Genomic DNA, 71,151 nt, shown 5'->3' on the forward strand with positions numbered 1-71,151 from the left:
CGCCTGAAGTTGAGCAAAGGCCCGTCACTTTAAAGCCTTCAGCAATGTGGAATACTGTTCTTTGCAATAATTGCTTTTTTCCTAAAACCACAAACCCTCCTGCCACATCACGATTGTGACAGTAAGATCGCCGGCAGCTCCATTTCTGCACTGTCGCTTCGTGGCCGTGGCTGTGTGCACGGCTGGGGTTTCTGTCCCCGGAGCCCCAGGGTGCAGAGCTGCCCCGACATCACAACCCACCGACAAGACCCGCTCTGCTTGGGCAGGGTTAGGGATCCTGCGGTGCAGCTCGGCTCAGCGTGGCCTGTCTCCACTGACGACAGCGGGCACCTTGTCCTGGGCTGGTGGCCGGGAGACGAGGAGGGCAGGGCTCGGAACAGGTGGGAACAGCCACGCCTGCCAAGCCACGCGCCCTCACGGCAGCGCTGGTTGGATAAGTGTGATTGGATCCATGCGGGAAAACAACCCAAGTTCCACTCCCGAGACCTGGAAGAGGAGGGCTGGGCTCCATCCAGCTGAGGAGGGTGACTCCAGGGGAGACGGGGAGGGCAGAGGACGTGCCCCGGCTTCTGCGGCAATACACCCAGGAGCAGGGTGACCCTTATTTCAAGAAAGAAAGAAACATCTTGTCCATAAGCAGAGTTTGCTGGGACTTCTCAGTAAAATGCATCTAAGCTAAGAAAAGCCCAAGGGGGCTTCACGTGGGGGCTCACTTCCCGTCCCGCCGTTCTCCTAGAATGCGTCGGTCCTCAAGCCACTTCCCCTCCAAGCAGCTAGGGTCCTGCAATGTCACTTAACTTCTCTCAAAAGGCCTGGTCATAGTGAGCACTTCTTAATTCGCCAAATCAGCCAACGAGAGCCCCCGACTTCCACGCTCTGCGGTGCTCTCCGCGGGTGTTCGGATCCTCAACCACCAGCCAGTTGGGTCCCGGCCAGGAGTGAGCAGGAAGTCGGTGTGTCAGCCACGGGCCCCACAAGGGAATCGACACTTGATGGGGTCCTGGGGTTACCGAGGGGTCTCAACCCCCAAGTGCCGGGAAGTCTCGGGATAAATTTCTCCAACGGCTGCCTCCAGCACTTACAGGAAACATATCCCTGATGACTTCAGGGATAACACTCAGCACAGCCGGGCTGGGAACCCCGCCTCCTGTCGGGTTCAGGGCTGGTTCTCCGGGGCACGCTGACACTGAGACAGGGGGCAGGGGTCGGGAGGGTGCTCGGGCACCCTCGGTTCACATGCTTGCCACACCCAGCTCTGGGTTCCGGGATCCGGTGGCAGGATCAGCGATGTCCCACGTCTCCCTCGGGCTAACCCACTGGCCCCAGTCCCCAGACACGTAGACATCTAATAATGAAGAGCAGGAGGGATGTGAGAGAGCTCCCGAGCCGAGGCTGGAGGGACGGCACCAATGGACAAGCAGTGTGCAGAGTCGCAGGAGGCCAGCCGGAGAGAAGGTTAATGGTCCGGGACCAGGAGAAACCAGTGTTGTCTGGGGGAAACCGATCCACAGTCTCCTGGATTCCTTGGAAATAAATGCAAATTGTCGTCTTTCCTCTCTGTTAGAATGCACACTACTAGTAAAAGTAACAGTAAAAAGGCAGGTGCCAATCAGCAAAAGGCACAGGGCAAAATTCACCATAGACAGAGAAAAAATGAAAATCACACTTGGGGCGCCTGGACCTGAAAATGAGGGCGAAAAATTAAAGTCGAGTCAAATAATAAAATGAGAGCAAATCAGAAGAAATCGACACTGTACATTCAATAGTTTCCTTTGACTAAGAATCAGCAGGTACATAAAGTCTCGATGAAATTTAGACTGAAAACGTTGACCTAGGAAGTTTGGACTTGCAGAAACACGGCCCAAAGGAAAGCGCTCCTCGGCTGAAGATTACTTAGCAAAACGGAAACGTCCCAAGGAAGCGATCAATGAACCCATTTTTTTAAAATAGGTTCAAATTGCATAGAAAAGAATTCATCTCGGTGAATATAATTTCGACAAAGTAAATAGTGTAAAAACTGAGTGTTTTAATAGTGTAAAAAAAGCTGGTTTAACGGATTTAACTCTGGATCAGTTTTTCAGTGAAAATAATCAATGTTGTTACATTTCCAGTTGGAATGCTTATATTAAATGTCATTGACCCCAAATATATAGCCTTAGACCCCAAATAATACAAAATAGTAGGGTAGGCAAAAATGGGAGAAGGGGAGAGAACCAGAACATTTCTGTTTTACTGGGAATGGAAATTAAGGTTTATTGAGCGGTTGATATGTGCCGGAAACTGTGCTGGGTTCTCTCTCTGTCTCTCCCTCTGTGTGTGTGTGTGTCTCTCTCTCTGTGTCTCTCTCTGAGCATCTCTCTGTCTCTCCCTCTCTGTGTGTGTGTGTCTCTCTCTGATTATCTCTCTGTCTCTCCCTCTGTGTGTGTGTGTCTCTCTCGTCGGTCCTCACCTCACAACCCCAAGGGCGGAGATCAGGCTGCTGAGGCTCAGGGAGCTGAGATGCAGAGGCAGCGCAGGCTGCTTGCTGTTCAGATCACTGGAGCGGTGCAGAGTGACTCGGCGCAGGCACTGGGAAGACATTTCTGGAGTGAGTGACCTGCAGCTTAGGCTCACTCCATCAGGGGTGTGAGGAGCCTGCGGTGACTCAGGAGGGTTGGGGCAGAGCGACTCCCCAGGCTGGTCCCAGGCCCGCCAACCGCCTCCGGCCTCAGGTTGTTTTCACGAGTTGACGTCCGACTTCCTGCGTCCTTCAGGTGAGCGATACTTTGCAGACCAAAGTGGTGCTCAGCAGTATATTTTCAGGGCTCCAGAGTCTAAAATCAAGTGAAGCAGAGTCCTTCCCTCCCAGATTTCCTTGGAAAGGTCTTCATTTAATTTATGCTGTCAATCTTAAAGAAACAGTGATTTTCCCTGTGGTGGGCCAGAGGCGTGGCATTTTTCATGATGATAAAGTGATAGATGTTTAACAGAGATGTGCACAAATGCAAAATTGCATATGGATACCAAATTACGGCAGTATCAGTTTTTCACAATGTGAATATTTAGGACATATGGTTACAGAATCCAGCTAATTTGAGGTGTTTATTGCTCAGTTGATTTCACGGTTAGCTAAGGGTGTTAACTATTGGCAACGTCCAGGCTTCTAGGACCACGTGATTCTTAACACCTGGAGAATATTTCCTGCCTCCGCCCCACGTGAAGCTACAGACACTGTTTAAGTGTTAAAGTCACCTTCTCCCAAAAACAGTAAGCAGTGGCGCCTTCAAGGGACGTAGGGGTTAACAGTCAACGATTAGTCAAAACCGCAGCCCAGAAGGCGTCATCACACTCCCCACCCCAGTCACCTTTGAGGAGGGGCAGGAGGGCCCAGTGGCCAAGAACACGGCCTTCAGATCAGGCAGACCTTGGGCTTAAGAAACTATTTCACTGCTTATCAGCCTCAGGCAAGTGACAACATCTGAAAATGGATGAAGTACCAGTATTGTGTTAGTTTCTAGGGCTGCAGTAAGCCACGAACTGGGGGGCTGGGTCAATAGAAATCTATGGTCTCCCAGTCCTGGGGCCCAGTCATCTGAGGTCAGGGTGTCGGCGTGGCTGGGTCCTTGCGAGGCTGAGTGAGAATCCGTTCCAGGCCTCTCTCTGGCTTCTGCTGGTTGCCGGCCATCCTCGGCATTCCTTGGCTTGTAGACGCATCGCCCCAATCTCTGCCTTCATGTTCATGTGGAGTCTCCCTGTGTCTGTGTCCAAACATCCCCTTTCATAAGGACACCGGCGTATCAGCTGAGAGCCCACCTACTCCAGCACGACCTCCTCTTAACCAGACACATCTGCAGCAACAACGCTATTTCCAAATACAGTCACATTCCAAGAGACTAGAGGTTAGCACTTCAGCATCTGAATTAGGCGGACACAGTCCAGCTCATGACAAGGGCCCCCCTCATACCATCAAAAGGAAGATTAAACGAGATAGCAACTAAAACTTAGCATCTGACCCATCTCTGCTGGCTCTTCCTGTTAGTTCTTTATTTGAAGGAACAACAGCAGCAGGCAGACGGGAGCCTGCAGGGCTGAGGGTGCGGCCCCAGCAGGCGGAGAAGCGGCACAGAGCGCCCACAGGCGCAGAAGCTTCCCCTCCCATGCTCTCAGAATGAAGAAGGCCGTGACGGGCAAGTGTTGATGAGACGTGGGCACGGCAGCGACCTCACAGTGGTGAGATCCGATCGCTAAGGGTCAGTTTTGAATATTTAACAAAAATTCATTCCTGTAAGATGTGCAAAAACATGGAGGCATTTCTGAATGTGCCAGGAAGCCCCTGGAAAGGACAAGGGTTGCTGAAATGTTGAGCTTATCGCATTACTGGAATATCGCACCAAAAGCAATGGGGAGCAGTGGACACAGCCCGCAATGCTGGTGGCTGTGGTGTGGGCCGTGCCGAGCGTCACAGAGCCAGGGGCTCTGCAGGCCGGCAGAAGCGGGAACGCCCCGGGAGAGGGTCGGGAAGGGGCGCGGCAGCCGGCTCCGGAGAGAAACACTAGGCTCTTCCGGGTAGGCCTGGCGGGCTGAGGAAGGATTAGAGGAGAGGTGAGCATGGCACAGGCATTCTGCAGGTGCTGGTGGTGGGCACGGGCTGCGGCCAGACTAGCGATGCAATGGCTTCTTGTTTTGCTGTTATTTTTATCAGCTATTTTCTATTTAAAATAAACAACTGTGTTAGAAAATTAAGTGACATTCAGAGTCTGAGTCTTAAGAGCTGTGAGTTAAGAATTAGAGAGAGGGGTGGAGATGGAGCTCGTGCAGCCCCCACATCCCTTAGAGGCAGCCCCAGGTTCCCCGCAGAGAATGCTCTCCCAGCCAGAAACGCTCAGATGGGCTTCTGAAGGCCCCGAGGGCAGTGCCATTTTTAATATAAAAGTTCAACTCTCAGGTTCCCAATTTCCACGCAGTCTGCCCTTAAGGGAGGGGATGACTCAGAAATGAGATTTTTGTCCAGGGATGATCTTTTTTCTCTGAGAAACCTTTGTAAGACCCTTGACTCCTAACGAGAGAGACTCAATGCCATCATTTAAGCTTACCAAGAATCACCCTCGCTGCCTCTCCACCCACAGGTGCCCACGCCCCTAAAGTGTGTGATGATCACTCCACGGTCATGATCTAAACGTGACGAGAGGTCCAGAAAGTCCAATGCTTTGTACAAAATGGCTCTGTAGATAGGTGAGTTGGGGTACGGATAACTCACACTGGCTTCAGGAAAATCCCACAGCATCATCACCAGCCTTGTCCACAGGAGAGGAAAAGGCCTTGTGGAGCTGAGGAGCGGGTCTTACCATCTGCAGATGGCCATCCAGGCGAGACCTGCCAGGCAGCCGACGAGCAGGGCACCCAGGGCCAGGGAGACCAAGGACGCCTTCGGGAGCCTTCCAGAGTCTGGAGCAAGAACGGAGCTGGTCAGCAAGCGTGCCGAGCCCAGAGCAGTGGCCAGCGTGCCCTGTCTGACCCCAGCCCACCCTGATCCCAGGTCTGGCTGACCCCCACATGCAACAGACAGCAGGATGCACCAAGCGGCATGCACCTGCATGGACCTGCCTGGACCTGCCTGGACCTGCCTGGAAGCAGCCATGTGTGCAGACATGCCCCCCAGGTGTGAGGGGGGCCTGCAGGGAGCAGGGGAGACCTCGGCCCTTCTCGGGTGACAGGCCTCACTGCTCAGCATCCAGCCTTTGATCAGGAACAGTGAACCTCTCTTCCTCTCGACCCCGGGGAGCACGCTGAGCCCACTGCAGAGACCCTGGGGACCCCAAGAGCACCCAAGGGGGACGGAAAGTGGGTGCAGAGCGAGTGACTGGTGGGCAGATGGCAGGAAGATCACTGTGTGGCATGTGCCTTCACGCCCTCGGCACACTTGCTTTCTGCAGAAGCGAGCAGGAGGGAAGCAGCGGTTGAGGGAAGGAGTAGTCCCCACCGTGTGGAGTCAGAGCCCGTGGGAGCCAGACGGCAGCAGGCTCTCAGCTACCACCCACCGCGCCTTCTCCGACGCGGCTTCAAGTTCCAGCCGCCTGGCTGCCTGCTGCTGCCCACAGTGCTCAAACCGCGCCCGTGAACCCTCCTGGATTTGGATCTGACGCCTGAACCATCCAGCTGCCTGGACTGCGCTCCTCGGAAGCGATCTATGAATACCGAGTTCTTTGAACCCCCCTCCGGCTCTCGTTGCCTTTAGTCAGATACAAGGAACCAGCCCGCACAACGCCCCGGCAGGCACAGCCCTGAGGGAGGGCCGAGGGCAGAGGAGACACACAAGCCTCGTGCCACACGGGGTTCTCCCCGTGCTTCTAGCTGTCTGGGAACATCCTCCTTTGTTTGTCCGAGAAAGGCCCAGTCATCGTTAGTGACGGACGGCAGCGCCTGCGTCCCAGGCACGCCTCCAGCCTCACGTCCTCAGGGTCCTCCCCAGCCCTGGCCTGTGGGGAACCAGCCATGCAGATGTCAAGGGGAAAGCAGGGGCTCCGGGCCGGCCTGCCAGTGAGCGGCTAGGCTGCGACTCCGAAGGAGACCCTGACACCCACCCAGTCCCCTGGGAACTGTTCCTTCCATTGACCCTTACTTCGCCCATTGGCTGTAAATCTCCAGCTGCCTTTGCTATGTTTGGGGTTGAGCTCAGTTCTGTATGGAGGTCTCCCTCCCCTGCTGCAGTAGTGAGGATAAAATGTCTTGCCATTTTAACAAGTATTAGCATCATTTTTCTTCTACAGGATCTAGAAGCCAAGCTACAATTCCCAGATCTACAACTGAGAGGCTGTGTGATCCCGAGCAAGTCATTTAACCTCTCTGTTCTGTATGTGGGGATTAAACGTCATGCTTACCTCCCAGAGGTAATTCCCTGGGGGATGAAGCTGGCTGACAGTTTGGACCAGGGCTGCACTGTTGAGTATTTCACAATAGTCTTGTAGGTTTAGGAATGAACTGGCTGGTCCCCTGCTCCCCCCAGCATCTGAGAGGTAGTGGAGTGGACATGCACGAAACACCAGCCACAGCACAGCTAGAAGGATGACCTTCAGTCGTCCCTGAGGGTGCCGTGTCAGACACGCCGCCTCCCCACCCACCCCCGTCAGGATGCACGAGGAGAGCCATCTCACCAACGCAGGTCCTTCCATCTTCTCCCAGAACATAGGGATCTGTGCACTCGCACTGGAAGCTGCCCTTGGTGTTCTTGCAGCGGGCTGACAGGTGGCAGGGAGGGTCCATCATGTCTTCACACTCGTTGATGTCTGCACACACAGGGCAGAGGTCAGGCCCATCTGAGACAGGGCCTGCATCCCCCACCTCGGCCTCCTGCAGGCCCGAGTGTCGAGGGGTTGGGGCCGTGTGGAGTCCCCAGCCAGCGGGGAAGAGTGACTCGGAGCTGTGGCTGTGTCTGTCTATCGTAGAAGTTACTAGGAGGTGTTCTGTCTATAGCTGACCCTATCAAGGCCTTCCTGGACACAGCGTCCGTCTAAGGTGGCACCGTGCCTTGGGCAGCCACGTGTGCATGCTGTCACAGAGAGCCAGGACATGGGGTCGGGGCAGGAGGAATATGCAACTGTGCTTGACTTTGTTACGACAGCATGAAAATCCAAGTCGCTGCCCCCGAAACACGGCAACCACCCCACAGACGTGAGATGTGAGATGTGGGATGTGGGACAGGAGACGTGGGATGTGGCATGTGGGATGTGGGACGTGGGATGTGGGATATGGGATGTGAGACGTGGGATGTGAGATGTGGGATGTGGGACGTGGGATGTGGGATGTGAAATGTGGGATGGACCTGCAGGGAAGGACCGGCAGGCCCTGCAAAGCAGCTGTGCCTCAGGCTCCCCTGTCCCCCAGCGCAGCCCTTTCCTGGCACAATTCCCTCCGAGCAGCATCTGCTTTCTCTGATCCTCTGCCTCTCCCAGTGCCCTGAGCTCAGACTTAGCCATGTGGAGCTCCCCATGCACACAGACTAGGGGCTTCAAACAACACAGATCTCCCTTCCCAAGGCTTTGGAGGCCACAAGGCCAGGCAGGCCACGCTTGCTCCCCCAAGGACTCTGTGGGAGGACTCTTCCTGGCCTCTCCCAGCCCCCGATGGTGCTGGCGGTCCCTGGTGTCCCCTGGCCTGTGGCTGCATCTCCTCATCCTCTGTCTTCACAGCACCGTCTTCCCTCTGTGTCTCTCCTCTTCTCATAGGGACACCAGTCTGTCTGATTGGGGCCTATCCTGTACCCTCGTTTTAACTTGATTGCACCTGCAAAGGCCCTATTTCCTAAGAAGGTGCATTCTGAGGTGCTGGGGGCTAGGACTCAGCCAGAATCTCTTCACAAAGGAGGGGGAGCTGGCTCAGGCCCACGTGTCCCCAGGTTCCCCCATCAATCTGCAGGAGGGCCGAGGCTCCACCTGCCTGGCCAGGTTTCTCTCAGGTTTCTCTGCTTCCAAGAAGAGCTGCAGATGGGTCCCCAAGCCCTGCCCCAGCTGGCCCTGACATTGGCACAGATGTTCCTGTCCCCTGAGCACATCGTGCTGACTGCCCGTCTCATTCTCTGCAACAGACACGGAAGCATTTACTGTAGTCATTTATTACCTGACCTCCTGGCAATAACCACAGCAGAAAGCCGCAGACAGAGCTTTTTGTCCATTTTGAACTCACGGCTTTAAAGCCCTGGAAAGCAATTCATCACAATTCATTTGCTAGTTTTCCCATTCCATCAGATTTTTGTGTGGATGGATTTTAGTGGATGTGCAGGGTTGAGAAGAGAGGAGTGAATCTCATTTGACTGCAGGTATTAAACATCCAGCTGAGCCAGAGACCTTCCTTCCTGCAACCACAGATACATTGACACGCGATCCGGGTGAAGACCTTCAGCTGGATCATATGGTAGTTCTAGTCGTAATTTTTTTTTTGGTGAGGAAGATTCTTCTCGAGCTAACATCGGTGCCAATATTCCTCCAATTTATATGTGGGTCGCTACCACAACGTGGCTGACGAGTGGTGTACGTCCATGCCTGGGATCTGAACCCTGGAACCTGGACCACAGAAGTGGTTCACACCTGACTTAACCACTACGCCATGGGGCTGGCCTTAGTCTTCATTTTTTGAGGAATCTCCATACGGTTTTCCATAGTGGCTGCACCAATTTTCACTCCCACCAGGAGTGTATGGGGCATCCCTTTTCTCCACATCGTCTCCAACATTTATTATTTCTTGTCTTGTTAATTACAGCCATTCTGACAGGTGTGAGGTGATATCTCACTATAGTTTTGATTTACATTTCCCTAATCATTAGTGACGTTGAACATCTTTTCGTGTGCCTGTTGGCCATCTGTACATCTTCTTTGAAGAAATCTCGGTTCAGATCTTTTACCCATTTTTTAATTGGGTTGTTACTTTTTTGTTGCTGAGATGTATGAGTTCCTTATACATTTTGGATATTAACCCCTTATCTGATGTACGGTTTGCAAATATCTTCTCCCAATTGTTAGGTTGTCTTTTCGTTCTTTTGATGGTTTCCTTTGCTGTGCAGCAGCTTTTTAGTTTGACGTAGTCCCATTTGTTCATTTTTCCTATTGTTTCCCTTGCCTGGTCAGACATGGTACTTGAAAATATGCAGCTAAGACTGATGTCAAAGAGCATGTTGCCTATGTTTTCTTCTAGAAGTTTCATGGTTTCAGGTCTTACATTCAAGTCTTTAATCCATTTTGAGTTTATTTTTGTGATTGGTGTAAGATAAGGGTCTACTTTCATTCTTTTGCATGTGACTGTCCCGTTTTCCCAACACCATTTATTGAGGAGACTCTCCTTCCACCGTATGCTCTTGGCTCCCTTGTCGAAAATTAGCTATCCATAGATGTGTGGGTTTATTTCTGGGATAGTCAGGGTCTTTTGTTGTTCCATATAAATTTTAGGGTTCTTTGTTCTATTTATGTGGAAAATGTTGTTGGAATTTTGATGGGGATTGCATTGAATCTGTAGATTGCTTTAGGAAGTATCAACATTTTAACTATGTTAATTCTTCCAATCCAAGAGCATGGAATCTCTTTCCGTTTCTTTGTGTCTTCTTCGATTCCTTTCAACAATGTTTTATAGTTTTCAGTGCACAGATCTTTCACCTCTTTGGTTAAGTTTATTCCTAGGTATTTTATTCTTTTTGTTGCAATTGTAAACGGGATTGTATCTTAATTTATCTTTCTGCTACTTTGTTGCTGGTATATGGAAATGCAATTGATTTTTGTATGTTGATTTTGCATCCTACAACTTTACCTTATTAATTTATCATTTCTAAAAGTTTTTGGTAAGTTCTCTGGGTTTTCTATATATAAAATCATGTCATCTTCAAACAGTGACAGTTTCACTTCTTCCTTTCCAATTTGGATCACTTTTATTTCTTTTTCTTGCCTGATTGCTCTGGCTAGGACTTCCAATACTATGTTAATTAAGAGCGGTGAAAGTGGGCATCCTTGTCTGGTTCCTGTTCTTAGAGGGATGGCTTTCAGTTTTTCTCCATTGAGAATATTATCTGAGGGTTTATCATATATGGCCTTTATTATGTTGAGATACTTTCCTTCTATACCCATTTTATTGAGAGCTTTTATCATAAATGGATGCTGTGTCTTGTCAAATGCTTTCTCTGCATCTATTGAGATGATAATGTGATTTTTATTCTTGATTTCCTTAATGTGGTCTATCACATTGATTTATTTGTGGATGCTGAACCATCTCTGCATCCCTGGAATAAATCCCACTTGATCATGCTGTATGATCTTTTTAATGTATTATTGTATTCAATTTGCTAGTCTTTTGTTGAGGCTTTTTTGGTTTTTGTCTTTGTGAGGAAGATTGGCCCTGAGCTAACATCTGTTGCCAATCTTCCTCTTTTTGTCTGAGGAAGATTGTCTCTGAGCTAACATCTGTGCCAATCTTCCTCTGTTTTGTATGTAAGATGCTGCCACAGATTGGCTTGAGGAGCAGTGTGTAGGTCTGCACCTGTGATCTGAACCTGTGAATGCTGGGCCACTGGAACAGAATGTGCAAACTTAACCACTACTCCACCAGGCCAGCCCCTTTTGTTGAGGATTTTTGCATTGATGTTCATCAGTGATACTGGCCTATAATTTTCTTTTTTTCTGTTGTCCTTGTCCGGTTTTGGCATCAGGCTAAAGTTGGCTTCATAGAATGAGTTTGGAAGCTTTCCCTCCTCTTCAATTTTTTGGAAAAGCTTGAGAAGGATAGGTATTAAGTCTTTGAATGTTTGGTAGAATTCACCAGGGAAGCCATTTGGCGCTGAACTTTTATTTTTGGGGAGGTTTTTTATTACTGTTTTGATATCCTTACTGGTGATTGGTCTACTCAGATTCTCTACTTCTTGATTCAGTGTTGGAAGGTTGTATGATTCTAATTATTTATCCATTTTTTCTAGATTATCCAATTTGTTGGCATGTAGCTTTTTGTAGTAATCTCTTATACTCTTATCTACTTTTTTATTTCTCTTTGTTTCTTTGTTGACCCAATCATTGTTCAGTAGCATTTTGTTTAATCTCCACAGATTGGTGGCTTTTCCAATTTTCTTCCTGTAGTTGATTTCTAGTTTCATACCGTTGTGGTCAGAAAAGATGGTTGGTGTTATTTTAATCTTCTTAAATTTTGTTCTGTGGCCTAATATGTGATCAATCCTGGAGAATGTTCCATGTGCATTTGAAAAGAATGTGTATTCTGTGGTTTTTGGATAGAATGTTATGTATATATCTACTAAGTCCATCTGATCTAATGTGTCATTTAAGGTCAATGTTCCCTTATTGGTTTTCTGTTTCGATGATCTATCCATTGGTATAAGTGGAGTCTTAAAATCCCCTACTATTATGGTGTTACTGTCTATTTCTCCTTTTATGTCTGTTAATGAATAGCTTTATATGTTTAGGTGCTCCTATGTTGAATGCATAGATATTTACAAGTGTTATATCCTCTTGTTGGATTGTTCTCTTTATCATTATGTAGTGCCCTTCTTTGTCACTCGTTACATTTTTTGTTTTAAAGTCTATTTTGTCTGATATAAGTAATGCTACCCCAGCTTTCTTTTCTTTGCCACTTGCATAGAGTATCTTTTACCATCATTTTACTTTCAGTTTCTGAGCGTCTTTAGGTCTGAAGTGTGTCTCTTGTATGCAGCATATATGTGGGTCCTTTTTTTGATCTAGTCAGCCACCCTGTGCCTTTTGACTGGAGCATTTAGTTCACTGACACTTAAAGTAGCTATTGATAAGTAGGTACTTATTGCCATTTTGTTACTTTTTTCCTGGGTGTTTTATTATTATTATTATTAAGATTATGATAGATTACAACCTTGTGAGATTTCAGTTGTACATTATTGTTAGTCATGTTGTGGGTGCACCACTTCACCCTTTGTGCCCTCCCCCCACCCCCCCCCCCCACTTCCTGGGTGTTTTTGTGGTTCTTCTCTGTTCCTTTCTTCTTCTCTTGCTCTCTTCCCTTGTGATTTGATGGCTTTCTTTAGTATTATGTTTGGGTTTCTTTCTCTTAATTATTTGTGTATTTATTATAGGTTTCTTATTTGTGATTACCATATGTAATCATATGTATACAACAGACTATATTGAGTTGATGGTCTCTTAAGTTTGACCTCTTGCTAAAAGCTCTACTCTTTTACTCCTCTCCTCTCACATTTTATTTATTTATCTGTGAGGAAGACTAGCCCTGAGCTAACATCTGTTGCCAATCCTCCTCTTTTTGCTGAGGAAGATTGTCACTGAGCTAACATCTGTGCTCATCTTCCTCTATTTTATGTGGGATGCTGCCAGAGCATGGCTTGATGAGTGATGCTAGGTCTGTGCCCGGGATCCGAATCTGTGAACCCTGAGCTGCCAAAGTGGAAAGTGCAAACTTACTTAACCACTATGCCACTGGGCCAGCCCCTCACATTTTATGTTTTTGATATCATATCTGACCTTCATGAAAACACATAAATAGCTTACAAGTAAATAGGTTCCACTGCTTTTGAAAAAATCTGCATGGGCCTGGCCCAGTGGCACAGCGGTTAAGTTCACACGTTCTGCTTCAGCAGCCCAGGGTTTGCTGGTTCAGATCCCGGGTGTGGACATGGCACCGCTTGGCAAGCCATGCTGTGGGTAGGCATTCCACATATAAAGTAGAGGAAGGTGGGCACAGATGTTAGCTCAGGGCCAGTCTTCCTCAGCAAAAAGAGGAGGATTGGTGGCAGATGTTAGCTCAGGGCTAATCTTCCTCAAAAAAAAATCTTCATGGATTCTCCTCATGCACATTACTCTGGAACTTGAATTTTTACTTAGTGATATATTTTGGACAGTATTCCAAGTCAACGGACACACTGCTAATTTATGCAGCATAAGAGTTCCTGACGTGGGCCTACCCCAGTCTTGACCATCTGCTTTTGACTTCCTCTGTTAACAGCATTGGACATTAAACATGTGCGTGTCATTCTTACCATGCACTTAACCGATTTAAGTTGACAAGCAGTCAGGTAGACCTCGCCACCACCCTCAGTTCACATTTGAAGTCATGGAGGCGCGTGGAAGCTAAGGGTTGGGGAGATGGAAGAAGGAGCCACTGAGATGGCCCAAGTAAGGAGGCACTGAGGTGGGAACTGGTTGTTGCAAGACAGAATCGAGTGGATGGATGGCTTGTGAAAGGACTTCAGGAACAGCAGGACTTTGGTGTCATTCTTAGCATTGTCGAGAGGAGGCAGGGACTCCCTCTCATGTTAAGGAGACAATTCGGGCTGGAAGTAGGAGCACATTCACTGAGCACCGCCAGGCAAGCACACTCGGGGGCTGGGATATGTGGGTCCCTCTGTCACTCGCCTGTTTCTAAGCTTTTGCTCCTCTTTTATTTGTGCCTCACAGATCCCTATGAATAGAACTTTAGGGTCATAAACACCTAAAACAAATAGCCAAAATTAACATATAAGATGTCCAGGTATTTAGGCAAAAAGGATGTAAGGCACGCATGTGATGTTACACCACGTGAGGTCTTCCTAGACCCCGAGCATGCAGCACGCCAGACCCTGACATAACGTCACATCTTCCTTGACTGTACTGACAACCGGAAAACCAGGAATCTGGGTAAAGTGAGCATTTCAGTTTTGCGCAGACACTAAGCCAAAACCGCACTAAAAACTCCGGGGTTTGTTGTACTTTTTGCTCCTGAAGGATGAGCTGCAGAACCCAATTATCGGGAGTAATCAAAGAGGTAGTTAACGGGAATAACAAACGCGTGCAGCTGTCACCGTGGTTCAGAATGGCGGGTTCCTATGGCGAGAAGTGTTTGGAAGATGAGTCTGGGCGCTCTGGGAGGAACGCCCTCGCCTGTAGCTCTCCTCGGCGTCATCTCGATTCTCTGGGTTGCTCTCCTTGTCCATCACTTGTGACCAAAACCTAAAGAGATGTGGGGGTACGCCTGCCTCAGCTCCCTGGCCCTCAAACTGCGGATGCAAATCTGAGGGTGGGAGATTGCGTTAGCAGCTTAAAAAAGGTTTTCCAGTCCAGGCTAGCGTTTTTTGGCAATAAATTCCCTCACACCCAGCAGGCTTCTGATCTGCTTCCAACCAGCTCCGTGTGCCGTCAGCTGTCCTCAAGTCATCTCCCAGATGTTGCTCTCAAGCCAGCTTTGCTTTTTTGCTTCCTGATCCTTTCTCTCTCCACAAAGGCAGCGAGCTGGCCCTTGCTGAGGCTGTGGCTCTTGATCTGACAGCAGACACAGGGGTCTTGGTGCTGACAGCCTTGCAGTCTTTTCTTCCTCTCTTTAGGGTCTAGGAGCAGCTGGCACAGCAACCTCTCCAGCACAAAACATTCTGGGTTTTCAAAATTGAAATGGAAATTTCTGTTGCTATGGTAAATATGCATAATGTAAATTTATCCTCTTACCCATTTTTAACTGTACATTTCAGTGGCATTAAGTACATTCATTATTGCCACCAATTGGTCTCCAGAAATTTTTCATCTGTTCGTCTCTCTCTTCTCTAATGCTTGCCAAATGTGGCAGGTAGCAAGTAGCCCACACGAGGCTCCGTGCCTGATGCCACCTCCTCTCTGAGGAGCACAGTCTTGGTGGGCAATCCGTCTGTCTCCAAATGTCTGCTGGAGAGTTTGAGCATCGTCATGTAGCACGAGTGCTCATGCTCCCAGCTGCCCACAGAGCTGACGTCACACATTTAGGTTTCATCGTGGGCATTTCTGAGTGAGTCATGTACCACGAACTGCTCTAACGCGTCCCCAAGCTGCAGGGGACTGTGCATAGAGGTTCCTTCTGTTTCACAGCACAGTCCCGGGGAACGTCCCGCTCTGCTGGCGCGATTCTGGGGCTCAGGCCCTTCCCTTGCAGCTCTGCTCCCAGCACCTGTTCCCCGCCTCCAATCAGCAAAAGGGAGAGTCAGTGGCTCAGGCAGCTTCTCACAACGCGGCCGAAGGAGGCCACCCAACTTCTGCTCTCGTGCTCCCTGCTAGAAGGCACAGAGGCCCACCCCTGGATGCCAGGAAGGTGGGAAGGGGCCCGGCCCTGGGGAGGCCGAGGACATGGGCCTGGAAAGGAGCTGCCACGGGGGTGGTTCCTGTTCAATGATTCTTCCAGTAGAAACATTTCTGTGTTGTTTCACTGGGGAAACTGGCTCTACCAGCTCTCTGCGACAACCTCCTCTGTGAGTTGCTAACTTCCTTTCCTTCTCTTCCCTGCCTCTGTCACCCTGCTGGGCACGTTCGATGTGACTGTCTTGGTGCCTCATTATGTAGAAAGATGTCCACTTGGGAACACAGTTGACTAAGGAGAGAATACTTGTTTCCAGGCCAAAACAGTTCCTGGGAAAATAGTTCTGCTGAGAGGTACCTTTTGGTGAATGACATTTATTCTTTTTCTTTTTTTAAAGATTTTATTTTTTTCCTTTTTCTCCCCAAAGCCCCCCAGTACATAGTTGTATATTCTTTGTTGTGGGTCCTTCTAGTCGTGGCATGTGGGACGCTGCCTCAGCGTGGTTTGATGAGCAGTGCCATGTCCACGCCCAGGATTCGAACCAATGAAACACTGGGCCGCCTGCAGTGGAGCTCCCCAACTTAACCACTCGGCCACGGGGCCAGCCCTAGTGACATTTATTCTTAATTGAAAAATGCAGATGGCATGAGGGGAGAGATATACAACAATAATAAATGTAAAAATCTGTAGTAAAAAAGGAAAAACGCGGATTTGGGGGTAAAGTTGTTAAATGACCAACCTTTACACACAGGGGGCTGGAAATCCCATCCTTGCGGGGTGCAAGTGATCTGCTCTTGGCCTTGAAGCTCAAATCCGTGGCGACAGGAAAACACCAGCACACGTTTCCCAGACTCCTCGCAGAGCACGAAGTCCCCGTTCTCCACTCCCTCTGGGGAGCCACACGTGCTGTCTGCACAGGGCGGAAGGCAGACACAGTCAGACGCGTGCGCTCTTCATCCACCCACTGTGAGGATGGCACCCACCCCTCCTGGGCCTCACCAGGATTTCGCCTCAGCACGTGCCGTTCTCTTCAGCGCACGGACAAAGCACGCTGCCCCTCAGCGTGACCCCTCCACCCACGCCGAGGAGCTGCCGGCCTCCAGCAAAGCCACCTGTCTCGGATTCCCTCTTATTCGCTCGTAAATCAACTCTGATCAGGCTCCACTCCAATGTGACTGCTTCTGCTAAGGTCGTGCACGGCTCCTGCGTGGCTGAAGGCAACGCTCAGCTTCCGGCCCCTCTGACTCAGACCACCAGCAGCACTTTACAGAGCTGATCACGCCCCCGTGCAGCCGCTCTGCAGCCGGCTGCCCTAGAAACCCCTCCTGTCTCTCAGCGAGCTCCTCCTCAGCGTCTTCATCTCCGGCCCTCCAGCCTGAGCGAGTCTCTGGACTGTCTGAGGGCTTCTGCTTTCCAGATGCACTCACTGCTGTGCATCCTCCTTCTTTTGGCTTTAGATACAATTTCTGCAGATGGTGTATACAGATAAGTCCCAAATTCTTACCCTCTTCCTTGATTTCCACTCTTCCAAACCCAACTGACTTCCGCTCACCTCTGCTTAAACATCTAGCAGGCGGCTCAAACTTCACGGGTCCACAACGGAGCTGCCAACCTCCTGCCACAGTGGCTGTCTGTCTTCAGAATAGTTCTGCCCTCGGGGCCTTCTGACAACTTGCATTGCTATCCCCCGGGGTCCAGGTCACCTTCTTCCCTTCCCGGGAAGACGCAGCAGCCTCTCCAAGGCTCTTCCTGCGTTTGTTCTGCTCCCCCACCCACCTGCATCCCTAACGGGTAGGTGGCGGGGTCCCCATAAAGGTGGGTCGGACGTGTCTCCTCCACGTAAACTGGAAAAGTGCCCGTCACACGGGACGTAGCTGTTAGTCAACGTGAAGCTGCTGTTTGGAGCAGCTGCTGCGCACACAGCGCTGACGTCACACGTGACCACAGAGGACAGGTGAGTCATCCGTGCCGAGTACAGCTGAGGCTGGAGAGGCACCTTGACCTCTCCCGTGTGAAGGTGTGTGTAGTATGAAAAGCAAAGTCAGGAGATCATGTTAAGTCTCGGCTCTGTCACTGATTCGAAGACTAGTTTGCTGCATGTGACATTAACGTGGAAATCTCTGCTTTGCTAAACTAAATCCCGAATAACCTTCGGGTTCCTGGTGAGTCTTAAGTCTTCCCAGAGCCCCCTTCCCACAGCCACATGTTGGCCAATCTGTTGATGTTGAAAACATGTTACCGAGTCCACTGCTTCTGGACCCGTGGTGATTCTGCCCTCCCGCCAGGGGACAGCAGGCGATTCTGCATTTATTTTTGGTTGTCACAAGTCAGCAGGTGCTACTGGAGTCTAGCGGGGAGTGGCCAGGGCTGCTGCTACATCCTATGGGCACAGGACGGATCTCACAACTGAGCGTGAGCGCCCCAGATGCCACGGTGCGAGGCTGAGGCTGTGATGGAATCGTTTGCTTGGCACCCACACAGCCACACAGGCCAGTGTCTTTCTGCAGAGAGGGCCCGGCTGGGGACTCTGTCAGACTGCCAGCTCCTTCCTCCGTGGAGGAGGGTGCATCCACGGGACGTGAGCAGTCCCCGAGGCAGAGGGCACAGTGCTGTCTTCTCCAACGGTGCTCATTCAAAGCAGCCCCTTGAGAGGTCACCCTTCCCGTGACGAAGTCCCCACGCTTCAGCATTATTTAAAGTTACCTTGAGGAAGGGCCTCCCTCCACACGGCCAGGTCCATGCCCGGGATGTCCTCGCACGACTCGAAGTCCTGGGGGAATGTCCCGACTTGGAAGGCTTCGGCGGGCACGCGGGTGAGGCCAGTGTTGTCACAGATGACCCGAGACAGGGAGTGGCGCGCCAGCTCGCGCCTCTGAGCCTCGGTGAACACGTGGCTGTTCTCCCACCAGAACCTGCACAGAGGAGACAGCGGTGCGTGTGGGCATAGCACGGCCACGCACCCACCAAGCCCTGTCCTGCGGTCGCTTTGCACCAACGCGGTGCAGGGTGAGGCTTCGGGGGTGGGGGGGCGCGGGGTGGTGCCAGCGTGGACGGGCAGCGGCTGGCTGAAGGCCCAGCGCCAGTGGGAGCGGCTCCACAGACCATTCCTTTATTATGCATCAACCGTCCTGCTGCGTTGGTTTTCCCTGGGGAGGACTACTGTTTTTCACAAGCGAATGATGACAGCAAAGTCCAGCTTTCGTGGAAGTGCTGCTGTCTGCACTGAAGGCCCTGTGCCTGGTGAGGCCCTGTGCCTGGTCTTTTCCTCCAGGCCGTGGCCACTGGGGAAACTGAGACACTAAGAAATAGTCGTCCCTGTCTCTCAAAATACTAAACTCATTGCCAAAGCCCGGGTAGCTCCTGGCCTGAATGCCACAGAGCATTCCTGTCTCTCTATCACATAACTCCTCTCTCCCCTGCACAGGAGCACTTTCCTCCCCTGCGAGAAAGAGGCCTCGTCACGGGCCAGTCAGCTTGTCAGTCTCTGTCCTGGGCAGACCCTCAGCTATGAGCAATCAGGCTGACAAACGCCCGCGTCCCTCCAGGGGCCTGTCCGCAGTGTCTGCAGGCGCCCTCCCAGCTGAGCCCATGGTGGTGGTGATGCTCACAGAGGAGACGCCAAGCAAAATGCCACCTTCTCAGTCAGTGGTTTCCTCGTCCCGGAAAACCTCACGCCACTCACGTTTGGTAAAGATACAGTTCCAAGAGAGATGGCTTCGAGTCCTTTCTCCTCAGGTATCTTTAACTACGTGAAAAGCCGCGTCTCAGAAACTGATGGTTAAAGTTGTAAGAGAGGAAGGACAGGAAGCTTAGGGTGTGGTTAATGAAAGGATGTGAATATTCTTGAAAAACACCTGACCCAGGCACATGATTACAAAGAAAGAGAGAACTGGAGGTGTAACGATATTAAAGGAGGAAAAGAAGGCATAGTCCCGTTGCTGTCTCCTTTGTCCCCAGATGCCTGTTTCATCACCGGCTGCAGCTCGTGGAGCCCAGAGCCACACACAGGAGCAGGCGCTTTTCCGACTCGCTCTGCTGTGCAAGGTTCAAAGCTCTAGGTTCACATTGACAAGGGAGCAAAGTGTGTACACGCGAGTGAGCTGGACCCTCCGCTGTCTGCTGCAAAGGAAGCTCCACTGGGGCCGGAGGTCTGGGGCTGGAAAGGGGAGGGCGGCGTGCATGCGTGCAAATCAAAGCGCCTGCGGCACTCCGCACGCTCCAGCGCCTTTGTCTCAGCCGATCAGTCAGGCTCCGCTGCCCAGTCTCGGCAGATGGGGTCAGAGGATTCCAGAGGTGGATGGAGTTTGGGGGCCACACAATTTCCTCTTCACATGATGCCTGCTTGTCTGTGTGAGTAGATGACACGGACAAACCAATGATGGCTCCCACATTAAGTGCCCAGAACGTGCTCTGTGCTTTGAATTTATTTCCTTTTGTGTCAATCCAGTTTTATGGCTGAGAAAACTGTGAGAGAAATAACCTGCCCAGGGCCACAGCGTACCAAGCCATGGAGCCAAGACTGGAAGCCAGGTCTGGCTGGGCCCAGGTGAACCCTGCAGAACGCCGCCTTCTGCGTAGCCCACGGGAGCAACCCATTACAGACACCTACCGGTCACCATCCCGCAGGGCCTTCATTTGCTTTCCAATGATGCATGCAAACAGGGGGCCTGTTCGAGCCTTTGGGAGGAAGTTTTCGGCTAAGCCGCCCAGCCAGACGTCAATGTTGTCGGGGTGCTTGTACAAGTCCATTATCCTGTCGGCAATACTCCTGTTGGCAATGGCAGTGTTCAGGTCGGCCCGGGTCTCCAGCCGGGGCAAGCCGCAGAATTCTCTCCACTCGTTGTAACCTGCAGAGGGAAGAGAGGCCACAGACAGGCTTCCTTGCACAGGGGTCAGATTTTCATGCCGTCTCCCTCATTATGGACCTGTGGTCCATTGAAAGTTGTGGCTGCAGCCATGGAGTCCTGCCCATAACGTCAGCCACAGAGAAAGCCACTCTATTACGCTGTGCCCCGCAGAGTTCAACACTTGAGAACATCTCAGCAGGGGCTTCAGGGTCTTATTGGAGCATCTGTTCATAAGCAAGCTGGGAAGAGCAGCAATGCCGAATGCAAGACCCCGAGCGGATTCACATCCTTACCCCACATCCTCAATTCCTGTCTCGACAGAGCAGCTGAGACAGGTCCTCACCTGTCACTTAGAGTTTATCTTCTTAACGACAGTGAGAGCTCAGAGAGGACACTAGCAGCACACTTGTTCATGCTCTTGCCCACACACAGGAGAGGGTCACACGTCGGCATCTTTATCTGTCCAACCAGCTGTACCCTGTATTGAGGATCTCTCCCTGTCTCCTGCTGCTTCAGGGTGCTCTCAGCATCTGGTCCCTGATGAACTCCGGCTTCTTCTGTCCCTCCTCCTCCCTTCCCCTCTGACCCTGCAGTGCCCACTGCCCCAGAGTGGAGGCTCCTGTCTCCGGCCGGGCTGAGCCACTGCCATCCCCTGAGGTGCTCTCTCCTCGTCTTGTGCCCTTTTAGACCCACCCAGCTCCTTACGCCTACGCCCTCATCCCACTGATCTTCCCTTAGGGTCACCTCCTCAGAGGCTTCCTCCCTCCTCAAGGTGAGGTGACATGAACTTCGTCCCTAGCACCAGTCCTGAGTCTAACCAGAACGCTTGTCAAGGTTCTGTGTTGTTTTCTCTTCACTTATCCACCCGCCATCTGTGCTCCTTTCATGAGACCCTGTCTTGGTTTATTCCCAGTGCCTCTTGCATAGTAGATGCTCAGCAAAAGGCCACATGCACACGGCACACAAAGAAATGCATCTATGACTGGACCGGACCGGTTCTCTCAGGGATGCTGAGGCATCCACGGGACAGAGACCTGGGGGCTCGTGCTGAGGCTTCTGTTCAGACGAAATAGGAGAAATTATCACATATTTTCCAGTTAGAGTCAGAGGGGAATGTAAATGATAAAGAGACTTGCTGAGCCAAGGGAGGGAAACCTTCCAGGTACAGAGAACAACTTGGAACAACAGAAATTAGATGAAAGAAGAGAGGAACTGAAGAAAGAAAACACTGGTGAGGATTAAAACCTGAGCTTTTAAAAAACTGCGGTCAAATGCGTTGGGTCATGTTTTAAAATGGCAGGACCCACGACTTAACTTCATGAGGGGCAAGTGTGTGCGTGCGTTTTGCGCATGCATTGGAGCATGGCCAGCCTGGTTGGTACCCCAGCCGAGCGCTGCTGCGTCTGGTGTAGGTTACCCAGAGCTCCCCCAGAAGATGCCGTGCTGCAGTTCAACACCTGCCACGTGTGCACGGGATCTTATGACTTGTGATTCTGTTTCCACATGGGCCACCCCAGGCCTCTGTCAAAGACACCGGGGAGGCCCACTGCCTCCCTCTTAGAGGTGCTTTTATCTTGACACTCTTGGCACCGCCACTGGTATTTCTTCTTCATCACAGAGCCTATGATGTCGTCTATTTTAGGCCCAACCACCACAAACATATCCTCCAAATTTCCCATGATCCAGTAACTGATAGCTTGGAAGCACCAGGTTTGATTCAACACGTATTCCCAGTGCCTGCCACAGGGCTTGCGGAACATAGCAGTGATTTCACTGAATATCTGCTAAAAGAATGCATTTATCTGCAGGATAGTCAAAACCCAAAATATTAAGTGAACCAAAGTTCTAAAGTTAGGAAGGGATGTTTCTGTGGTAATATAGACTATCTTTATTTAAGTGGTAAAAGGTAAAAAAAAATCTTTCCACACCTGGGGGAGATTGGCACTTTAAGTTTTATATAGGAAAAAAGGAATTAGAAAGATACTTCCCTTTCCTTTTGCTTTAAGAGAAACCTATTTACTTCCTTCTCCAACTCCAGAGGGAAAACCTGCAGTGTCTGGGAGTGTGGTAGATATCAGGGAACAGGGCTGGAGCACACAGGACCCCAGAGTGAGGAAGGTAAGAATATAAATTTCAGATGTCCCTGTCTACACGAGACAGAGGAGGGCAAGGGATGGAAAAAACGTCTTTTGGGGAATGTAAGTTGGATATTTTATGAGTAAAGTAAAACAAAAGAAGACCCCCTATTATGGTGGAGCTCATCATCACATCATGATAATGAGCATTACTCAGTAAGCTTACTGTCTAATTTAGCCTCAGATCTAACTAATCAGGTCTGATTAAGTGTCCATTATGTCTGTGGCCTTCATGTTGTGTCCAAATCCCACCCCCCCCCCTTGCTAAAACTGATAATTGGGGCAATACCTGAACCCTTTATGCTTCAATCTCCTTAATTTTCTTAAGTGATCACAATTCAGCCTCCTAGGGCTTTGGGGGGATATAAATAGCTAATATGTATAAAAGGTTTAGAGCAGGCCCTTAGAGCAGGTTTGGGAGGACCTGAACAGAGAGGGACTTGCTCCTGGCAACAGGTCTCTGAAGAGTCACCAACACACATCTAAGCACCCAAGCCAGCAGGAAGAGACATCTGTGGCGTGGTCCCCATCCTGGAGGAGCTCACAGGGCACGCAGGGAGAGCAGATCTGTGCACAGAAACCGTGTGGCAAGTAGCTTAGGCCTCGGACAGGTAGGTCAACCAGACAGCTGAACCACAGGAGCCCAAAGAGGGAAGGCCATGGCGGGCAGGGGGGTCAGGGGTTGCCTCAGAGAAGAACAAAATGGTGGCAGAGGTCAGGGGTCCAAGTAGGCATGAACAACGTGGGGATGGGGAAAACACAGGAGCAGCTGCCTGGCCCAAGGATAGGGTCACGCCAGTGGCCAGGAGATTGGACCAGCTGGTTAGAGACAGCCTGAAGGCCGCAGAATGATGTCTGCTGGCCTGAGGACAGTATGAGAGGGAGAGACAGGGAGCAGAGCGGGCATTCCGACCTCCCCATGAGTGCTGTGCTGCAAAGGCCTGCCCCAGGGAGCCAGAAGAAACTCGCCCTTATCTGCCCAGGAGACTCAGCCTCCCTCTTCTGGGATGTGCTCTTTCTAAACGCCTCGGCTCCTACCCTGCCGGGAGCCTCCGGGCCCTCTGCATGCTTCTGTTGTCTAAGGACAGCTGAAGGGCCTCTTCAGTCCCACAAACTAGAGCAGGTCTTTAAAAGCCCAGTTCTTAGAAGTTGTAATAGATTTGCAGGCTCGTTTTACTTCAGATCAGCCTCTCAAAGAACAGGGCCCACAGCAGACGCGGGAGGCGATCATTGGAAAGGGGCCCTGGCACGGCAGCAGACCTGGCAGGCCATGGTCCCGGCCCCTCTGCAGGTTGAGGGACGCCAGATCCAGGGTGCCCGAGTTCGCCAGCACGAAGAGCCTCTCGGTCAGCTCCTGGTTCATCAGCTGGTCCTGCACCTGCAGCTTGGCTGGTCTCGCGAGAAGGCCCCTCACGACGGGGTCCAAGCCACCTGCAAAACACCACGGGAGAGGGAACGAGATTTCTCTGAGGAGTTCTGGAGAAACAGAATTGCAGCTCGGACCATAAACTATGCTGGCTCCTGACAAATGCCTGTCTTCAGTTCAGAAGTTCACCTGTGTGATTCCAGAGTTTTCCAAGCGCTCTTAGGCTGAGCCCTGTGGGTGGGTGAGCACCCGCCTGGATGCCCCCGAGGACCAACCCTATGGTGTGTGGAGATCGGGCCTCTGTGTCAAAGGGACCCAGAGACGGACCCCGTCAGTTCCTGAAGTTCTGTGTTTTGTTTTTTAGCAGCAGAAATGTCACGGTCAAAGGAAGAATTTGCTGAATTCTAATCTACAACAGGCACAGGCAGACGTGGCCTGGCCGAGGGAGCAGTCAGCGTGCCCAGGGACTCCACTCCTGCCACCTCCAAAAGCCCAGCCCTGCCCATAAGATCCCATATGGAAAGGAGACCCCCTGCTCCCTGCCACCCCCACTCACAGGGAGTCTGCGTCTTTTCTCGGCTCTGTTCCGTCTCATGGTGCCCCAACGGCACAGCCCAGAGACTGCGATGTGCTGGGCCCTGGGGCGGCCTGGGCACCATCCATGCCGGGTCTCTGGGGACCCTGGCTGACCCCTGGCCTCTCTCCCACAAGCTCTGCGTGAAGCGGTGTGGGAGCAATTGCATGTGCAGTGGCTCCTCCCACTGTCCCCCTGCCCGCACGTCCGCCTGCAGCCAGCCTACCTTCTGAGGCAGCTTAGAAGCTTCAGGACGGACCAGAGACAGCACTGAGGGGAGTGGAAATAACCCTTCCGAACACGTCACCTGGGAATCCATGTGGCTTTTCCAAACGCTTCCCCAGGAAACCCAGCCGTTAACTCTAGCCCTGCATGGCTGCACACGACATGCACGGTTAGAACAAACAGAATGTTCCGTGATGAAAACAGCACCAACACAGCGTGCAGGTGCAAAGGCGGTCTCCGCCGGAGTACTTTGAACTAAGGGCTGGAGGGGGAACTGCACCTGGACAGCTTCTCCCAGGAAATCTGAAGAACCTCAGGAACCTGAGAGAAGGCGTCTTTGAGGAACGGCTTAGCCCTTTAAAGAGCTGTGAATACACCTATTTTCTCTGTAAACACGGACGGCTGGGCAGCGCTCACCCACCCCCAGGGGAAGGGCAGAGCGCTGGGGCCGGGCAGGGCGGGAGGAAAGCCGGCCGGGCGCACCTTCCCGGAGGAGCCGCCAGGGCCTGAAGAAGGCGTCATGCAGCGGCAGCCTGGGCAGCGCCGGGTGCTCCTGGAAGCGCGCGTCCAGCCGCCGCACCAGCGGGTGGACCGTAGCGTGGCCGAAGCGGAAGGCGGCCGTGGAGAACACGTTGGACACCGTGGGGTCCACAGCGGGGTCGTAGCCCTCGTAGGGGCCTACGAGCCGCCCGAAGGCCTCGGGGCCCAGGATTCGGGGCACATAGTCCCGCATGGTGATGATCTGCGGAGAGAGGAGACAGGCAGGCTGCTGAGCAAAGGGGTCCCAGACTCAGCTACAGCCAGGGCGACAGGAAGAAGGCACTTCCCCCTGCATCTCTGGGGGTTCAAGGCCGTCCCAGGAGGGGTGTGGCATCCAGGAAAGGGAACAGGTGAGCTGGTGAGCAGGTACAGCAGCACAACCATTCCTGATAAAGCCCTCGCAGGCCTCCGCATGTATGGGGCTGGACAGGGCATGTCAGAGACGCCCCCAAATGCCCGCCGGGGCAGCCCAGAGCAGGACAGCGCAGACAAACTTGGGGGACCCAGAGCACTAACGCGGGGGCTGCCACCTGCTGTCTCCTTTCAGAAACATGTAAACCTTCTCAACCAAACCATCTCCTCCCTTGATTCCGCTCCATCTGAGACATTCCGGTGACACCTGAACCTGAAGCGAAAGTCAGAAATCTAGTCGCTTTGGGGAATCCTGGCCCCAGAGCTCAGGATTTAGACCTACATGAGCTCTGATCCTCTAACCCTGCTTCTTAGCTGTGTGACTCCGGGAGGGTCGTTCACCCTTTTTTGAGCCTGTGTCCTTGTCTGGAAAAGGCTCTTTCATAGAGTTTTTGTGAGAATAAAAGAGATGCGTTCTCCTGTATGTTGGACAGGTTATGCAGCGTCACATACAGATAGAACATGCAGTCAACGTGCATATTATACAGCAGATCATGCAGGTCCGACGCTCCTGCCCCCCAGGTTTAAGGGAAATAATACACAACCTAAAGGTTACAGAACAATCTGATGGCTCCCATAGGTTACGATTAAAGCAGGGACTCAGACCCCTGTCTCGTTCCTTCTTGTTCCTTTCTGCATTGTCTCCATCAACCACTCGTTGGTCCTTTGGCGGAGCCACAGACACAGGCGGTAAAGGGCATTGGGGGTTTCGGCAGGCACTGAACTTGCGCCATGGGTCTTACAGGTGAGTCTAAATTCCCAGTTTTTGTCCCACCCTGTGAAGACGCATTGCATCGTCTGACCTGAGAGGACAGACACCGTACAGGGAATGCGGATCACGTCATCTGTGATCAGATGGTGAAGCGAGAAAGGCTCGGCACCCCTTGCAGATCTGACCAGCTCTCGCGAACACAGTTTCTGGCCCCAAATTAAAGGCCTTAAACTGAGCTTCTCAGAAAGGGCATTTTTTTATGGATCTTCAGGAGGTGCATTAACAGGCTAATTCAGGGCTGAATTCCAGGATGATGATGGGCTGCTGGTGGCCCAGGTGGCTCCTTGCAGGGAGGACCCAGGGGGCGGGCACGAAGGGGGCCTCGGGCCCTGGCATGGAATGACCCTCTGCAGGGAATCGAGAGCGAGCAGCTCCTCTGTGTCAGCAATAACACGTGATTCCAGAGCTTTCACCAGGATTAGGTCAAAGGAGCACGCAGACGAAGGACCGTGCCGACGGTAAATGATGGTGCCTTGTGATTTCTAGGTCACTCGTGGTCCCAGGAGAATTACGTACAAGGGTCTGCTTTCAGGTTTAACAGTATTTCTTTCAGCTCTGAAAATCAGTCAAGTTGTTTTGGTATTTAAAGAGATTATTTTGGTGAATAAATTGCATTTAATGAGGTATAAACCAATAGGATTCTAGGATTCTATCCTTGAATAGAAGGGCCTTATATTTGGCTTATGGGTTTAAGAAGGTAAGCTGTTAACCTTCTCAGAATGTTTAAAAGAGAACAAACAGCATTCGTGTACTTGTAGCAATATATTGCTTCCAAACGATGATGCGTTTTCTGAATGCAGGATTTGTTACTTCACGGGAGTAACAAACTCGGGGCTGGGCAGCGAGTTCTGGCCTGTGGCTTGCTGTCCCAGCTGAAGGGTGGCTGGGGTCCCACCACACTGCCCTGCATGTGTTTGCCTCCGAGAGCTAGACGGACAGGGAATGGAAGACTCCGCCTGGCATTTCTAAGCTGGCGCATCTGCCCCAAGCTGTTCAGGGGTCAGTGAGAAGCACCCACACCCCCATGATCATTCAGAGAGCGGTCATGACTCTGTCATGCAGCCTCAGACGCTGTTTACACCAGCAGCGTTTGGGGCCACACACGTGTCGGGGGCTGTCAGGAAGGGTGAGTGTGGTCCTTCCCACTCACACCACGGCAGCAGCTCCCTCTGCTGACCTTCTCTGGCTTCTCCCTACAGCAAAGGCGAAGGGCCGCCCCCTTCTCCCCCAGGGACAGGAGACTTCAGATTCAGGTCAACTGTTTCAATGGCACCTCTTCCCTTCTCCTTGACCTGCGTTTGACCTGGGGTCCCAGAGGGCGGCAGCGGGATCCTGAGGGCACCTGCTGATACAGGCTGAGGTGGCTCCTCTCCTCCCAAAGCAGCTGCTCCTACAGAGCACGACCCGGCGGTTCCCGGATCCCAGGTAGCCTTAGTGTGTGACCTTGCCCGACATCCCCTCTTTGCTGCTTTCTCGGGGTTTGGTCTGAGATGCAGCTGTGAGCGATGGTGCTCGAATGCCCGCAGTGCTCCCCAGGGCAGGGCAGCAGTGCCCTTTGTTCTGATTGACGGGGCCTTAAACGTTCGACTCACGAGCAGCTCTTGGGAATTTCCACAGCAATTCTTCTGAAAACCCCTCCGCTGTTTCCGTGCTTGGTCACAGGAGGCTGGAACACCATCATCAAGTCCCTGTGTCTCCTGCCTCGTCTTCCTGGGTGTGTGGGGATGTTTCCTTCCTCTCCTGGCGCCTCTTGGATCTCCATCTCCTGAGGGCGACCTCCGTCTGGCTTGTCCATCCTCGTCCAGACCTTCTGGTTCCCTGCCGGTTCTCGCGGAGACCATGGGCTTGGGCATCTGGACCTCTGCTCGCCTTCGTGGCCAGCACGGAGGAAGGATGGCAAGGAGTGGGGATGGAGGGAGGACCAGGAGCAGAGGCCTGCACCGCAGTCATTGTGAATGGGTATTTGGGAAGCACTGACTCAGCCAAATGTGCCCCTCACTCGGAACCTCTCTTCTCAGCAGGGCTAGCCTGCTCCCTGCAGAAAAGTCAGTCACATTCTCTCCAAAGTGCCTGGGTAGTCTGGTATAACCAGTGCAGGGTTGGCTCCCCAGAGATGGGCATTCTCCAGCATGTACTGAGGGCTGTTCAGCGGGTTGACTGCTCCCGGTGAGCTGGGGGTCCAGGTTTGCTGTGTCCTGCAGGCAACCCTGGAGTGGGAACCACCTGGACATGGTCTGCCTGGAGGCAGGGCCTGGCTGCCCAGAAAGGTGGGCCCGGGGGTTGGAGCCACCCCAGCTCACGTCTGGATAGAGGCATCTTGACCTTGTCCACGGACATCCAGGGCGCCAGGGGCCAGGGAGGCAAAAGCTCCTACCGAAGGATATCCTTTCTCGAATCTTCCCGGCCCCGGGAAAGGAGCCCATTGTCCATCTTTATCTTCTCTCTCTCTCTTTGGGAAGAGTAACTGACCTCAAGACAGGCTCGTCAGGTGCAGCCAAGACCCATAGCTGAGCTCAGCTGACAGTCCTCCCCTCCCTGAGGACCCGCCCTCCTCCTTCAGACAGGCCTCCACAGGGAGGTCTGCCCCTCTGGGTCTGGCCTGGCCTCCTAGTTAAAGCCTCTTCTGGCCCCTGTGGTTCTGGGGAAATGAAGGCTGTTCTCTGGGAGCCGGCTCTGCTCTCTGATACCTGGGGATACACAACATCCAAACCGAAGGCCCTCACCTGCCCCCTTGCAGGCCACCACTCGGCATCGCCGGACGGCACTCAGACTGGGTCAGAACTCCCGTCCCTCCTCTGCCCTCACACCTGTGCTGGCGTCTCTCCTGTCTCACCTTCTTCCGGTCTGTAGGACATGGGTCCTGTCAAAGTGAGCCTCTGATTCTGTGTTCTGTGTATCACACTAGATTAACTTAGGGAGTGTGTAAGTGTGAGAGCTTCCATCTTAGTGGCAGGAGGTAGGGCTTATGGAATTGGGGACCTGTGGGACCTGAGGCCACCAAGGGCATATTTTCCTGAGCACATCCTCTGTAAACCTCCTGAGATGATGCCGGCCTCGAGGAGCTAGCGCAGAGGGAGACCCCAGGCAGGCACCCCAGCAGAGGACCATTGTTCCCGGGGCCCAAGTAGATACCTCAGTCAGTTCTCTACGAACGAATCCAGAGCAAAGATCTTCATGGAGAGCGGGGTGGGGGTTGGGCCTTCACAGATGTGGGGCAGCCGTGAGGCTGGACAGAGGCAGGAGACGGAGAAGGGGCTCCCTTGTCCTGAGGCTGGGCCTCCTGCTTCCGGCTGGTTGGGAGGACCAGGAGCAGAGAGCCGAGCCCTGTGTCACCCTGGCCCCGGCGGGCTCTCAGGAGGAGGGGCTGGGTGGGTTGACGCTCTCTCTCTTTTTAAAGTTTGCCCTGATATCCTTTTTAATTACCTAATGCTTTTCAGGAGGAGAGCTTCAGATCCTAAGGTTACCAAATGGTGGGTCAGTAAAACCAGGGAAAGGAGAGCAACGGTCTCCCAGCCACCATGGCTCTTTCAAACACAGCTCGAAGTCTCGGCTGTGGTTTTAGCGACACGTTGCACACAGCTGCTCGTCATTTTAAGGTTTCAAAGGTATTTGGAAAAAACACTAAGGAGAAGCTATTGGCTGGAAAAAATGCAAAAAGAAAACTGAAGGTGAAATGCAAAACTAAGAAGAAAAGAGTATTAATGCTTTAAAAGAGCAGAAAACAGCGGAACTGGTGGTATGCAGCACCAGGGCACTTTCCTACTGACCATGGTTATTTACCCACTGGGAAGAGCCGGCAGATGGACGGCAGATGGACGGCACCTCTCCCATGGCAGCCAGGACCCCGGGACCTCCAGAGCCACGCCCTCTCCCATTTACAAGTCCAGGGCAATGCAGCAAGTGAAGCTCACCCTCAGCCACCAGAAACATGCTGGGCAGAGACGGGGCACCTGACAGCCGTGGCCCCTCTCTGGGCACAGGCCGGCAGACCTGTGATCCAGCAGCGCGTCCCAGGCCCTCAGCTGCTGACACTCTTCCTCCTCTGACGACGTTGAAACAAAATCCTGGCTCTCGGGGGACAGCTGGGCAGGGCCCGGGATTATTCTTGGGATCGCGGCTTCATTCATAAAGTCAACATATATTCCGGCAGCGCCTGCTTTGTGCCCGGCCCACTTTTTCCAGGTGCTGGGAAAGAATTAGACCAACAAAACCCTGGCTCCATGGAGCCCCCATTCAGGGAAGGGCACAGACGGATCCTAACAAAATACCCAAAACGCACAACACACTGGCGAGTAGCAACCGGGAAAGGGAGAGTGATCCATCACCTGGATTTCCCTCAGACTGACAGTGTGCCCGAGGGAAGACACGAGGAAATGGAAACCTGAACGCTGCTGTCTCCTGACTGAGTCAGACCCTGCTGTGCTGGGGAGGCCGGGTGACGGGTGGCAGCCGCCTGAACTTTACTCAAGACCCGGCTGAGCTTCCTGGTCACGTCGCTCTGCCGCCCTCTTGACGCTCCAGTGCCCTCCTCGCAGATCCCACCCGGCGTGCCCTGCTATGGTGTCCACTGACCCATCTATCACAGCCCTCCAGCCAGGCTGCGGGTCAGTGAGGGGGCTCCCCAGACTCAGCCTCGGGGTCAACACAGCCTCAGGCAGACTCTGGGCTTGTGTGCCACGTTCCCGCTTCACGTTGCCTCTCCTGCACCCACTTGACACTCACACGTGCACACAGGTGCCACACACACAGCACACACACCACAGACACGCAGCACACGTCACACACACACGTACCACACCCCCCAAACCCCCTCCCCACACACATACTCAGCCTCAGCTGATGCTCTCCTCACACACACGGGTGTTAAAACGTGAAATCCTTGTGTGGCTGGAGAAGAATCGCCAGCACCGGCCTGCAGACCAGCCTCGCCTGGAGCGCAGAGGAACTGGGGCTCCTGGCTCCCAGCATCTACAGGGTGACCTGGCACGGCCGGGCTCTGGGACCTGGGGTCGGACCCTGGCTGCCTGGGCCATGGTGGACCAAAGGCAGGAAAGCCGGGCTGTGCCCAGGATGGCCCATGCCATCACCAGGTCACTGTGAACCTGGACAAGACCCTACCTCCTCCTCCTATCACGGGACGAACAGGGTCCTTGTGAGGACAGAGGGACGCCTAGTGCCCAGGCAGGGCCTGGAGCACGGACACAGGCGTGGGGACCATCAGCGTAAGCAACCCCCTCATTCCCCAAACGGCCCTGAGAGAGCAGTGACGGCGGTGACCCAACCCCACAGGCGTTTTCTCCACCACCACACGACTGAGAAATGGCCACCCCCAAACCCCGTCCCGGCTCCTCTGACTCAATGTCAAAATTTATCACCACAGACTCAGTTTACCTCGCTAATCCCCAGATCCCACACAGATTGTTTTCCTCTGCACTTTCTCCATTGTTTCTAAAACATAAAAATATCAAAACCATTGGCGGACACCCATCTCAAAGGGCTGCTTTGAGGATTAAACGGCTAAAATCCATAAAACCCTCGGAACAGTCTGGGCGCCTGGAGAGCCCTGGAGGAAATGAGCCGGGACTCGCTGAGTAGCTGTGGCCACTGTTATCATCCTCACCGCCCCCCTAGAGGGGAGGAGCAGCTGCCACAAAGGAGCGAGCACCGAGTCCTCCCGCAGCGGGCTGCGTAACCCCTGAAGGCTTTGCGGGCGCCCACGCAGTGCGCCCCGGATGCCCTTGCTCGCACCTGGTGCAGGGCGCCCACGATCTTGCGCGCCTCCTGGTAGGCGGTGTCGGCGCTCCAGTGCGCGTTGAGGGCCTTGAGCGCCGCGGCCAGGCGGTTGTGCTCGCGCAGCCACAGCGTGTGCACGGCCGCCAGGGAGGGGATCTCGCTGGCGCGGCCGTCCCCGGCCAGGAAACAGGGCGCACGGGCCGCGGGGTCGGCGCCGGGCTCGGGGGCGCAGGCCGAGGGCGCGGGCGGCGGCACGAAGGGCAGGTACGCGCGGCCCGCGTCCTGGTGGCGCGTGTTGACCCGCAGCAGCCCCTCGGCGCTGGTCCAGTTCCGCAGCAGCTTCTCCGAGGCCGGCGAGCTGCCGTACACGGTGGACGCGTCGAGGAAGGAGGTCAGCCCGTTCATCTGCTGCCGCGGGTGTGCCGAGGACACGTTGCCGAAGAGGGCGCCCTGGGTGCCGGTGCCGCAGGCGGCGGAGGAGCGGTAGAAGGGCAGACAGGCAGGGCCCGCGGTCAGCGAGGCGTCGGCGGCGGGGAGCTGCCGGAAGAGGGGACACAGGTCAGCCCGGGGACCGGGGCACCTTCGTAAAGACACCAGAAGCTCCAGGCTGGCCACGACCCGCCAACACCGGCGTCTCCGCCGGTGTCCAGTCCTGCCACCTGCCGCCAGTTCAAGCCAGCACCCCGCTTCTCCCCGGGTCAGGGGGCTTAGACAGGGTTGGGGTGCAGCTTGCGCTATGACTGATGCACCGTCAGGGTGCTCGTTTCTCCTTTCCCCAAATTCTTCCTTTCGGTATACTTTATTTACGTGCCTCACCTATTGGGGCCTGCTCTGCAGAACAGAGACCTCAAGCTCAGTCTATGGTAACCGCTGGTTGTGCGTCTGGCTCGCCCAGCGCACGCCTCTTCCAGGGGGCCGCCTTCCTAGCCAGGGCACAGCCAGCAGAGCAGCTGCTCGGGGAGGGTTTATGGGACGAAGGCTAGTGAGCGCCTGAGCCCGGAACAGTCTTTGCTGGTAGGTAGAAAGCAGCTCTTGTCAGCTTCAAAGGTGTTTTCCAAAGAGAATTAAAAATCCTGCCTGGACTGTCTCTCTCCCTGCTAGTAAGAGGGGCAATCAGAGCCATATTAATGTGGAACAACTTGGCAGTATCTATCCAAATTTTACTGCACCTGCTCAAGAGCTGCCACTCTGTCCCCAGTGACTTGTCTGTTAGGCATGCACGTGTGCACGGAGGTTTAGGTTGGAATATGTTCTTTGCTTCATTTGTGACAGCGTAACAACAACAAAGTGGAAACAACTTAAATGCTCATTAATAAGTGAACTGGTTAAATGAGTTGTGATGCATACACAATGGGATGTTAAGAAATCATAAAACAATCCAATTTCTGTCCACTTAACGATATGGAGAGAAGCGTAAGAATTATTGCCGAGTGACCCAGGTTCAGAGCAATGCAGGACACAGGTACATAAATAAAGCCTGTGTGCACACGTATGTATGTCACATGCACATATGTGCATAGGAAATTCATGGCAGTTGTTGTCTCCCCCCCGCGCCCCAACAGGACAAACGGGGACTCGGACGTTTTATCTTACGCCTTTCTGCTTGACTTTTTTAATGCATCTATTGGTTTCATGGTAGAAATTAAGAAGCTTAACCTCTGACCTCTATGGGGAAGCAGGGGCTTCGGCTCTCGCATGTCAGCTGGCAGTCGGCGCCGCCCCGGAAGGCGGCTCTGCTGGTGCTCTGGGGCGTGAAGGCGATGTCGTGGTCGATGTACTGGCCCCACGCTGTCAGGAGGTCGGAATACTGGTCGTCCTCTGTAACGGCCTCGTTGGAGACTTGAATGACTTGTCTGGTCACCTCCCGGACCTGGGTGCCAGAGACCACCTGTCTGAGTGGGGAGCACTGAGAGAGACATGGCACTTGGAGTGCAGTCATTTGTGGGGCTCGCTCAGGGGCCAGGGCACCTGCACGTCATGGTGTGGTGCATACAAGTTAAGAACAGAGACCTCAAGAATTTAAAATTATGGACTAAGAACAGTTTAGTGGATACCAGGGGAAAGGTGGGGTGGGGGGTGGGCACAAAGGGTGAAGTGGTGCACCTACAACATGACTGACAAACATTAATGTACAACTGAAATTTCACAAGATTGTAACCTATCAATAACTCAATAAAAAAATATATTAAAAAAAAAAAAAAGAAGAGAGACCTCAACTAAACTGGGTCAGGAGGTCTGCAGGGGAGCACCCAGCCCATCAGACGTCCTCCATTTCAACAAACGGGAAAAGGCAGATGCCTGCATCCCCACAGGAAGCACAACTACTTTAGCACTGAAGGAAGATTGGTCTCCCCACCTGGCAACAGCTCAGCCAATGAGAAACAGTGCTGCTCAACCAATGAGAAACGCCACAGCTCAGCCAATGAGAAACAGTGCTGCTCAGCCAATGAGAAACGCCACAGCTCAGCCAATGAGAAACAGTGCTGCTCAGCCAATGAGAAATGCCACAGCCCAGCCAATGAGAAGGCGTTCCCGCCCTGATGTGTTTCTCTCCCCCAATGGTCTTTCCTTTAGAACAGCCCCTCCCTCTCCCCCTTGTCTATATAAAGGCAGTTCCCCTCTGTTGTCTGGGTTTGCCTACGGTTTGCCAAAGCACGCGTGTCCCAGATTGCAATTCTTTTGGCTATTCCTGAATAAACTTGTCTTGAGATTAAAATAACAGGCAGCTTTGCTTTTTAACAGGTGCTGGTCCAGAGGGCAGCTGGTGCTCGTGGAAGGTGGAGTCCCTGGGGTTGTGGTGGGAAGACAGACACCCAGGCTGTGCTCCGAATGCCGCACTGGTTTGTGGTCATCCAGGCCCTCTCAGTTAACTGCTCTGGGCCTTAGTGTCCTCATCTGTAAATGGATGCAAACATGTTGCTGTGCTTTGGGGATTAAATTCTGAGTCATTGATTAAACAACTAGCCATTAGTGCCATATAGCCCATGACTCAGAGGGTGGAGCTTCAAGTCACAGAGGGTGGTTCCCAGGCCCTGAAACCTAACGGAGTTTGCCTGGCCTGATTTCAAAGTTGTTTGGGATCAGTGATTTCTTCTTTCCTTCCGTGTCCTCCTTTCTGAAACAGGATGTCTGCAGCTGTTGTCCTGTGCCTGTCCTACCAGCATATTTTGGCAGCAAACAACAGTTTTCTAGTTTCACAGGTCCAAAAGGAGAGGAATTTTGCCCCAAGAGGGGTCTTACTAAGAGGCTTCCCCATACCTGATGTAGATTATTTAGGTGATGAGATTTGGGACTCTTAACATGCTGAGATTTAGATCAGATTTTGGACTTTGAATTGATGCTGTAATAGGCTGAGACTTTTGGGGGCCTTGGGATGGGGTAAATACATTTTGCATGTGGAATGGATATGAATCTTTCGGGTCAGAGGGTGGACGGTGGTAGTGTAAGTGAGCATCAGTGAGGCCATCTTGTTATGTAAATGGCTAAAAAGGCGAGCAGTCTGTGTGACTACTCGCTGCTTTCCACGTACTCTAAAACATTCACGTGCCCTCCTGACTTATGGCCTCCACTTGCGTACGTGCTCCCCGAAGACCTGATAAATTAAAACTCTGTTCTATGAGTTTCTCTCCAAGAACAGGCTGACCACAGGTGGGAAACACACCTACAAGGCGTCCATCACAGTTGATGGAAGAACGGAACAATGTGATGCTTGGAGACCAACATCCCTGGACCTCTCCTTATTGCCCATGTCCCCTATATAACTGCCTCAAGATTCTAGAGTCCTTGGAGATGGGTTTCTGAGATATTAGTCACCCATCTTCCAATTAGCTGGCTAATCTAATTAAACTTCCTTTCTTCATCTCCAACTCGTTGTGATTAATTGGCTCAGATCACGGTGAGCAGAGCCAGTCCATTGCTTAGTCTCAGTAGGCAGAATAATGGCCCCCCAAAGATGTCCATACACCAATCACTGGAAACTGAGAACATATTACTTGACACAAAGGGGACTTTGCAGATGTGGTTCCTATAAAGACCTTGAGATGGGGAGATTATCCTGGACTTCCAAGTGGATCCCATCTAATCACATGGGTCCTTAAAATCTGAGACTTTTTTTTTTTTGCTGAGTAAGATTGGCCCTGAGCTAACATCTGTGCCAATCTTCCTCTTTTTACTTGAAGAAGATTGTCGCTGAGCTAACATCTGTGCCAATCTTCCTCTGTTTTATGTGGGATGCCGCCAAAGTGTGGCTTGGCCAGCAGTCCTAGGTCCTCACCCAGGATCTGAATCTGTGAACCCCAGGCCACCAAAGTGGAGCATGTGAGCTTAACCACTATGCCACCTGACTGGCCTCAGAGAACTTTCTTGACTGTAGTCACGGAAGATGAGTTTTTGGAAGGGAGGCACAGAGAGATGCAATGCTGCTGGCTTTGGAGGAGGAGGCTGTGAGCCCAGGAATGTGGGCGCCTCTAGGAGCTGGAAAAGTCAAGGAAAAGGATTCTCCCCAGGAGCCTCCAGGAGGAACCAGCCCTGCTGACACCGTGGCTTCAGCCCAGTGAGACCCACATCGGACTTTCGACCCACTGAACTGGACGATAATAAATTAGTGTAGTTTTAAACCACTAAAATCGTGGTAATTTGTTACAGCAGGAGTAAGAAACTAATACAGTCTACATTTAAAGATACTTGAGCTCTGGATTTTTCTAAAAAGTTATATAATTCTGAGCAAATAGAGGTTTATAGAATCATATTCTTGTAATACTTAGAGTTGAACTGGTCTAGCATCCAGCACAGGATAGGTAAGGCGCTATCACCCCGTTTTAGGGACAGTGGAATTGAGGCTGAGAGGTTAAGTGACTTCCAGCAAGTTAGGGGTGAAGGGAGAACTCAAAATAGCTGGTGCTGGGCATCGGGGAGCACTGAGCCTTCCACACATCCGTCCCACAGCACCCAGTGCTACCCTGGTCCTCCCAGCTTTGAGGAATGCTTGTCCTCTTACCTAACAGCCATCTGAAAAGCTGTCCGGGTGGAGTTGTTTGTTTCCATGGGGGAACTTTGGGATGGGCTATTATCTGATCTCAGATCCTGACTTCTCATCCTGAGATTCTTTTGGCTGATCAGAGCATGGAATTCCTGAAGAATTCTGTTGTCAAATGTAGGACAAGAGGAAAGAGACTGGCCCATTCATTAGAGCAAGTAGTCAAATTGGGGGGAAAATACCCATTTGTTTTTACCAAATTGATCAGTAGATTGGGTATAAGTCTGCTTAGCAAATAATTTACCTCTGGGAGTAAAGTGGCATCATTAGTTTGTGCAAAGGAATTTATGGAATTCGTAAAGGAATTTATTTGAAAACACTGAAGTGATTGTGAAGACCAGAGAGTTAGAGGAAACCAAATGTAAACCCGCACTGTCCCACTCACCAGCTCAGTGACCTCAGTCATTCAGGGCCTCAGTCCCTGAGCTGTGAGGTAAGATGGTGACTCCCCAGTTCACAGGAGAGTGAGGGTCCAAAGGCGTCACGTAAGTGCGCGGTACAGAGCCTGCCGGGTTGACCCAGAGCTCAGTGAAGGGCTGGTCTCCCCGGGGCGATGGGAGATTGTTAGCATCATGGGGACCTAGTTCCGACCCAGCTGAAGCAGCGTTCCGAGGTACCGACCGAGGGCAGTGGAAACCCGTTGTACAGGAAGTGGGGGTTCCAGCCTCTGGGCTCGCTGATGCCGTCTTCATAGGCTGGAGGCAGCCATCTCGCCAGGGCTGTGTTGGAGGCTCCCCACCTGGGATGGTCTCTGTGGAAACAGACGTGGAGGCACATATGAGATGGGGAGGAAGGAAGCAGCAGTCCCAATGTAATAAACCATTCTCAAGGAAAATAGAGACAGCTGGCTTCCCAGAGACCCAGGGCTTCAAGAGTGGTCTCCAGGTGGGGTGCACAACCCGGGGGTACCCAGAGGTTCCCCTAGGGGTATATGGACATGGAGCGTCTCAAGAACATCAACTTCCAAAGCTCCTCGTTCCAGAGCACTCTCTGCTCTGCCGGAAAATGCACCTGAATTTGAGGCGTCCTGCCCATCAATGCCCCTGCACAACTTCCCTTTCCATTGGCCAGTCTCGCCTCCTGTGGGGTGTGCAGTGGGGCCCTTCCCCGGAGGACAGAGCCTTCTGGGGCTTCCATCAAAGAGACAATTTGAAATCGTGCTGTGTTAACATCCTTTAATCAAGGCACCATAAACCATCCAGGGGTTGTGCCTTTTCCTGTCACATATATTTATCTTTAGGACCAGTTCCTGCTAGAAACAGGGCCCTTTGGGACTTTCTGGAATGTTCTAAATTCAGACGTGAGCTGACTCTCAAGGGAGCATGTATTAACACATTTATTTGAATTAAAAATGTCAGGCTTTTTCTAAGATTTCTCTTAGAAAGTCATATTTGGTTGATGGATTTGACAGTGAGAATGGACCCAGGCTGTTAGGGTAAATGGGAATGTTTTCAATAAAGAGACTGGGCTGAAGTTTTATTCTATTGGTCGAAATATATTTTGATAAAAATATAAAGTACATGACAAAGCAAAGCTGCGTTTAATAATATTTTGATTTTACAAACTACTTCTGAGCATGTCATGTTAAGGATGTGCCTCTAAGTAAAAGGCACAGGCACAATAAAGCCTCATTTGATATGTCCCAGAAAATTTTCCAGAAATTGAGAAAATGAAAGACTAATGGTTGGTAACTAATCCTTATGTAAATCAAGTGCTTTCCAATTTTTGTTAAAAAAAACTGAAGGACAGCCTGCCTGAGTTGTTTGCTGATGGATCAACAGAAGTAATTTCAATGATAGCTCGTTATGTGTTCATTCTCTTGTGTATCTCAGAAGGGTCCTGAGAGGCAGGCTTCATTACTGCAGCAAAACTCCTTCTGTTCCCAAGACCTGTCCACACCAGCGGTGTTTCTGAGCCGGCACGTCTGCAGAGTGGATGACAGGCATGGGATTGCCGTTGACCGTGTAATTCATCATCTAGTGTGGAAAAAGGAGCACTCCTAACAACTCACTTGTATAACACTTGTATAAGAATAAATTATCTATGGGGCGTATGTAAAAGGAAAGGAATATGTAAAAGGAGAAAATAAAAGACTTTCCATCTTAAAATACCCTACATTTGAAAAAAAGGATAGACAAATTAGAATGGAAATATCAGTTCACAGAGCAAAGCAATAGGGGGAATTTTTTGTTAGAGAAGAAGTTGTTTTGTTTTTTTTGAATGGATTATTTTGGGCACAAAGTTGCTATGGTATCCGTGTTCCATTGGAATTTGTGAACAAATCCATTTGGGAATAACCGACAACTGGCTGTCTGTGTGGTGGCTGCAGAGTCATCGCAACAGAAAGGAGCGAGGCTGCGCGTGTGGGCCCTGCAGTGCACACCTGGCATGGGGCGTGCGAGGCCACGTGGCAGAATCATTTGAGTTGGAAAAGATGGGGATCCAGACGTTTTAAAATTCCTTCATGCTTCTGATGTGTACACTTAGAACATGCAGGGAGTGAAGTCTGCAGGAATCATGGCAAGCTGAGTAATTTTAAAAACTTTTGGAGTGTTGGAAATAGACGTATTTAAAAGTTAGTTGGTTTGTTTTGACTCTAAATTATTATCACCATCCTAGACACAACGTGTACTGATCACTCTTAAAGAAATGAGACTGGTCGGGATGCTCTGCGTGAGAACAAGAGGAATCGTGTGCTCCTAGCACTGTGTCGGATCCGGGCCACAGAGTCCACGCGTCCAAAGGCACGGCTCAGTCCTGGCCGTGGTGACACACAAGACAGGGAGAGCTCCTTTCCATCTGCAGGTCTGCCAATGGCACCACAGGCTTCCTGGCACACAGAAAATGGACTCTCTGCTGCTGTCGCTCACATCACTGCTATGTCACCCGGGAACCGGTCAAGGATGACCCGTGGCAGCAGGCAGCGACGTTACTTCATGTGTCTGGAGGGACAGCACGGGGGAATAAGTCTACTGATGACACCTCGTTGATCTCCAGCACCCCAAAGCGGCTCAATCTGCAAAACTCCAGGGGACAGCAATGCATTGAATTAGCTGCAGTCAGCCAGCATGGGGGGACCGGACTGTGCTTTCATGGAGCGTCCAGAATCCTTACAGTTGGTGTGTCTTTACTGAGACTCCATAGCTCCTGGGGGAGGTGCTGTTTCCCTCATGAACGATGATAGAACGTCACCCTCACTACTTGGGCGATGGTCTCTCTTTTTGCTGGCAGACTTCCACATTTCGGCAGCTCGCCAGGATGTCATGGCAGCCCGAAGCACTCACGTGTGTCTACAACATCCCGCGAGTCTGTGCTCTTATCCTGCATGATCAGAGACCTAGCCAGTGCAGCAGGACCAGGAGAGAGCGTGATAAACGCCCACAGCTGCGTCCAGTGCTGGCCGGGGACTCGTGGCCACCGTGCATGGCCCTCCTCCAGGCTCTGAGGCATCGCTCTCCGACGTTGCTCACTTGTGTTGGAAGAATCCCGGCCCCAGTGGGATGGACTTTTAGCACCGTGTTATTCCCTTATTAGATCTGGATTAATGGCAGCATTGGAAAAGTGGCCATAAAGCTGACACAAATAAATGAATAGAAACATTTCTGGAGGAGAGTTTTGCAAGGGAGACAGATGTCTGTGCCTCCACAGTGGCTCCAAGTTACTGTGATTTATTTCAAACACTATCTCCTCTCTCCCAGGCACCAGTCACTACAGACTTAAGGAGGCCCTGAATTCTAGAGAGAACGGCAACTCTACACTTCCAGCTTGAAGACAGCTTGGATGTCCAGCTCAGGACTGACACTGGGAGACTCCAGTCAACATGGGTCCTTCCAGCTGCTGACGTGGGAACACTTAGAACCGTGAATTTGTGCCTCCCCTGAAGAGAAGCACAAGGTCATATGTTGTTACATCCTGGGAGAAAATTGTTGAAGTTAATTATGTGCCAGGAGAAAACGACTGAAGTCAGCTTCTGACTTCTGTGAGTGCATCCTTTTCGCGCATCCCCCGAAGTGATGACGATGTGAATGAGGACGGCGCTGCTTAGTAAGGATGTGCGGCCCCACAGGAGTATGACACCCTGCAGCAGCAGCTGATAGCCCCCAGGAATTAATTTGGTTTCCCAAAGATGCCTAATGCCCTGTCAGGTGGCCTTGAAGTGCAAGAAAGCTCAACTCATTGTTTACCAGGTCTCTGGCTGGAGCCACTGGGCTGGAGGCAATTCAAACCAGTCAGTCTGTGAGGCGGGACGTGTCATTGCCCGTCACTGAGGGCGACATCGGAAATCTCTCGGAGGTGGAAGTCTTCTTCTAGAACTGGTACGCGCTCAGCATTTTCCAAAAACTCTGAAAAGCTTATTTATTCTGATGTCATTTGTACTCACTTTATGTTCTGAGATATTTCGTGTTAGAAACAGCATCAGGTCCACCCACTTTCCCTTAAAGACTACCGAGCATCCTTGGGCCTCAGGGACTGCCCACCCCAGTCAAGGGCGTTGTTTTGTTTTTGGGTTTTTTTTCAGTTCAACTGTCAACATTACTAACTGACATCTTAGTGCCGTCTCTAAATTTTAAAGTGCAGCCTCAGCTCTCACCAGCCACATACTTGTTGTTTAAGAGCTATTGTTTCAAGCAGTTTAAGTTTAAACACGCAGATGTTTCCAAAAGCTAGAAGACTATGTTGAGTTTCCTTCCAGGAAAGCTCCACAAGCTTTCACTCCACTGAAAATTTCACAAATTAGATCAAAACACAAATGAGAAAAAAAGTGCAACTATGATTACAACGCAAATATCTAGAAAAAAAGGAAATTGTATGGTCAGTCATCAACTGTGAGGTATACGTACACCCACAAGATATTTGAATGACAGAGCCAACATTTACTTTGGATTCGTGACCATTTTGGGGCAAACTGATAATGGAGAATTATACGCCAAATTATATATACTCCAAATTATGTACTAAACCCGGGTAGATCTGGGGCTCCTGACCGTAATTTAAATGCATACATCAAATTTTACTTTCAGAGTTGATCATTTTCTCTATGAATTTATGGGTTTTGAAGGACAGAAGTTTACCCCAAGTAAGAGGTTTAGTGCAGAATTACTTTGTAAAGAAAATGGGCATTTCAGCCCTCAGTAGGATCTCGCCCTACAGCTTGCAATGCTGATTCCATTTCCCTGTATGTCTGCGCAGGATGTGCATTTGGCAAGCCTGGGTACCAGAGAGACGACTCAAGTCACGGGCTGTGTGTGTCACTGTGTGGCTGGAAACATCCTCTGTAGTCTCCGTCCATCTGATGAGGGCATACGATGGTGAGGAGCCAGCTGCATTAGTGCTCATTGCTGACTTGATGTTATGCCCACCCTATGAAAAATTGTGCTATAACGAGAAGAAATCACAGCCAAAGTTTAATTAAGTAATGGCTGCTTGACTGCAGGAGCCCTTCCCCAGTGCGCTCACAGGAAAGGCACACGGAATTACGTTTCTGACCCTCTGTGGCTAAAGCCTTGGGCCAAGACCCAAGAGGTCTAGAATTTGTCCAGTGATTTCGTCACAACACTTACTGTAGTGGAGTTGTAGACCACGTGCTAGGAGTTTTAGAAACATTATCTCTCAAAAAAGACACAACGCTGCCAGGTAAGTGCTATTCCCATTCATGTGAAACGGGAGCCTAGAATGCCTGTGTGACCCACAGAGGGCGTCACAATTCCATCCACAGCCAGAACTTGACAGCACATGTGTGTGCTTTTCTAACATCTTTATGGTTAGAGATCCACATTTTTTTAAAAGGACAGATGCAGCATGCACGCACACACTCATGCATGAGAACATGGGCTGTGCGGGAACCCGAGGACAAGCCTTGGGACAAAGCGACAGAAGAGCAGAGTCTTGATGTAAAATGGGGATGCGACGCTTGCTGCCACACAAGGCGTTTGCCGCAGCACTGGCCACATCATCCAGACACAGTGGAGGCCCAGAGAAGACATTGGGGGAAGCTGAGTCAGTTGCCCTGGCCGGGGTTGGGGGGAGGCAGGCTCAGGAAAAAATGGCGGCCACTCACTCATTTATATCTTTATGTATATCTCTCTATATTTTCAGCACCTGAGTTGGTCTTCATTCCAAGTTGAGTCACGGCCTCTCCCCTTCGGCCCATCCTCACACTGTGAACCCAGCCGTGCCCTCTGTGGCCTGAAGGAAGCCCTCTGCTACATGGTCATCCTTGCAATCCTGGTCTCGGCTCCTGTCCACAGCTCAGGGGGGCTTCTTACAGCACTGAGTCTCTGTGGTCCCGCCCTATCCTTTTATCACGTTACTCTGCTATATTTTCTTCACGTCACTTGGCATCATCTAAAATTTCTTATTTTTTGACTCTTTCCCCATCCCTCACCATGGACTGTTCTGTCCCGGGTCTGTGTCGCTTGCTCACACTGCTGTGGAACAGGCTGGGCAGTGCCGGGCCAGCGTGGTGTCTGGTGGACACCTGCAGATGCAGTGAGGTAGTCAGAGCACGAGGAATTGGGAGCTCAGAGGCAGGAAAAGATTCACACGTGGTCTACAGAGCCCCACCCCTGACAGCGTCCAGTCACGCTCAAATCCAGCTCTCATGAGGAGATCAAGACCACCAGAGAGAGTACCTGTTGTTGCACACGCCAGTGATCAGCCTGTATCGGTCTGCCAGGCAGGTGCGCGGACACTTGGGGGGCAGCATGTGAGGCAGGCATCCAGACATGTTCGCAATCATGTTCAGGAGATCTTCTGACAGAGCATCTGAGGGAAACGTCAAAGCATGAGCCCTCTTCTGTCCTAACAAATCCGCCTCATGAAGCAGACCTTCTAACCCCATCTCAGAGGGGGCTCCGGGGCTGCGCTGGGATTCCTAGTCACCCACGTCATTCTTCGCAGGCAGCTCTTCCTTCCCCTTTAAGTCAGTTGCGCTCCCATTTAATTCCCTTGAGCCTCCTTATTGCTAAGAATGTGAGTTTTTTAAATTTATTTTTGCTCTGTGATCTCTCAGAAAAGCAACTCTAAGAGTTCTGAGCCCCCCAGAGATAAGCCATTTCTCTGAGCCACGACAGTCCCCCAGGGACATCTCCAAATGTCAGTTTGTCACAACGACACAGCTGAGGCAGTGTGTCTGGCCACAGCCCATGGTTTCAGAAGACAGTGAATACGTAGTATTTACCTCTCCCCACCACAACCCTGCCTCAGTCACGTTTGCTAACAGTATTCATCTGTCCATCTACAAAACCCTTCTTTTTTCCTTCGTATTGATTTTTGGTTCTCTTCTTGTAAATCTTTCTAGATTAGAGCCCAGAAAATAGTCGTGTGTGTGTGTGTGTGTGTGTGTGTGTGCGCCAATTCTGCTGCTATTTATTCAAGAAATCAAAGCAAATTCTGCTTTCTTGTCGGTTAGTAGAAGGAATCATTGGTTCTTTCTCCAGGATGGTTTGTGTGAATCTTCAAAGATAAGGCCATAAAACTGATTAACCAGATACCAATGAAACTGAGACATTTGCTAGAAAAACACTGGAAGGAGTGTGTTCCATTTTCAAATTGGAGAGAAACAAAACTAGCCTCTTAATAATTACTGTCCACTGAACGATCTTGGTTGGATGGCTCCACATGAACAGGTAAATAAACCTTAGCCTACAATTTGCGTTCAGGTAAAGGAGGACTATGCTTTCCTTAAATAGATGAGTACAGATCCTCAAATACTCAAACAGATGAGAAAATATAACGAACAAAGTGCATTAAAAAGAACCGCGCCATCACAGCCATGTTAATAAACAAAACCAGTGCTAGGAAACAGCCTGGAAGGAAAGGCACTGACATTTAACGGTGGATGTTGCTTGGCGATGACGTGCTTGGAATCATTTGGATCCTTTTACTTTTCTTACATTCTGAATTTTCTGGATTGGCCATGTTGGTAAAGGAAATAACAGAAAACGTCCTAAATTATGGGGTTCTTCTGTTCTACATCATGGCCCACACCAAACCCATCAGCCTAATCTCCCTAGATACCCACACCCACAGGCCTGAGCAATGGTCATTGTGATTCTACAGCACGAACCAGATGACCTGCGACACTCTCTAACAGCAGAGGTCATCTCTACCAGAGCCCTAGCTTACACCAAGCAGGACGGTGGGCCAAGAACCCTTAGAAACATTTTCAGCTGTATGATTTGGAAGAAAAACCATTTCAAGTGAATGTTTGGTTTTTATAAAAATCAATTAAACTTAACTGTTAAGTTTAGTATCTGAGAATTCTAGTTAATTCTGGTTAAGCTGAATCTCTTATTCTAAAGGCTTAGTAAATCAGCACTAAGTTAATCTATAGCTGGTTAGAAAGAAAGAACTCAGAGACCAAGTAGCTCACGGCACCACACTGAAAAAGTCTGACTAAGCTCATTAAAACAGAAATCTTGTTTTCTGGTCCTATCATAGGACTTACAAATACACCTTTTGATTGCAATCATTATCATCTCAATATCTTATATCGACAGTGTGCTTTAGATCTAACGCAACTTGATCCTTGACTTTATTTTGGTCAGTCGACAGCCACATGAGTGAGTGGCCAGTGTTAGCACCCCCACTTTAGAGACGAGCAAATCGGTTCTCAAAGGCCTCGAGTAAGTCTGCTGATGCAATGGCCACTTGTGAGAAGCTGGGGTTGCCATCCTTCGCTCCCTGTAACCTGCCGCCTCCCACGTGAATGTGTTTCCTCAAAGGGCTTCTACGAATGGGCTCCCCAAGTTTTAACCAGGTCGGTAGGGAGGCCATGGAAGAACTCCTAAATTATATCAAATCTTGGAACAGGATGCTTAGATGATTGAGTTGGTTTTCCACATTCGATTTGAATAGCAGAGGAACGTTTCCCAGACTACGGAAAACGAAATATTGTAACTGTTTGATCTGCATTTTAAAGAACTGCATTTGTCCTGTGATGAGCAGAGAATTGCACCCCATGTGGTGACAAGGAAGAAACACTCCTGCCCACCCCCCGCCTGGCCCTCGACAGTCAACTGGTCCACCTGGTCCACCCGTGGAGCTGCTGCTCCCAGGCAGGGAGGGACACCACCTCCTTACCTGTTGGAGGCTGTGCTTGCTTAAGGTTCAAGTAGCCTCTCCTTCTCATCACCTGCACTGATGTTTCCATTATCTCGGCCGCCCGGGAAACAGCTCGGCTTGTTGGCTCAGGGAGTTTGGAAAAAGACAGCAGCTGCGATGGAGAAATGATCTCCCTTTTGTTGAGGTTTCTACGGCACAAAGAGGAGAGAGAAAATCAATTATTCTCTTACGGTTTCTTTGTAATTAATTGCTAGTCAATTAAGCAGACATTTATTGAGTACCTACCAGGTCCCAGGCTCCATGGGGAACTCAAGGCTGGAGCTTGTAGACATCCCGCTCACAGGAGGGCAGGACTCAGTGAGGGGGCAAGATGTGAATATAGATAATCTACCAATGTTGAATGATGAAGAGAATGGCCAATATCTGCACTTTGTAAACTTCTGTATCTGAACTCATTTGATTCTCATAACAACCGGGTAACATAAGCCTTCTCATCAAAATCCAGTGAGACATCAACCGATGAGGTGGGGTTCTGAGAGCGTGCAGCCCTGTCGAGGGCTCAGAGCCAACCAGTGCAGAGGCTGTGACCCAGCTCAGATCCCTGCTCTTTCCACTCCAATCAGAGAACCAACTCACCATACAGCAGAACACAGCAACAAAGCCGCTTGAGGTGAGAACGGAAAACACCCCGATGGAAAGTGCAACCTGGGGAGCCTGCCGCCCGAGTCACCCTCCCCAGCCGGCATCCTGTCCTCTCACGCGGGGGGGGCCTGGGCCTGTCAGGTTCCAGCAGCTCCAACCATGGGGACTAATCAGGGGTTTTTAAGGCCCGCCTGCCCACTGGAATTTCAGGTCCCAGGGACCCCTGGAGGGGCAGGACTGAGGTGGCCTCTGCAACAAAGCTGCCATTACCTGGGTGGCACCTGCAGAGTGGCATTGTGGAGGCTCCAGGAGCCCCGTCTGAGAACTCAACCCTAACGTGAACCCCAGAACCATCAGGGGCCAGGTGGAGCCCAGGCGCTGGCAGGAAATCCCATCCCGGTGACGATTAGATTTGTGGTTCACAACGCTGGGACCTGGGGGGAAACAATCTCATGTGTCTCAGTTGTTCTGCTGGCTGTGATTAAGTGGGTTATTTATATTTTTTGTTTGTTAATGCTAACCGAGAATATACAGTCCTTACTGAGTGACAATAATGTGCCAGGGGCTGAGCTGAGCACTCGCCCATATTACTTCATTTCCTAAGTCATGACTTGTAAAACCTCAGAGATGGGTGCTGCAATTATGCCCATTTTACAGGTAGGACTTTAATTCATTGAAAAGTAAGGATCTTGCACCAGGTTGACAATCAATGAGTGACGGAGGCAATATTAATATACAAAAACTACACATGCACACAACGTATACATTAGAAACAAGCTGGTGTACACACAAATGCACACGGCATATAACGTAAAACATAAAATAGTTGTATACGAGAACTGCCAACTTTTTAAAAATCTTATTGAGGTCATATTTGTTTATAACATTGTGTAAATGTCAGGTGCACATAATGATATTTCAGCTTCTGCACAGGCTGCATCCTATTCACCACCACTAGTCTCGTTTTTATCCAGCCCCATACATGTGGGCCAACAGGTTTCTAAGGATACTGTGAAGTCATGAACTTTGAGGGGACTGAGACTTTGCAGAGCTAACCAGCTAGCTGGCGAGCCCACCATGGTTCCATGGGTGTTGACCAAGGACTGAGACTTTGCACAACTTGCAAGCTAACATGGGAGTCTGCCACAGTTCCATTGGTGTTGGCCAAGGATACAGACTCTCAGCTCAGAGACAAGCGAAGTGACAACTCGCAGCAGCAGCAGGCCAGTGTCGGCATTTGTGTCAGTTCCCCGAGACTCTGTGGTAGACGGGAAAATGGCCCCCAAAGGTGTCTGCATCCTAGTCCCCAGAGCCTGGGAATATCTTCGGCTATACAGCAAAAGGAATTAAGTTGCTGATGGAATTAAGGTTGCTAATCAGTTGATTGTAAAATGGAGATATTATCTTGGATTATCCAAATGGGCCCAATGCAATCATAAGATGCCCTTAAAAGCAGAAGAGGGGGACGGGAGAGGGAGACGTAACTGTGGAAGAAGTGTCAGAGAAATGCAAGGTTACAACTTGAAAACGGAGGGAGGGGACACGAGCCAAGGAACGCAGGTGGGCTCTAGAACGTGGAGATGGCAAGAAAACAGACTTTTTCCTAAAACCTCAGAGCACAGTCCTGCCGACTGCCTTGGATTTGAGACTTCTCCACTTGGAACTGCAGAGAGGATAATAATAAGACTTACACCCTCACCTACCTGAGTCCCTAGCCGATTCTGCCAGCCACTCTGTTACCCTGGCCTCCAGGGAGGTAGATGGGTAGATATTCTTCAAAACTGTTGTACAGGATTTCTCCAAACAGAACGTAACTTGGAAGATAATACATGAACGTGGAACAGCTCTGACAGAAGCAGGCATGGGAAGCCCAGAGAAACACACACACACATCTGTCTGGCACCCGGCTACAGGAGGCTGCACCTCAAAACACCATGCTTCCCACCTCTCTGCCTGGTCTCCAGGTGGACAGCCTCTTGTCCTGGGGCCCCACATGCCAGCTGGCTGTTCTTGTCCCGGGACAGGCTGATGACAACTAAGGGTTTATGCCTTGGGCACGTGTCCTTCTCTGCACCTGGGCATCTTGGCAGCCCCCGTGCAGCCCCCACAGAGAGAGGCCTTTGCTGGCGGTCCCTTCCCTCCACAACCACTTTTGTGGGCTCCAGCTCTCTCAGGTCATGCAAGTTTGCCCAGGCCTCTTATACGACTGTTCAGTGGGCTGGAGTGTGCTCCATTCTGCTGTTTCCCACGGAGGCTTAGCAGTGAGTCATTCCCTATGCCCGTCAACAATACGATCACAATCTACACCTGAGGCCACAGCTGCACGCGTTTGAAGGCCTCAGCTTTAGAATGTGAATAAGACATTAAGAAAAAACTGACACAGGGCCCAGCCTGGTGGCGTAGAGGTTAAGTTTGTGCAGTCGGCTTTGGTGGTCCCCAGTTCGTGGGTTCGGATCCTGGGCGTGGACCTATGCACTTCTCATCAAGCTGTGTGGCGCTGTTCCCACAGACAAAATAGAGGAAGATTGGCACAGACGTTAGCTCAGGGACAATCTTCCTCACCCAAAAAAAAGAAGAAGAAGAAGTGAGAGATGCACATTCTTATTGCAGCAAAATATCTGACTCTGAACTCAAATTTGGGGAACTTCAGCTCTAGCTGGCTCAGCATTCTTAGTATGAGGAGCCTGGGAGAAGAGCTATGCGTCAAGTTTATGTCCCCGGTACCACTCTGGATCTCTCTGAAATGGAGGATACAGGGCAATGGTGTCGTTTTCATTGAGGAATAATGCTCCTTAGCTTTTCAATCTGTCACCTGGGCAACGTGAGGAACGTTTTAACGTGAACAGTAAACAGGCTCAAAGGATGTCACTGACCTAAGTGCGGACGCTCCTGGTTGGATGTGTTCTGGAACTGCCAGCAAGTCGTGGATGCTGGAAACTGTCTCTGAATGCTAAAAGGGATGGATTTACCCATTGGGGGATGTGAGTCTCGGCAGATGGAAATGCAGCTCCGGCCGTGCAGGAGGCTATTGAGCCCAACAAGGACATTTGGTTCCTTGTTCCCCAATCCCGAGACCCAAAGCCTGCTTAATGGGAATGCTCCCATCTGCTGCAGAAATGGAGAGAGGACAAGGGCACCCTGGGGCCGACCTGAACATGCAAACTGTAGGAACACTTCTCCTGGAGAGAAAGGAAGACAATCTAGCAAGAGTGCTCAGGGACTAGGTTTTGCTGTAAGGCAAGTCAGCGCACGTCTGAGGCATGCAGGAGCCTTCCCTCATTGTGAGGGTCTTGGCAGGAGCCCCTCGGGAGGCGCTAGCTTCTCACCGGGTTCCCTGAGGCAGGCCTGTTGGGATGCTCCCTCTCCCCGACATGGGTGCCTCTTGGGCCCCTTCCCGCCAGCCTCTCCTCGCAGGGGCCCAGACTCCCCGGACCCCGTCTCCTCCTGTCAGAGGAAGACAGGGTCTGGCGTCAGGGTCGAGCCCTCCTCTGCTCGCCCTGTTGTCACACAGCCATCAGCCTGAGATGTCAATTTCTGTCCTGCCCCAAAGTCTTAGGTTCTTTGTGTCCCCGTCCAGAGAAACTCATCTGCATGCCCCCCAGCAGCTGGCTGGCTCCTTCCACGCAAGGCCTCCAGGAGCCTTCTCCACTCTCTGTTTCTTCCCTCTTGATCTTCCTCCTCTTTCTCCTTCCTGCTCCTGTGTCTAACTCTCTCTGTCTGTGTGCCTCCCTCTCTCTCTCTGTTTCTCTCTCTGTCTCTTTGTCTCTGTCTTTGTCTCTCCTTCTCCATCTCTCTGTGTCTCTGTCTCTGTCTATTTCTCTGTATCTCTGTCTCTGTCTTCCTGTCTCTGTCTCTATCTGTCTGTCTCTCTCTACTTCATGACAAAGAAGATCAAGGCTGCTGTCTTCTCCCGCAGACTCTGGCCCCGCCATGGCCAGCATTGTATCTCTTCATCCCCATTACCAGTTTCACACACATGTCTGCAGAATGGAGTAATGAAAGCCATTTGATATTCCTAGTGATCATTGTGGACCCTACATGACGGACTTTTTCCCTTGTTTTAGAATTTATGAAGGAAGCAGAAATCACATAATACGTGAATCATAGTTTTTAGGATACAAAGTTACTTTAGAAATTTTTTAAGGATAAAATATATTGACTAATTATCTTATTTAGATAACTCAGGTTTCATGTTTTACTATTTCACAAATAATAAATAATTATGCAATTATTTGGGGATTTTTGTCAATACTAATTATTAAAATTGAATCATTCATTCTGTGACTAGTAAGCAAAAAGCAAATTAAGCACTCACTAGTTCATTGACCCTAATAGAGAAACAGTTCCATGTAAGGAAAAAACTTAGCATTTCTAGTCTAAAACATACCTGCTAATCGTAAATAAATGACTTTATAAAGAAATTTCTGAAAACCACCTCAGAAGACCTTATTGATTATCCATCTAGATAAGTTTCCCCCATCTTCATGTTTCCATTTAATTATCAACAGAAACAAAAATGTCAAACAAATCTGGGGCCACATTTCGTGTTTGGGGAGGGAACTTTGTAACATGGGATTTCCGTGCTCTGCGCTTGGCCAGGAGTGAAATGCGAGGGCTCCCTTTACCCACCTCTGCGCCCCGCGACCGGCCAGCAGCTGTGTGACGCTGAAAGGCCATTTAAGTCTGAGACACCCCGGTCTCCTGTCCTCGTGGCTTTCAGTAAAACCTGCCTTGGAGACTCCATCAGCCTCAGCTCGCTGGTGGAGTTGTCACGGGTGAGAACCACCTGGGACCTCCTCCCACGGCCAGGGAGCAGCCTGTGCCATGGACAGTGACGTCCCATTGTGCCAGATTAATGCCTTGGCCAAGGACAAAGTTCGATTCAGAAACCTAAGGAGAAAGTCGCCTTCTAGGGTAGATCCTGACAGGGTTAAGGCTTGTTTGGCTGGTGGAACACAGGGTTCAACCCAGCTGAAGGTTCGGGTAAATGCGGCGTTTGCCTCATCCTGCAGCCTGGGCTCGTGCAGTGGCAGCGTGAACTGAATGCTTTGTGGGATAAAGAGGCCCCGATGCAGGCCCATCAGATGCGCTAGGGTGGTCACCGCAGGGACGTGAAGGTGAAGATGGTACACACGAGAGGGCTGGATATCACTGGGGAACAATTCTCCATACGTCTTGGTTGTTTCTCCTCAGCTCGTGAAAACACAGATGCTGCCCACCTTTGTTCCAGTCGACGTTCACCAAGCTGTTTAGATAGCGAGTACATCTGCCTCCACAGAACGCTGTTATCTCCCCGTGTAACAGAGGTGCGTCCCCTCCAGGGCCAGAGCCATCACAAAAGGTGCAGGTTCCTAAGCTCTGGGCCCTGCCCATGTGCACTGCCCCAGGGAGCTGGTCCAGGGACCACACACCTGCTGAAGCAGGGCTGCTGTTCTGCTGTGAGTGAGCTCCTCGTCTCTGAGCCAGGAGTTTCGTGCCTTCTCTGGCACCGTGCAACCATGCTGGGCTGGTCATTGGCTGTGAGAAATGTGAAATGCCAGACACTTTGCCATTCTGGACACGTCTACAGGCCTCAGTCTGTTCCCACATTGCTTTCCAAAAATGTGGTGCCGTGCTGCCATCCAGGAGTGTGTGGCAGAACTGGTCACAGCTTTCCCTGTGGATATTACTAAAGTTTTTTTTATTTTTCAGCTACAAAATAACTAGGTTTGTTTTTAAGTGTAAAAGTATTTTGTCATCAAAATTTTTACTCACAGCTGCTTATCAACTAATCAACCAAATATTTTTGGATTATCTGTAGAATACCCACCCCTAAATTCAGTGCAATATTAAGTGTTTGTCTTTACAGAGGAATGTGAACTTCCTGAGAATGGAGGATATTTTTAATTTATCTGTATCCTCAGCATCTTGCACAGAGCCTGCTATATGATAGAAATAGTACTTATTGAAGAAACAAATATATTTTGAGCAGTAGAGTATTATTTGAGAGTTATCAAAAAGCAAATATTTCCAATAAAATGTCCCCAGCTGGCTTCCACGAGCTCCTACCACCATCAGCCACGTCTAGGATCAAGGATCCTGTTAGCACACGACTCTTACTGAGAGAGGAACATGAGCTATGACTGTGCACTTGTCCACTCCCATTTCTTCACGGATAATTGATGTCACAGTCTTAGACATGCTGACGTATGTATGAGGTCATGAGAAATAGTCTTTCTTTCTTTCCCCTTTGATTCAAGTTTTTAGAAAATAGGTAAAAGTTAGTTTTCAGCCAATATGGACAATAGGGTGTTTTCTGGCTAGAAGGGTAGAAATTTCGACTAAATCAGCCACTGCCTGGTGATATTCTGTATCTTGAGAGCTTATATAATTATTAGCCAACTTCTGACAAAATGATGTACTTGTGAGGATGAATCTGCTTCTCAGTTCTGCTCTTTTGCTTTGTTTGTTTTACAAACATCTAAGGTGAAAATTTAAGACTGACGTGAGTTACAGATTTAAAATTCAGGTTCTTAGTTACTTAGAACAGATGATGGGTACATTCAGTCCCTCATCACAGGTCCTGGGTGATGCTGCAGCCACATCCCGATGACCCAACACCAGGGACCTGGTGTCTGGATGGCTCCTGTCCTCCTTTGTCTGTGCCTAATTCTTGAGGACAGAGTCCCCCTAATCTGTCAGACTTCAGTCTCTACCATCTTTTAAACCAGCATATAGTGAATTCCAGCCAGATCACCTTGCTTTGCTCTCTTTTGCTAGAGAAAGAATTGAAGACTGAACGCTGGTTCTTTCAGTTGCTTGCACTTGATCCTAGGAAGGTGAATTGACCCATGTGAGCTCCAGCTCCTAATTTGTAAAGTGGAGATGCTGGGACTAATTTTGGAGACTATCATGAAATTAAAACAGGCAAATGTGTGAGGACTCACACAGGTTTGGCACAATCCGGGTGACATGCACGTCTTTTCCCCACCTCCTCTCCTGGAGCCTTTAGAACGTCCTACCTTTTCATTGTGTTGTAGATGGCGTTATCCACCACGAGCCTGCTCTCCTCCAAAATTCGGATAATGTGAGAGTCCTCCGTCTTCCCTGTGGAGTGAGATACCACACAGTCAAAACTCGATTGGATTCAGCAATTCCCCGTCTTTTTAGCTCTCTCCACCCAGTCCAGCTGGATGTGCTGATCAGCGCACGGTTTCTGGGGCTGTCAGCTCTGTGGGTAAGTTTACTCGTGGGCCTCAGTTTCCCCATTTTAAAATGGGTATTAGTTCCTCCCTCGCAGGGCCACCTGTGGACTGGGAGGAGGGAAGGACCCAACACTGTCCTGACCTTGGCCCAAGGTCAGTTTGGCAACACTTATTTCTCACCTGCCCAAACCACCTCTCACGACTCTGAATAGCTTTTTCCGAATATTTTTATCTATACCAGTAATTATAGAAAGTTCATAATAACATTTGCCTGTTTCAACTTGTGCATTTACAAGAGATAAATTATTCACATCTACTGGCAGTTTCCAATGAAAAGACTCCTATTTTATCCTATTTTTTTATTTTTTAGTGGTTGGAACATTTAATAAGTGCTGTGCTCTGAAAGTTTGTGTCTCTCAAAATTCACACGTTGAAATTCTAATGCCCTATTTGATGGTATTAGGAGATGAGACCTTTGAGAGGTGATTAGGTCGTGAGGGTGGGGCCCCCATGAATGGGACTTATGCCCTTCCAGTAGGGGTCCCAGACAGGTCCCTCACCCCCTCCACCGTCTGTGACCAGGAAGGGCCCTCACCAGACACCAGATCTGCCGGTGCCCTGACCTCGGGCCCCCAGCCTCCAGAACTGTGAGAAGTAAATGTCTGTTGTTATGAGCTTGCCAGTCTATGATATACTGTTACTGCAGCCCAAACGCACTGAGACAGCCAGTTAAGATGCCATTTCTGGGTTAAAAAGTGAGGTTCTAAATGAACAACATAAAGTAGTCAAATCCTTCCCGTAATACACGCAAAAAAGTCTGTTTCTAAATTATCTTTTGCATAATCAATTCTTTATCAAAGGAAGTACATTTATTTCTAAAAATAAATAGAATATCAGAATGTTTTCAAATATTACACCTCTATATAGAAAAAAAATTGTTTTTAAAGAGGTAAATATCAATATCTTTAGAACTAAGTAGGCATGGCATATTCCAGAAAATGTATTAAATTCGTGAGTAAGCTTAGCAGGATGAAGTTGCCTGATGGCCTCTGTCCTAAAATTTAACTAATGATTTCGTTGCAAGAGGAAACAAAGTGACTGGGAACCGTTAAAAAAGTTTGAGGGTCTTTAGGCTGCAGGTTCATCGAGGCAGAAACCATCTCACGTCCCCACCGTCCACCTGGGTGCTGGCGTGGCGCCCACACATGGGGGACCCCATCAGAGCATCTAAGGGCTGTCAGGGCTCCAGCCTCGAGCGCCTGCAAAGCATCCGCCAGCCCACAGCAAACCCTCCATACTGTCACTCCTCCGCTCCTGCCTGTTTCTGCCCGACCCAGTCTGTGCTTCTGACCGTCACATTTCTTAGTGTAGTACAGCCAAGTGAGGAAAAGTTCCCTGTGGACCGTCCCTTGGGGTTCTGGGAGAAGCTGGGCGGAGGGTGACCCTCCCTCTGCAGGGTCTAATAGAGAGCCCTGGGGGCAGCTGCAGTGGGCAGGGTCCCCAGGGCAGGGGTGGTGCATGCAAGCTGGGCTCCGCAGGTCCAGGCCTTAAAGGCTGTGAGTTCTGGCCGTGGTATCTGAACACAGGCCAGCCTCACATGAGTGCACTGTGGCACAGACAGGTGACAGTGTGGGGGGACCAGGGAACCTCAGAGGAGGCAGAGGCAGGGGCATCCAAGGACCCGTGTGCTTGAGGGGGTGGAGAGAGTTCCCTCAGATGTCAGGGATGGACCCCCACAACAGCCTGGTGTCAATACACTTGTGGTTTTCATGCATTTCCTCTCATTCCTTCTAAAGCGACCTTGGCGCTCACGTTTTCCTTTCTGAAGTCAGCCATGGCCCCTCACTTGCCAAATGCAAGGGTCACCCACACACTTGAATTTGGTGCCAGATTTTCTCCACTAAGATCAATGGCTGGTTCTTCACAGGCACTTGGCAATGTGTTAGAACAAACTGATTGAGTGTAAAGGAAAATGTTTGTCTGCTATCCTTGGAATTAGCAGTTGCTAGAAGGTCATTTCTTGTTATTGACAGATGTTAATATAATTTAAGCTTAACTGATCACTTGTGGCTTACTCTCCAGTCTCTTTTCTCATTACAAAATAGTTTACTGAATTTCTAAAAATTGTGTTACAGGCTTGCAGATTATCATTCTCTTCAAATTTTTGTATAAGAAATGTATTTTTGTCTTGAAAAATTTCCCCCAGAAAAACGTAATTCTCCTCCACGACAGTATCAGGTCTCTGCTGGGGCTCGACAGATGTGCACTGCTTGGTTTCTTCTAGGCTGCACGGGAGCGACAGGCGGATCCTTGCTTCCCAGCTCTGTAGTCACTGTCTTTGCTCAGCAGCTCCTTCCAGTCCAGAGCCGGCCGCAGGGTGAGGGTGGTCCCGGGGCGGCGTCCAGTCGTAGGATCACAGACTTAGACATTGCGAACCTAGCCTCTTCTTTTCAGATCTGAAAACTAAATTCTAGAGCTTCACGTGACTTGTCTGATCAGCCTTCTAAGGATGGTTACCATCCCGGCAGGGTGTGCTGTCCCCCACAAGTCCCGCTCTGTGCATATTCGTCTCCTATGTGGAAGAGTCAGAGGGCAGGAAGCCGTTGTGCAAGAAAATACTTTCTTTCAGAAAGAAGGAAGCTACTTATTTCCAAAGAGTATTGATCTTAAAAAAAAAGAAAAAGGACCAGAAGGCCCAAATCTTCCTTCTCTGCCACAGAAACTGGGCCTGGCTCCTGCGCCCGCCCCTGACTGGCTGTGAGGACTTGGTTTTGCTCAGAGCTGTGTCTTGATTCTTCCTTTAATAATCCCGATTTGCTGAAATCCAATGGACTGGAACAAAGCTTGCCAACTCTCCTTTTTAAACAATTCACGCATTAGGCTGGCTTCCCACATTTCTCAACCTGCAGGCAACGCCTCTGCTTCCTGTTGTTTATTTGCATCTTATTTTCTTTCAGTAGCTTTAACTTGTTGGGACATTTGCCATAAAGATAATTGCACATAAATCTTGGCTTTGTGCAAACCCTGGAAATTCATCCTGATCCTCATGGGGATGAATACACACGGTTTCCATGAAAACCTCCCGTCAGGTTTTTTGAGAAGGGACTCATATAGAATTTTTTCTTAGACCCACAATGGTTATGCATGTATTTTTGAGCAAAAACGAAATCTTTTTCACCACTGAATTATTTTTATTACAGAATTTTCAGGTGCGGAAGTTTATTTCTCTTTGATCTGATGGTCTCGGGATCCGACTCCAGAATGTTCACTGAGCCGGAATCTCTCATGCTTCACAGAAGTGCACAGCTGTGTGAGGCCTCGCTTTGTTGCTCAAACATTCCTCCAGTTCATGAACCAGCTACAACGCGTATCCAGGACTGATGTTTGCTGCTGGCTGTTTGTCAGCCGGATTCGGATGCGTGTGCCGTCGTTTCTGTGTAAAGACCTGGGAAGTGAGAGTGAGTTTGATCGCAGCTCTGCCACCTCCGGGTCTCTGTTCTCTGCGCTGTGAAATGGGTGACTGGACCACACTGGGATGAGCAGCCCACATGGCATAAGGCTGCGAGGAGCACATCCGCCTGCAGACCACCATCTGTGGTCCAGCAAAGACCCTGGTCCTCGTGCCCAGAGCCTCAGGCTGGCTCTGAACAATGGAGAGGGAGCAGTCCATCTGTCTGCATCCCAAGTCTGTGAGCACAAGCGATGTAACCGACTCACATGGAGAATCAAGTGTTGCTGTCATTTAAATCTTGGCTATGGTGCAATGTGACTGACGAAATTATGCTTCAGAGAAAGTTTCCCAGTGAGTAATTACTTTGTTTCAAAGCTACTGTTGGCTTGTTATCAACTGGGAAAAAAATTTCTTAATAAGGAATGTAAAATTGAAACACTGTGAGATAAATTATTTTCTAAATAAGTAATTTACAAGTAATACACCAGCTTCAAAAGATCCTGATGAACAATGAAATAGGCTGTATTATTAAATGCTGCGTTGGGCATTATTTATATGTTTATTGAAAGTTTATGCAGGAAAAAAAAATCAAATCTCTCAGAGATGGGGAAGTAATAAAAAATTGCTCTAGCAAAGCCATAGATACCACATTTCCCAATTTTTAAAAAATATGATTTCTAAAACCAAAAACTGTGCTGCACAGGTATTTTTATATTCTGTTGACTAGCTCTCGTGCAGCACAATTTTGTCATAACTAGCCACAGGACTTCCAGCTGTTGTTACTATGGTTTTGCAGAACTAGGACCTTAGTAAATAATAATGTGAGGACAGATTAATCACTTCACAAAACGTTCGCTGAACATCTGTCGTGTGCCAGGCACTAGGATGAGTGATCGATGTGGGGAGGTGGAAGCATTTTCCTCTAACGTGTGAATTGGGTCTCATTTTTCTAGTGTTGGCCTGGCACACTGCACACGATACTTTACATGGAGTGTGTCATTGACACATCGAGTAACCAGGACGGATAATTCCCAGGTTCCTCCAGCTTACAGATGAGGAAAGGGAAGGAACACAGAGGGGCTCCCCAGTTAGTGAACGGCAGGAGCAAGCCAGTCCTGCTTTCTCCCACCCCAGAGCTCGCCTCCTCGTTCCTGATGCAGTGGATGGCCGGGTGCTTTCTAAGAAGCATGAGAGTAGGTGCAGGACTTTAGTGCAACTTTCCATAAGATGCACAGCTCCAGAATTTAGTAAAATTGGAAAAACTGTGGCTTCCAGCAGGAGTGTGGGTGTGGGCTTCAGGGACCCAGAGTGCTGGCCAACCAGGAGATGACCGAGAGGCCGGAGGTTCCCAGGGGAGGCCAGCGGGAGCAGAAGCTCCAGTGAGGCTGCGTGGACCGCCCGATGACCTCCAGAGAGGCGGGAGGCTGCCCAGTGAGGGGCGACGCTCCAGAGGCCAGCAGCCAGGGAGCATCCGAGAAACGCCCTCCACGTTCTGCTGGAGTACATTCCCTTCTGGGTGCTTGGGGATTTGTCCTGCTTTTTAATTTTTTTTCTTAGCAAAACAAAAGCAGAGTTGGAGCTGTGAGTATTTTAATCACTGCCTTTCCTTAGCTTTCTTAACTGAATTTGGCAGTGCAGACACCCTGACTCCAGAAAATATATCACAGAAGTAATTTAATAAAAAATGGTTTTATAGCAAATGAGCAAACACTACTCCCAAAGAAATGTTTTTTAAAACATGTGAGCTGGTGAAATGGAAATTTCCTATTGTGTAATCATAGAAAAATCAGTTATTTTTCACAAAGAATTGTATTCTAATTCTTCTAAACTCAAGAATTATTATTCTTTCTGGGAAAAGCAGAAAAAAACTCCAAAGGGCTCCTAACTGACTCGAGAAATACCTGATGCTTCTGTTTTGTGAACAATAACTTTGTAAGGTCAAAAGATGGTATTTGACTTGTTACTTACCCCAAAGGAGGTCCTTGCCTCTCAGGATGAAAGGGAAGAGAACTCCAGCGCAGGCCACAGCCAGGGTGGCCCCCAGGACCACGAGTGCTCTCATCCTGGAGTGACGAGGGACACAGAACGTGCAGACACTCAAGGGCAAGGTCGACGGGAGCTGCTTTTGGGAATTTGTTAGTTAAATCTCTGTCAGCCGACTCTTCACTTACTGGTCTCTACAAAGGTGAAGTAGTCCCTTAAGCTTGGTCCTCAAGCTCTGAAGATTCTGAATTACCCGGGGAATCAAGGAGACTGTCACTCAGGTATGGTGTCAATTATTTGACCAGTCCTAATTTGAAAATGGGTGCTTCCTGTTTGGCATCTACAGTCACCAAAATAGCTCAGTAAGATGGTGATGTCAAACAGTGTAAAATTTCTGAGAATAAGATAAATGTGTTTCCCATAATACCTGAATAGTACTAGGAATTTAGCCAATTTAAAAGTGGTAAATAAAGTTTCTAGAGGCATATGGAATTTATTACAGCATTCTTTTCCTTGCTCATAAAATGATTTCAGATTACAGGGTTGTTAGGACAAAGCAGAAAATTCAAAATCAATCATTTCTACTTTCCAAATCTTTGTTTTCCCACTCTCAGGCTTTCTGTCACTGTTTTTGAACCACTAATTTTGTTAAATGGGATAGCGCTGGGGCTGGCCCCGTGGCCGAGTGGTTGGGTTCGCGCGCTCCGCTGCAGGCGGCCCAGTGTTTCGTCAGTTCGAATCCTGGGCGCAGACATGGCACTGCTCATCAAACCACGCTGAGGCAGCATCCCACATGCCACAACTACAAGGACCCACAACGAAGAATATACAACTGTGTACTGGGGGCTTTGGGGAGAAAAAATAAAATAAAATCTTTAAAAAAAAAAAATAAATGGGATAGCGCTGACCAGTACCTTCTGAGGGGAGTGCATCTTGATAACTCACAACCCACGAATGGACCTGACATTTAAGCCGGGGCAATTGAAAACGTTACGGTCATCCATCAATCAGCTTTGCTCAGAGCCACCACGCATATTTGCCACACAGCCCAAATAACGGCCGTTCCCGGACCACTTTACAAGTTTCAGTGATGAACTTCTCTCAGAAAATGGAAAAATCAAAGTTTTACAGCCTGACCTTTTTCCTCTTCTCTGCCACGGAGGTGAGCAAAATGGACGGGGAGCTCTGCCAGTGCCTGTAACTCTTCCGAAATGTGAGCCTCAGCTGCTCCCGGAGCTTGGCCACCTGCTGTATAAGCCGGCGCCACGCTCCGATGCCCGCTCAAGCGATCGGGACCTGCGTGGCTTCCGTCCGTGTGGTGCCGAGCTGTCGCCCGGGCTGCGTGTGCACATGGAGCTGTTGTGCGTGCTGGTCAGAAGCAAAGCACCGTCTCGTTTTGGTGCACCTGAGCGAGCCTCTGGCCTCAGTCGGAAAGTAAGGGGGAAAAAATGTACATGCTGAGAAGGAGGGAACCAACTAAAATTGACCTCTCGCAACACTTGCTTTCTCCTCTCCCACTTCTCTGAGTTAAACACCTGATGAAAAACAGGATGTTAATCTTCAGAGGCACCTGGATCGGGGGCTGCTCCACGGGCCCTGGCTGATGGCCCTGCGGCTCCGGGTCAGTTACATGGCATCCTTGAGCCTCGGTTTCCCCATCTCCAAAAGGAGAACAAGGCACATTTCCCAGTTGTGGGGTGAATTATGGGCACTCTCAGCTCACCAGGCAGGCCCCCACTCCATCCTCACGGTGGGTCTATGCAAAGAGGCACCAGACATGCCTAAGAAAAGGCGAAATGACTCTTTTTGAAAGTCGAGAGACAGAACATTTTCAAGGTTAATCTCCTCTCAGACTATATTTCTCAGCATGAAAATGGTCAAACTAACATGTTTTCAACAATTCTTTCAGGCTAATGATGGCATCATTATAAAGACTTTCATTCCAGTTGTATATTAATCCGGGACTTTGAACTTCTCCGTTTTCCATCTAAACCTTTGGGTTTCGACTTTATGGAAATCGTCTTCCTCTTCCTCCTCATCTTTTTCCCTCTCTCCTTTGGGACTTATTCAGACATGGCTGATGCTTCCTCTAGGCAAGTTAAGATTAAATTCTAAAACACGGTGCAAAGAAAGTCATCTGACTACCCGCCTATAGTCAGGAGATATTTTGAAGCATCAGAATGCTGTGATTGGCATTAGAAAGACCCTTTTCCCGTTGGAGAATGAGAACCAGCACCCGGGAGGAGGAGCCTTCTCCTCAGTTAGCTTAGAAGGCTGGAAATGCTCCCCAAAGACTCTGCTGTAAAAAATAAATTTAGGTTTCTCTCTATCTCTGAAGCTACAGCTACATAATGAAGAGGCTGAAAGTGGAGATAAGACGATAAGAAGTGCGCATAAATCACTGTAACACAGAGTGGAAGGCCGTGAATGCCGCGGGAGACAGATACAGAGCCGTGGAGCGCAGGAGGCGGGGAGAGGAGCCCCATGCGCCTCTGCGCTGCAGGTGGCACGGAATTCGAATGACAGCCAGGCGGGGTGCAGAGGGACAGCTGTGTCTCCACGACAAAGGAAAGACTCTCGTGCAGGACATTGCAGGCACCAAGCCGAGAATCCACAACCCCCGCAGACGTGGATCCAGGAAGCAGCAAGGGTTCTATGAAGAAGTGTTATTGTTTATTCATACTATTATCACTGCCAGTTAAAGACGTGGGAACTGAGGTCCAGAAAGTCTCAGAGACAGGGATCTACAAAGCCCAGGGCCTGTGTGTCTCCACTCCCAGGAAGAACAGCCTGGTGGTGATCCAGAGTGGGGCTGTTAGTGCTCAAAGGGAGTCTGGGCTCTTGTCTTAGAGGAAATGAGAGAGAGCTGTGGGGGGTGGGAGAGTGACACTGCTTCAGGACCTCAGGTGACAGCCAGAGGGCGTCGAGCTACAAGAGGATCGAGCAGGGGGATTAAGATGGGTCCAGTGGGGCCCTAGGGACTGGAACACAGACTGGAATGGTCAGGAGGTGAAATGGAGCTTGGGTGGGGGGGCGGTGCGGGAACAGACCACGTGGAGAGGAAACCTCCCGATTCTGAATTTGTAGCTGTTTTTCCTCACCAGGTCCACCGCTGGCGCACAGGCTGGCACCATCTTCAGCTCTGCCACTCCCGGGAGGCCAGGCTCTCCTTCATCACCTCTGACAGAGGCTCTCGCTGGCCCACATCCACTCCTTGCTCCTCAGCCTCCGCTTCTCACTGGGGCTCCAGAGTCAGAGTGGAGACCATGTGACTCTGAGGTCAGAGACGGTCTCCAGACATAGACTGATGTCCTTCTACTGGGGATCTCCAAGGTCGCTGTTGAAACTCAGCGTCCTCACTTCTAAGTGCAGTGACCGCTGTGTGGACACTGTGTGCACACACACACACACGAAGCAAGCAGCGTTGCACCTGAGACAGCACACACACAGTAAATGAGGAAAACTGTCCAGACCCCCTCTCTCAGCATCCCCCACGCTCCTCATCCTGCGTGAGGTCCCTGACCTTCCCTATTCAGCCAGGCCTCTTGCCCACAGCCTGTGTCCACTCCCGTCCACTGAAGCTGTCCTCATTGTGCCCAACAGCAAGGCTGTCTTCTCAGAGGTGCACACACTTGTGAAGTAAAACTCAATAACTGTGGTCTTCTTAGAAGAAAGAGTTGTGGATTTTGTCTTCAAGGAACTCGTGTCTCAGGAAAAACCGTGTACCGGGTGGTTCACTTGTACTGGGGTGATTGTTTGGTAAGCTGGGTGCCAATAAGCCACTCCACAGAGGGGCAGTTCTGATGAGCTGAATGCTTTGATGGAGGCAAAGTAGCCAGTTTTCAAAGTGTCAGGGCGGTGAAGAGCATTGGTCACCACCCCTGGAACCTCAGCCCTTCTCCCTGCAGGTGCCTTTGGGCTGAACACAGACGCCAGGCTGCACTGCCGGGCCAGGGAACCACGGGCACCAGCACGTAAGGGGAACCCACCGTGACTGTGATTTGGGTGCGAGCCGCCTCTTGTGGCTGATGGTAGACGCTTGCCTAGCGGTGTGGCACGGTTCCACGTGCTAGCGGCATGCAGCAGGCCGCCAGACCGCACATGCAGCGTCATGGGGGGGGTTTATATCCACCAAAGAGCCACATCCTCCGCCAGGGGTCAGCTCCCTTGCCCGTTAGCATTTCAACCACATTTTTCTAACAGTGGACACGTAGATGCAGTCAGACGATACAAAGCCTTCACAATAAGGAAAAGGAGACAAACACAGAATTTAATTGGAAGTTCATGTATCATTGGAGTTTCCTTCTGCTAGATTCACATTTTCTTATGTCCCTCCTACTTATACAAGGCAAGGAGTGTATGAATATAGTGATTGAAACACTGGTAGTTTTTTATGTTCTGAAAAGAATCTTCCGCTTTTGAATCACTGTGACTTCAAGCACCTCCTCGACACGCCAGCCTCCTGGTACTTTTCCTGAGTTCAGGTGTTGAGAGGCGGGGGGGGGGGGGTCTCTGGCTCTCTGGCCCCTGCCGTCCACAGTAGGGTGAGGTGGATGCGTTCCCACCCACTGCCAGGATGATTCGACTTGAACCACACGGACGTTTTGAGTCTTGGTTTCTTCGTGAAATACTTGCCGCACCCTCATTTGCATCCTGTGCCGCTGATCACTAGCCCCTCTAACTGGCTAAATTTCCTGACCAAGGGTTGGTCAAGAGCCCAGACGTAACTCCTGTCAGATCAGTTCTGACACCACTTGCAGCTTCCTCCCCAAATGACCCAGAAGCACATGGAATTCACTGGCTGCACAGTGGGCGTCAGGCCCATCGACCACGGGTTGCTTCCCTGGATGTGAGATGATCGCAGCAGAGACTCGAGGCTCATTTGGGTGACTTGGTAATCTAGTGAAAATGCCCCAACAGGTCATGTGCATCACACAGCCTCAGGCATCCGTCTCTGAAATAGTGCTGTGTTTACACAGGGCGTCTTGTGTCAGTGCACTCTGCACACGGGGACAATGGGTTCTTGTGGTCAAGTGACCCTCCATGATTTGGCAAAAGGACATTCTGTGACTCTGGCGTCAGACGACTGGAGGAGTTTGCACGGACGCCCTGTGGAGCGTGAAGAACCCTTGTTCCACTGAATCTTCTAGTAGTTCTCAGTTCACGAGTCACTCCACGTCACATTCTCATAAGGGGTTTCAGAATGTCACCAGGTTAAGCAAAAAACATCAGGATAAAATGGAATCCTGGACCTTAACTCTTTCCATTCGTGCTATTCATCCTCACAGCCCATCCTGAGAGTGAGGGTTTCAAACACCTTCGTTGACATAGAGACATAAGATGTTTGCATAATTATTCTTATTTTTAGTGAATTTAAATTGCTACAAGGGATGATAGGGATATTAACGGATGTGAGGAGGGTCTCGTGCCTTTCTGGTGTGGTAAGTTCTGATGACTCAGTTTCATATGGTGCATTAAGGACACTGATATTTGATGAGTTATGAACAAAAACCTGACGATTTTCCTGAAATGCCTGTGTCATTGACCAACTGCTTAAATACAGCATAGAAAAGCAAACTGTTTGGGAGATTCTTAAAAAACAAATGTGTCATTTTAAAAAAGAAGTAAAGAAAACATTTTGGCCTTTGTTAAAGTAACAAGAACACGAAGGAACCCACGTGCTCCCGTCTGTGAGAACGAAGAGCCCACGTGCTCGGGTCTGTGAGAACAACGCAGGAACGGCGCTTCTCAAAGGCGTTCAGCTCACCCTCAGATGCTGTGAAAGCCCGGAGCAGGTGCCTTTTCTGTGTTCACATAAAAGATTCTATAACTTCAAGTCACGAGACTCGACGCCCCCATGTTCCCAGGATGCAGACCCCAGCCAGTTTGGGGCTATGTGAGGACCATTGGAATTTGGAAATGCACTGTGTTGACAGCAGCGTCTTTCTAAAAGTATTCTGAAAGTGATGGTTGACCTACGTTCTGTCCACATTAAGAGCACCAGAAATTAAAGCCCTGGAGTGATACGTCCGGTGAAAACGGGCGTCCCGGAGTTTCTGAAGGTGGCACACATGTCGCTACATCAACAACTGCACTGTTCATGCTCCATCTCTCCAGGACCCGTTTGCCCTCAGTGCCATGTGTGTCTCAGTCTCTACCCCATAGCAGAGTCCATTTTTCTTTGTCATACACTCAACGAATTTATGAAATGGGGGGTGGTGACAACAAGACACATCCCAATGTTGATTCCAGGTCCATGATCTCCCACATGATGATCTGGTCAAAATGATCTACTTCCTTTGAAATGTCCTGTCTGGATGTGAGATGCAGCCTCATCTCATCCCAGGGCTCCAGGGCTCTCGATGGCCTCACCTTCCCTCACTTGCTAATAGCAGAAAGGCGGCGTGTGCTTCTATTTCTGAAAGAAAAATGACTCTGGTCCTTGCCAGCGGTTGCTGAGAGGGTGATGCACAAATGACATTGGGCCTTTGCTTCACAGTGGCGTCCTCACCCTGGATGAGATCACGTGGAAGACGTCCTCGCGGGGATGACTCTGTGAAATGCACGGCAGTGCAATGATCAGCGGGAGCGGATCAGAGGTTCCCGACATTGCTATTTTCGGGGAATGATGAGGGCAGTCCGGAAGGTGTGGCGGACGCAAGCCAAATCGTGCCTGAAAGCGGAGACGGCCGCAAGTAGGACACGGCATCTCCTGTCGAGTCCTCACATGCCTTCAAACACGTGGTCACAAAAAGATGATAAAATGTAACACACTGTGCCTGGAGAAAGAAACGAAAAATACTGGAATTTTTAAAGAAATCTTGTGTTGGTAAACTCAACACTTTAGCCAGGTTCGGAACTACTGGTTTGTATGAAAGGCTCTGGAACCCACGCACGCTAAAATGCACAGCTTCTCTCATCCAGCATGTTTCTCTAATCCAAGCGGCGACGGTCAATAAATCCACTGGAATAATTTCTGGAGGAGGACGTGAGTGTCCCAAACCACTGCTGACTTGCAAGGGTGTAGAGATTCTCAGGAAACTGGTGAGGTATTTATTCTACTGAGTTAGAGGCACAGCTGACAGCAGGGCAAAATAACCAATTCAATCGATTTAGGGAAACCACAAAACAAAACAGAAGTATATGTTCAATGTTGTTGGCCAAATTTCATATATCCTGAAACAAGGCTGATTTTCTCTTTCTAGCTAGTTTTGGGGTCCTTTTTTTATGATGATAGTAAAAAATATAAATATAACGGTTTATAAAAACAAGGCCTAATTTGGAATAAATCCAGCTGAACTTTTTTATATTCACTCAGTAAAATAAGTGACATGTACTTATGCTCAGATTGAACAAATGCCTGCTGGATGCCCCTTCAGGACCTCGTCCTGCGTTTGGCACATATGAGCAGGAGTGACGCGCTCCCTGCACTCGTGGAAGATGCCGTCTAGTTAGGAAGACAAATAAGTAAATGATCTCTGTGCAGTGTGGTACTCTCCCTCTCAGAATCCTGGACGTGGATCTCGGGAACACAGAAGAGGGAACCTGACCACCTGCGTGGTGAGGGAAACTTTCTGGGGGTGAGAAAGCATGATGGAAAGCCATCTGGGAGAGAGGAGAGACCTCTAGTTAAAGGGACAGCAGTCAGATGGCTCCCAGATAAGTGGATTTTGTGTCTTATTCTGTCCATGGTGCTGAGAAAGCCGGGCACAGGTGAGCATCACAGGGTGGATGGTTGGATGGATGGATGGAGGGAGGGATGGAGGGATGGAGGGAGGGGTGGAGGGAGAGAGGGATAGAGGGAGGGAGGGAGGGAGGGGTGGAAGGCGGGAGGGAGGGAGGGAAGAATGGAGGGAGGGATAGAGTGAGGGATGGAGGGAGGTGTCAACAAAAATAATCCATAACCAATCTATAAATGAAAATTTGGGAGAGTTTATTCTGAGCTAAAATCTGAGGACCATGGCCCAGGGCTTTCTTCCCAAAGGAAGAAAGGGCACCAAAGAAGTGAGGTATACAGAGTGGTTACATACCCCCAAACAGGACGTTTCACATATGATTGAAATGTCCCTCCCACAATAGTCACAAGATTGCCCTGTTGGCACAGCACTTGATGGGCACAGCAGGTAGTGGGTCTGCTCTCTCAGAGGGCGTAGCAGGAAGCAAGTCTAATGTCTCAAGCTGGGTGGCAGCAATCAGTTCCTAGCCTAAGGAAAGATGCTTAATCCTTAAGGAGACACCAACGTTGGGAGGGGCAGGGAAGTTGCACCTTTATCTCAAGGGCCTTTGTTCTTGCCATAGGGAATCTCTAAAGCAGATATACAATGCATGCTCAACGGCCTCGCTCAGGCCCTTTTGGAAAGACAAGGTCAGGCCGAATTAGGTTTAAACCAAATGGCTTCCTCATATAGTCCAATATATCCTATTGCTTGTCATTTTTATTTGTCAGAGGGATGGAGGGATGGAGGGAGGGATGGAGGGAGGGATGAGTGGAATTAATGAGTGGATGTGTGGATGAACAAGTGATTGAGAGGAAGACACATTTAAAGAACTGATCAGATCATCATGAAAATGGATTGCATGAATGAACAGGAAACTAGTGGTATAAAATTAATCTTGAGAGGTAAACAAGCACCAGACTATAACAGACCTCAGTGGCCGGTCTGACAGGAGATTCCTGTGTCTTTGTTCTGGGCGAGGCTGGGTCGTCCACACCCAGGGAACCGGTGAGGCCAAAGCATTCAATGTCCACTTAGCTGATACAGGAATCCACAGATGTAGATTTAGCCTGAGGCAACCACGGGCCCCACTCATGCTCACATCTACGCAATGCTCTGTGACTCGGGTCGGGAATCAGGGATGCCTGCATTTGGGGCCCTCACCACCGCCTGTTAACACAACCCGGATTTACGTTTGTTTTTGGTCTGTGGCGTTGCTTGTTCAGCAAAGTCTCTGGATAAATGACGCCTTTGGGCTCCCAACTCACTCCAACCCAAAACTCATACCCTTGTACCTGAAATCCCAAATCTGGAATTTATCCTAATAGACAAGTGCTCAGAGGTGTGTGTTTAAGACACCCATTGCAGAGAGGATTTGCGGAGGTAGAAACTGTTATTATCTGAATGGTGGTCGGTGGGACAGTGTCAAACGCAGGTATCACAGCTCTGCTCTCTGGTGGAAGACTCTGAGGCAGGGTTTGGGGCGCACGGTGTTCTTAGGGTCAACGTGGTTCCAGCAGGAAGAGGAGGCGGCACTGGGCAGAGCGAGAGTGAACAGCCATGCAGGTCAGCTCTTCTGGGGAGAGCGGTACCTCCTATGTCCCCAGGAGATGGTGATGCTGGGCCACCCACGGGCTTCCAGTCAGGTGGGCACACTGCCCGTTGCTGAGGCCCCGCAGGAGGTATTTACATTTTCGTAAAAGATAGAAAGAATCTTTTTTAAAAGTTCTCCTTTAGTCTGAGTCATTAATGATTGACTTGCCAAGACATGAAGAGGACTCGATATGGAGTTATTATTCAATTCTTGCTCATAAGATCCTGAATAAACTCACGCCTACGATAAAAGCATGTGTCAGTTTCACTGAAATGTGAAGGAAATTTACATTTATACTTACTCCTCTTGGGTGATTTCACACATCATAATAGAGGCTCTTTTTATAAGACGTGCAAAGTAAAGTCTCAAATATTTTTGGTTTTTAAGTAATAGCTGGTTACAACTTCATGTGTTTTCTATAACCCAGAAGTTCCCCCGCTGATTTTTAATAACATTTCAAAAATCAGTTTTCTAAGTGTGAGAAGTTTTCTACACAAAGTAGAGAAGGTCAGGCGCCCTAAGAAGGATGGAAACAAAAGTCAGCGAGTGTCGGGCTGGAGAGCCTCGCCAGCCAGAAGCCCTGCCTTCACGTTTGTGTCTTCCTGTGGCTTGATACAACTCAACAACAAAGAAACAAACAACCCGATTTAAAAAGGTGCAGAGGATATGAACAGACATTTTCCCAAGGAAGGTACACAGATGGTCAGCAGGCAGGTGAAATGATGTTCCAAGTCACTAATTATTAAGGAAATGCAAATCAAAACTACAAGGAGATATCACCTCACACCCATCAGAATGGCTATGATTAACAAGACAGGAAATAGCAAGTGTTGGAGAGGATGTGGAGGGGAAAAGGGAACCCTCATACACTGCTGGTAGGAATTCAAACTGGTGCAGCCACTGTGGAAAACAGTATGGAGATTTCCCAACAAATTAAAAATAGAACTACCATATGATCCACTTATTCCACTTCTGAGTATTTACCCAAAGAAAATGAAAACACTAATTTGAAAATATATATGCACTCCTAGGTTCATCACAACATTAATCACAATAGGCGAGATGTAGAAACAATCCAAGAGTCCATCATCGGATAAATGGATAAGGAAGACATGGTATATATACACAATAGAATTCAGTCATAAAAAAGATGAAACCATGCCATTTGCAACAGCATAGATGGACTTTGAGAGTATTACGTTAAGTGAAATAAGTCAGAAGGAGAAAGACAAACAAGTTGATTTCCCATATCATGTTTTACATTACAATGTGTTATGGAAAAAAGTGTTTTAATGTACAAGATCTTGAAATTTTTGTTTTATTATCTAGGAGCTGTCCTGTCAACTTTAGCTTTACTATGACACCACATTCATAGATTTTTGAGGTCTGGGCCAGCTGCCCAGCAGAGAGAAATGTTTCAGTGTGAAAGGTGAGGCTCCTGGGTAGGGTAAAGGACTTTGGGGCAGATTAGGCGTGTTTGTCAATATTTTTTAGGTAAAACCCCAACTTTGGAAGTTTTTTTAAATTGATGGAAGAGGTAAGCAAGCTTAAATTGAAAGCATTACTTGAAGGTTTTCTAAAGCAACCGTGACACGTAAAATGTAAACGAAAGGCTTCATACCATGTTTACCCTCTCCCATCACCTAAGATTTTCACAGTCTGCCTAAAACATTGAAGCAAAAGCAGCCCCATTTTTAAGATATTTTCTAATACCTGTAAGTGAGTAAGGAAAGTAAGTACAATATTAGAAATATCACTGTAACGTAGCTAATTTTTTCTCAATTTATTCTAATGTTTACTTTGAAACATTGTTCATTTGGATTTTAATACATATGGACAGACGTTTTTCAAATTTGGAATTCCTTTCTCATCTCCTATAAACCTATTTTGTTGAACTTCTATAGTTTTTGCTTGGTTTCCTCATAAGGGTTTTCACACCACTTACACAAAAGAAGATTGAACAGACTTCAAGGAGGCCTGATACCAGCTGGCACCCGGGTGTTGCCAAGCACATGGGTGTCCCAGCCCTCTGCCTCTGCCCCCAGCTCCCCTCCTGTGGTCCAGGACTGTGGGACCCTGACCCGAACTGCAGCTGGAGGTTTTCCTCTCCTGTCCTCTGCTTGCTGGTCTATTACCCTGAACGGTTCTTAGGACCATCCACACACTAATCCACCTCTGTTCTCTCCCACACCCTCGTGAGCACATTTCCTCCATTCCCAGCTTAAATTCCGCATTCCGTCGCTGTAACCATTCCTTTATATCCACTCTCCATTCCTGCTCTCCTCTCTCTGTCGTTCCTGTCTAGCAAAACCCCGACTTTCGTGAAGTCCAAGTGCTAAGTACTGTTTGAATGCTAGCG

General features: G+C 49.9%; 1 protein-coding gene across 1 annotated transcript; it reads right to left on the reverse strand.

Moving 5' to 3' along the window:
- Nucleotides 1-5,252: 5,252 nt before the first annotated feature.
- Nucleotides 5,253-59,562, reverse strand: TPO (thyroid peroxidase). The gene is made up of 14 exons (XM_044771860.2): nt 59,469-59,562; nt 53,867-53,951; nt 46,242-46,411; nt 43,790-43,922; nt 37,779-37,908; nt 33,786-33,992; nt 32,138-32,659; nt 25,150-25,408; nt 23,762-23,932; nt 20,129-20,366; nt 18,223-18,431; nt 16,259-16,429; nt 7,131-7,262; nt 5,253-5,424 (listed from the first exon to the last, which is right to left on the reverse strand). The coding sequence occupies exons 1-14, from the start codon at nt 59,560-59,562 to the stop codon at nt 5,321-5,323; spliced, it is 2,625 nt and encodes an 874-aa protein (XP_044627795.2). The 3' UTR covers nt 5,253-5,320.
- Between the last annotated feature and the right edge of the window lie 11,589 nt (nt 59,563-71,151).

The sequence above is a fragment of the Equus asinus genome, chromosome 6, assembly GCF_041296235.1.
Source record: "Equus asinus isolate D_3611 breed Donkey chromosome 6, EquAss-T2T_v2, whole genome shotgun sequence".
NCBI lineage: Eukaryota > Metazoa > Chordata > Mammalia > Perissodactyla > Equidae > Equus > Equus asinus.

Excerpts from the sequence above, each read along its gene's own strand:
- TPO (XM_044771860.2), bottom strand. The coding sequence starts at position 59,562 with ATGAGAGCACTCGTGGTCCTGGGGGCCACCCTGGCTGTGGCCTGCGCT. Across the intron at positions 20,367-23,761 it reads CCGGGACCATGGCCTGCCAG|GTTACAACGAGTGGAGAGAA; the intron begins GTCTGCTGCCGT and ends TTCCCTCTGCAG. Across the intron at positions 18,432-20,128 it reads GCCCTGCGGGATGGTGACCG|GTTCTGGTGGGAGAACAGCC; the intron begins GTAGGTGTCTGT and ends TCCTCTGTGCAG.